General features: G+C 36.5%; 1 protein-coding gene across 1 annotated transcript; it reads right to left on the bottom strand.

The window, feature by feature from the left end:
- Positions 1-10256: 10256 nt before the first annotated feature.
- LOC132553238 (uncharacterized) lies at positions 10257-43640 on the bottom strand. Its single transcript, XM_060217466.1, has 14 exons — positions 43463-43640; positions 32563-32952; positions 31695-31825; positions 22163-22243; positions 21550-21648; positions 20193-20310; positions 19804-19937; positions 18914-19160; positions 16163-16257; positions 14785-14791; positions 13131-13343; positions 12441-12579; positions 11376-11442; positions 10257-10573 (listed from the first exon to the last, which is right to left on the bottom strand). The coding sequence occupies exons 1-14, from the start codon at positions 43638-43640 to the stop codon at positions 10481-10483; spliced, it is 1992 nt and encodes a 663-aa protein (XP_060073449.1). The 3' UTR covers positions 10257-10480.
- Positions 43641-71231: the final 27591 nt, after the last annotated feature.

A 71231-nucleotide genomic window follows, 5' to 3' on the forward strand; every position in this document is an offset into this window, starting at 1 on the left:
ACAGTGTATCTGATTGGTCTGTGAAGGATTGGTCGGTGCCATCGACACTGCATTTTCAGTGATATGACATTAGTTTTTATTGGTCTGCTAAATTTAGATGTTATGCTAAGTCATTGACAATATAGTGTTCCTCATTGGTTAATGGTTAAGAGGCTGTAAATTGTCAGTGATGTAACAATGGCTATTGTTGAATAGACTGCTTTGGTCGTGATGTACAACAAAGATGTGAAAGAGTTTTCCATTGGCCATTGCTTAGGAGGGTTGATTTTTAAGTGATGTATCATTGATGTTGATTGGCTAGCGAATTCGAAAATATTGTGATAGGTCAGGGGTCATTTGGTATTTCTCATTGGCTAAAGCTGTAACAGTGGTTTTTTTATTGGCCAATACAGAAGGGACTGTGATTTGTCGGTGATGTATCAGTATTCCTGATGGGTCCTTGCAGCTTCCTAGGGTTCAATTTAGAACAAATTTTACTTTTATGAATGTTTTTATGATCCGTCCGTAATTTGGAGTGTATATCATTACTAGCGCCTTTTTGTAAATATCTTATAATGTTGTGATGGTAGTATAAGTTATTACCTTTTAATTTATAAATATGTTCACGATTTTGACGTTTTATTGTTCCATGTTAGTGAAAGTCTTTGTACTGTAGCAAGAGTGGGACCAGAGCATGTGCAAGGTAGTCACAGGTGACTGGCTATTAGGGAGAGTCATGGGTGACTTGTTTTTGTGAAAAAAATGTAAGACAGAGCACTTGATGTGGATGTTCTTGTGAAGTTTCCTTTTAAGATCAAACGCATGGGTCTTCGTGATTCAAAATAAATGGGAAAGTCAGAAAATGATGGGTTGCACTGTGCATTTGTTTGAAAGCAAAACTTATCTCTTAATAAATGAATAGTAGAAATCGTGTTGAATTTTCTCGTTGTTTCAAGAAAATCTTAATTTGAACGTTCAAAATTCGGTTTGAAAACATAATTATAAAACTGATTTGCAAACAATAAAACATTTTTGTGTAGCGGAAAATTTCAACAGCCAATTATGTGATCTTACTTTCAATAATTTGCTTGAAGGAAGAGATGTGCAAAGTTTCTAAAGTCGCATTTCCTTTTACATTAGTCACGATGATATAAACAAGTAGGAGACCTTCTGATTTACATAATGTGTATTCAGGTTTACTTGGTGAAAGGCGAAATGACGATTGAGAGACAAGATTCCACTAACAGTATAAACTATACATATATCAATAAACATTGTTTAAAAATATTTGTTTTATATATATATATATCAATAACACGTGATGGCGTTTTGGTAGTGGAATGAAGTGGAACACGCAGGAAAAGACCAATGAAATGTGATATAAAATATATATTCCTGAAGACAAAGTAATTAGTACATCGCCTAAAGAGACTAATCCCAGTAACGTTTACTATTCTGTATCCTTCTACTGTTGTACCTGCTGCCCCTAATTTGGCAATCTTTTCGCTCTTTTAAAAAAGAAATTTGTCTTCATATGTCACCTGAATTGGTTTTAGTTGATCGTTTGCCAAAGTGATGACAGTCGCTCAGAATGCCTCAAAGTCGTACCAACTTGTTCAAGTCACAGACATGACATGAGTGAACATAAAACTGTAAGAAATCAATATTTATACAATATGTTTATGGTTTTAATGAATGCATTAGGCCAATATACTATAGACGTGAATGTGTATATAGGATACAAAGGCAGGAAAAGAAGTAAATATTCCATGTGTATCAGTAAGGCAGCAGACCATAATTGAACAGTTCTCCCTCGATAGAAGGCTTTCCCACACTCTCACGTAAGTCACTTATCCCTCGATAGAAGGCTTTCCCACACTCACGTAAGTCACTTATCCCTCGATAGAAGGCTTTCCCACACTCTCACGTAAGTCAGTAATCCCTCGATAGAAGGCGTTCCCACACTCACGTAAGTAAGCTATCCCTCGGTAGAAGGCTTTCCCACACTCTCACGTAAGTCAGTTATCCCTGGATAGAAGGCTTTCTCACACTCTCACGTTAGTCACTTCCTAAAGCCACATGTACGTGCTTATAGCAGGTCATTGTATTTTCAAGGTAAAACAAATTCATCGGAGGAACCACCTGGATTCTGTAGAGACTGTGTTGGTGACAAATAGTCGGTCTTACGAAACACATGCATCTCAATTGTCACTGATCGTGTCCCGCCACTCTACTCCATATACAGGTGACCTTTTATATAATATACTCTTGATAAGCATTGGCTCTTTTAACCACTATGTTACACCCAAGGATACCAATAGCATTCACAATATTGGCTAAAACGTTCAATTGTCTCTGAATATTCTAATTGTCCTGATTGCAATCTGTTTACATAATGTTTTATAGGGAAAGTATACCCGCCCTGTGAAGTACAGAGGCGATAGTATACATCTGTTTAGAGCCCTTGAGAGTAAATCAAAAACAGTTGTTGATGGCGACCTTGCATACCCCCGGCTGTGTAGACGTGTCATTTAACGCCAACAGACAACCCTCGTAGTAGATGCTAGTACGTTGTTCTCAGTAATCTGTGGGTACACCTATTGGTGATGGCAGGATACGTTCTCATACACATAGGTCTACATCACACTTTACATCCTAAGTGGCTGTCAGGGATCTCCATCTGTTGGTCGTTTGTTCAGTGCCGTAACAATACAAATCGTATCAATAGCATATTTACGTTCATCTTGCACTTTCTTCTCGATTTTATATACTGATACACATTAATCCGAATTTAATAATTAAATCGACTTTCAGAAGATTTTTATCAGAAAAGAAAGACCACAGAATGTAAATATACATCATCCATATGACAAAGTTGTAGAATCAGCAACATACTGATTTTATGTTGTTTCATACATTCGTGTAAATTCAATGATAAACATAAAACAGTGCATTATGCCATAGTTGTTCGAATCCACTTAAACATCCGCATATAAATCCTTTATAAATATGGAAGATTTTCAGTCCATAAATCCTCTATATTCAACTATGGAATGTTTTCAGTCAACAGAATATCTTTATTACTGTGTAAGTTTTCCAGTCCACAAACCCTCTACATAACCGCAAGGTTTTCAGTTCTCATAGCCGCTATATAACTGTGGGAGGTTTAAGTCCACAAACTCCTATATAACAGTGGGAGATTTTAGTCTACGGAGTCGCTTTGCAACTATGCAAGGTTTTCAGTCCACAAAGCCTCTATATAACTGGAAGTTTTCAGTCCACAAAGCCCCTATATAACTGGAAGTTTTCAGTCCACAAAGCCCCTATATAACTGGACGTTTTCAGTCCACAAAGCCCCTATATAACTGGAAGTTTTCAGTCCACAAAGCCCCTATATAACTGGAAGTTTTCAGTCCACAAAGCCCCTATATAACTGGAAGTTTTCAGTCCACAAAGCCCCTATATAACTGGAAGTTTTCAGTCCACAAAGCCCCTATATAACTGGAAGTTTTCAGTCCACAAAGCCCCTATATAACTGGAAGTTTCAGTCCACAAAGCCCCTATATAACTGGAAGTTTTCAGTCCACAAAGCCCCTATATAACTGGAAGTTTTCAGTCCACAAAGCCCCTATATAACTGGAAGTTTTCAGTCCACAAAGCCCCTATATAACTGGAAGTTTTCAGTCCACAAAGCCTCTATATAACTGGAAGTTTTCAGTCCACAAAGCCCCTATATAACTGGAAGTTTTCAGTCCACAAAGCCTCTATATAACTGGACGTTTTCAGTCCACAAAGCCCCTATATAACTGGAAGTTTTCAGTCCACAAAGCCTCTATATAACTGGACGTTTTCAGTCCACAAAGCCCCTATATAACTGGAAGTTTCAGTCCACAAAGCCTCTATATAACTGGACGTTTTCAGTCCACAAAGCCCCTATATAAATAGAAGTTTTCAGTCCACAAAGCCCCTATATCACAAGTACAGATTTTGGATTCCTTCTGTATTTCATTCCTTACTCAACAATAAAGTGACTATAATGATATCGGGATCGGTGACTTGTGTAGTATAACAAAGAAGACACATCCTTTTTATATCTGATTTTATTAATAACATTGTCTCGCAACGAGTCTGGGGTACAAAAAATAGCACAAAATCGAGGTGGGTTGATTACGTGAGATAAAAGAAGGGAGGTAACTATGATGGAAAATAAAAGACGTGAGGAAAACGAAGGGAGATAAATATGACTGACAAAAATGGCGTGAGAGAAAAGAAGAGGAATACTTATGATTGGTAATAAATAACGCGATATAAAAGAAGGGAGAAATTATGATGGGTAATAAATGACGTAAGAGTAAAGAAGGAAGGTAATTATTGTTAATAACAAATAACGCGATATAAAAGGGAGGTAATTATGAGGGATAATAATTGACGTGAGAAAAGAAGGGAGGTAATATTGACGGATTATAAATAGCGAACGAGAAACAAAGGGAGACTATTATGATGAATGATAAATAATGTGACAGAAAATAAGGGAGGTAATTATGATGGATAACATTCGGTTATGACACAGAAAACAAAGTCTATATGCATTGGAATTGAAAAAAAAACACGGACCACTCTGAATCTAACTTTGTGATCCTGTTGATACAGCAGCTGTTATTTCAGTATATAAATATTCACAGTATGTCTTATGTTGTACGCATCATATTCACGACTACTCCATGTTTAAAGTACATTATACATATCGTAACACATACAGATATTCCATTTTAAAGTGAATAAAAACAAGAATGTGTCAGATGTTATTAAAACATTACATAAAATGTTATCAAAACATCAGGATAAACAATGACAGTCGCTTTCTTGTCCGAAGTGAGTGAATGATTCAATTTTTCATCTCTAAAAAAGCTTTCTCATACAACTAAAGTACACTTGTACTGACAATATATCATATCTGATGAGAGTTATCAATATGCTGCACGTGTAATCGATCATGTTAACAATAATGGAGATATTCTTATGGAACTACAATGACATATAACTCCTCCATACGACTCAACTTCCAAAAACAGATTCTAGCGAATAATATAACAGATCAACAACTCGTTAAGACTTCCATTAAAAGGTGATCAACTATATATGAGAGTAAATATGTATGATAGGAAAAATCTCACATGTCTTGGGTTCAAGACGAACAAAATAATAAAACAAATTTAGCGATAGATTTCCGAGATAAAAAATTTAAGGTGAGACATATTTCTCTATTTACTGTTGAACTACTCAGACCACTCCAGACTATCTAATATTTATATACGTTATACAACCATTACCTATGGAACTGTTCCATCATTTCTTCTATATAATTTTTTATGTTCACCTACATCATATTTCAGTTACTGTCTGATCTATATTTTAACTTCACAAATACACAGAACTCATCATTTGCTTTGTCGATGCAACTTACACTTACTGATAAACAGAATGGACCCTAAACATCGCAGTCAAAGTAATCAGATAATGATTCCAGAAAGACGCTAGAAAGAGGCCACGTTATCCAAACAGGAACGAAGAAATGAAATAAATTGAATTTGGATATATATATATATATATATATATATATATATATATATTAATACGTCATTACTAAAATTAGAATACAAAAGTTACTGAATCAACCATTCCACATCATACTTTACAAAGTTTAGATCAACAATGTTTAGTTCAGATGGTCATTTATACATAATTCTTTGATGGCCACAAGCAAGAAAATAAGTGATTCATCCACTTCAAACCGGTGTCTATAATATATCTGTGTGGGAAATTATTTCAAATGGTTATGTATAAAACGTGGAATGGGTAACAGCTTTGATAAAAAGAATGTGAGAACACAATGCTTAAACAGTCAAACCAAGACCATAACGAAGGAAAATAAATAAGATATACATTTTTGAAGAAATCAAAGCTTGGGATAAAAACTCCAACCCACATACTAGAAGGGATACCCGGTAGGTACAAGAGATATAATAAGATACCTGCTGAGTAATCAAGTATTAGATATAACACAGAACATTATAACCATAACGTAAATAGATAGGTTACCATAGGGACGACAGAGACAAAAGTCCTAGTAAAACTGTAGTTTACAAATCTAAAATTTACAGGCACACTAATACGTATTAAAACGAAATATGTTAAATACACACAGGTCTGTAATGTAATGAAATGAATCTGTGTAAAACAATTGAAATAATTTGATAAAAATAAAAAAAAATCATATGTATAGAAATATTACTGAAAATAAAACATGTATAAAAAAGTCTAAAAACGGATCATCACATATTGTAAATACGCTCCCTCGTCACCTTCTACACCATTATAAAGAAACTGTAAAAGTAAACAAAACAAAGAATCAGTGAACAAAGGTTGGCAGATTACATAATTATATTGACTTAAGATAATCTTGATAATCCGATAATCTCGACAAATTACATAATTATATTGACTTAAGATAATCTTGATAATCCGATAATCTCGACAAATTACATAATTATATTGACTTAAGATAATCTTCAAAAATCCAAATTACGACAAATTACATAATTATATTGACTTAAGATAATCTTCAAAAATCCTCGACAAATTACATAATTATATAGACTTAATATAATCTTGATAATCCGATAAACTCGACAAATTACATAATTATATAGACTTAAGATAATCTTCAAAAATCCTCGACAAATTACATAATTATATTGACTTAAGATAATCTTGATAATCCGATAATCTCGACAAATTACATAATTATATAGACTTAAGATAATCTTCAAAAATCCTCGACAAATTACATAATTATATAGACTTAAGATAATCTTCAAAAATCCTCGACAAATTACATAATTTTATTGACTTAAGATAATCTTCAAAAATCGACAAATTACATAATTATATAGACTTAAGATAATCTTGATAAATCCTCGACATAATTATATAAATTACATAATTATATTGACTTAAGATAATCTTCAAAAATCCTCGACAAATTACATAATTATATTAGACTTAAGATAATCTTCAAAAATCCTCGACAAATTACATAATTATATAGACTTAAGATAATCTTGATAATCCATCGACAAATTACATAATTATAGACTTAAGATAATCTTGATAATCCGATAATCTCGACAAATTACATAATTATATGACTTAAGATAATCTTCAAAAATCCTCGACAAATTACATAATTATATAGACTTACATAATTTTAGGATAATCTTCAAAAATCCTCGACAAATTACATAATTATAATCTTGATAATCCGATAATCTCGACAAATTACATAATTATATTGATAAAGATAATCTTCAAAAATCCTCGACAAATTACATAATTATATAGACTTAAGATAATCTTGATAATCCGATAATCTCGACAAATTACATAATTATATTGACTTAAGATAATCTTCAAAAATCCTCGACAAATTACATAATTATATAGACTTAAGATAATCTTGATAAATCCTCGACAAATTACATAATTTTATTGACTTAAGATAATCTTCAAAAATCCTCGACAAATTACATAATTATATAGACTTAAGATAATCTTGATAAATCCTCGACATATTACATAATTATAGCGACTAAAGATAATTTCCTGATAAATGTTTTGAAAATAATTTTCCGCACACAGATCGCGAGACACAAATTAATAACAACTATACATGTAAAAGTGTTTCTGATTCATGTAAAATAAAACATAAAAGTAAGTAAACAACGATTTGTAGAATAATTATCTTTGTAGATCACAGAGACATACATATAAGGTAGCATGATTCACTGTTTCCTCTGCATATTGCATGACATTACCATAAAATAAGAGTATAAAGTCAACTACCGATAACAATAAGTTTGTATAATATTAGAACGACCTGTCGAATGTATAACAAACTGTAACGTCTAACAATGGAATGCTATCAGAGAAAAATCAGACGAAAACAACACAACAGCATGTAAAGGAAGTCTAAATGCATATCCAGTACCTAATCAGTATGGTATAACATAGGAACATAATTATTGTAAAACCGTGTAAAAAGATAGGTAAAATTGAACACACATACACAACTATTGTTCGTGAAAAGTCAGCGGCAAATTTCAATACATCTTCAATCATAATAATAACAAAACAAAATGTGTCGATTACATATCGAACAAGATCGAGGATTACTCTGACCCATTAACACCATGACGTAAGTCTTCAGATCTATATAGGTAGATACGAAGAAAAAAGGCAGATATCTTTGACATGGAGCTTTTGGTTGAGAAGATATGAAGAACTCTTTTGTTCTAGATTCTGATAATTTATACAAAACATCGGTTTTATAAACTTTATACATCAGATAGTGGATGTGCTTCGAACCTCGGGAAGACTTTAATAAACATGGGCATGTTTTACTCTAGAACATCATTTCATGAAAATTAAAGTGCCAAGTTGTTCCATAGGAGCTTTGTAAACAACCGATCAACAACAGGAACCGCAGCAGTAGTTAGTTTCACCAGTATATAAATAGTAAAGACAACATTGCTATATAGCACGATATAACATTACCACGGACGTAGTGCCCACTTAAACAGTAATAATTAAAAGGAAACAGACATTTACGTCAACTGCATAGATCCCGACTATGATAAAAGGTCTATTGTTTTGGACAGAAGTACCATAACTACGAAAATGACGTCAGCAGTAGATATGTTCCATAACAAATCAAAAACGTCACGCTTGAAAATGAACTATGATAACGAAAATGACAACTTCCGGTTGGATGTATAATACACATCACTTGTAATGATGACCTACACTCCGAAAATGACGTCATTGGTTGAGGTTTATCATAGTACCGAAAATTATGTCACAAGTACAGATGTATCATCATAACGAAAGGGGTATCACTGATAGAGGTATTACAGCAAGAATGACGTCACTTATACAGACATAACATAATAAATGTCAACAATTTCCATCAACAATAAATTTTCGCCACGGTCAGAATTCACACCTCTAATTGGTTGAGACGCAAGTACAAAAATTATCTAATTTTTAACTCTCAAATATTACATATAATTCCACGTCACCAACGCCCCACCCGGTTAGTGAAAACGATTAGCTATCCTAACCGTATACCAGATTTCAAGTATCTTTCAATATCTCATTAGGACTGGTGATACAGATTCACTTGTGACTCAGCAGCGTATATGGACATATAAAAAGGTATATAATAATGCTAATATAATTAGCCTTAAAGGTATCATGGAAATATCCTATATCATCAGCATTCAATATATATAAGAAGATCGTGTCTATTTATGAACAGCTGTACACACGGGCCACAGGTTAATTGTCGTCCATACGTAGCAGGTTACATCTGATCAGAGTTACATCTCTGGAATCTTAGGAGTTTTTAAAAAATGTACTTCACATAAATGATGAAATTTCAGACGGACATTTATTAAATACAGTATAATTCCTAAATATAGTTTTTATATATAAATGACATCTATTGATGTGGACCTCTGTCATAGACAATTGATATACAAGATATATACGGTTCATTCATCAGACTTACTGTCCTCCAGTTATAAATTGTTTAACCTAAAATCCCCCATCTTGCGAAATGTGTAATTAACTTGTCTTACTCTGACGAAAAATGTGATGATACAAATACAATAAAGGAGAAATTGTAATCTAGAAACATTAAGTATATATAATATCACTTAAGATATCTAAACACATACTGTTCCCTGTATGACTGTGTCCTCCCTGTGACATAACGGATTATGATTTATAAAGAATATATACAGATTTTGACAACATTGAACCAATCGTACCTATACAATGAAATTCATTGATTTAACTATACATATCTTTACACACGCTCCAGACATACATACCTATATCTATACAGAAACAACAGTAATACCTGCCATTGTGTTCTCAATTTCAAGTTCCACTATTTCCCCAAAAACACACACCTTTCTGCAAAGTTTCTTAATCTCGAGGGGTTCTTACTTTCGTTATTTTCAAGAAGGTTGTGATATCACGAAAATTGATAAATCGAAAATAAAATTCTTAAAAGGAAAACCATAGTTTCTTTCATAACTTCTGTGAAAAATATTCGTTTTTGTACAAGCTGTTGGTAAAATCGCAAAACATGATAGGGACAACCCTTCAGGATGGCAGATCCTTGAAGTGTTTCTTAGTTACCATTATTGCATTTCAGTACGTGTTGTATGAATGATACACTGATGTTAATATTGGTACATTATACTTCACACAACCATCAATCTACAAATGACATGGTCTGACATGGCAATATTCAAATCTTAATCACGTGTCCTAGATCACATGATAACTTGGCCCTAGCAATTGTCCTTGATCACGTGACCTATCGCCCTATGCCACGTGCAATAGTTGACGTGATAGTTTGGTCACGTGTGATTTATAATTTGTCTAGGGCTTCTGTAAATGTTAAGATCTCCACGAGGTTCATACCCAATTTCTTCTCCAAGGAAGCATAGTAGAATTCTGGGGCCTGAAACAATAAGCACCAGTTTAATCACGTTATCATAGCACATTGTTGTAATTAATCAGCGATTGATAAAATAAGTTATTTTGTTGCTTTAATAGTTTCACACATGACGTTCTAACAGCTGGAACAACAACTCGACATCTGGTTGGTCTACAGATTCAATTTTTTCTTGTACATCATTATACAGTCAGTGATGTAATATATGCTATTGTTAATACACCTAATACATGACGGTTTAACAATTGACGGAGTAGCAACTAATTCATCTGTCTACAAACCAAAAAACATAGTTCAGCTCTGACTCTTTCTGTCAATCAATGACTTCCTCTAAACGTAGACCATGAACGTTTTAATTTGTTTTTAAATTCGGTGTGTGGAACCTTCCGTCCCAACAATACTTCTCTAAACGTAGATCATGAAAAGTCAAATTTGTCCTTCAATTCAATGTGTGTAACCTCCAGCTCCAACCATTTTTATTTTATATCGTTACGTCTGCATGACACAAGACCAATATAATATTTCACAAAAAGCACTGTAAAGTCTTGTAACCAAGTTCAAATCAAGTCTGGTAAAACTTAAAAACAAGAATGGTAAGGGTGTCTGTTATTAATTCCTAATTTAATTAAGATCAAATATGACATCTTGATAAACTTTTTGATTTGTTTAGATAAAAGAAAGAAAGAAACACTAAACCAGGTAACTCATTCAAGTGAACACATTAAAATTTCAAAATTACGATATATTATATACAGTAATTAACCACAACAAGTAAACATGACGTCAGCATTATATGTGTAAACATTACCTCTATTTTCATCCTCTGTAGTTGTACCAGTAACTTCCCGTCAAACTGAGCCAGAGACGGAACACACCTGTGACCACGAAAACACGCTATTGATAAGAACTGTAACTTAACATGGATGCATGCCATCAATCGCTTGACAAAGTTGAAAAACTATCATTCTGATCAATACAAAAACAATTTCCCAGGTATAATGCCGCTTTTCATTCTGTATAAATTATCAAAAACATCTGTTTTCTCCAATGTAGTGTACTATAAAACAAGTTATTCGGCCTCACTGAACTGTTCTACCCAACTTCAGCCAAGCAAATCATGTAGTAGATTACTGATCAAACACTCGCCTGTATGGAAGAGAATGAAACTAATACTGCTTAGCACAACAGAAACAAGACATAGGCGTTAGCATTGTATTAAAAGTGTCCAAACTTTTTTCTGTCACTGTGACATGCGATCCTTACTAAATAATTATAAAGATTTGTTTCATAATTTGATTTTCTTATCTTTTATGTCATAATCCGATTTTTTGAAGACAGAACACCGAATTTATGCTCACTTCAATGTTTGTTGTCAATGTAAGTAATTATCACTTTAGCACGAACCATATATATAGATATATAATTGTATCCCTAAATTGACACATAGAGGATGGGAGGTCTGTTCTCAATCTACTGATGTACCTACCCATCCAGATTACTCGGACATAGCCAGGAGATGATGAGAGGTTTGTATCAATCTACTGCTGTACCTACCCATCCAATTTACTCTGACATAGCCAAGAGAGGATGAGAAGTCTGTATCAATCTACTGCTGTACCTACCCATCCAGTTTACTCTGACATAGCCAAGAGAGGATGAGAGGTCTGTACTCAATATACTGCTGTACCTACCCATCCAGTTTACTCAGACACAGTCAGGAGAGGATGAGAGGTCTATACTCAATCTACTGCTGTACTTACCCATCCAGTTTACTCAGACATAGCCAAGAGAGGATGAGAAGTCTGTATCAATCTACTGCTGACACAGCCAGGAGAGGATGAGAAGTCTGTACTCAATCTACTGCTGTACTTACCCATCCAGTTTACTCTGACAAAGCCAGTTACTGACGTCCTCTGTCGTCATCCTGTAGGCTTGTGAGGAGGTAGACGTACTGCCGGGAGAGGAGGCCGCTGTAGACGCCGAGGTGGCAAGAATAGGACCATCTGTCACTTCTAAAACAACCATTTTACAGTGCACAGTTTTATAAGAGGCTGGCGTTGGGTGCATTATATTAATGAGAGAACTATATTTCAAGACGCTGTCTTCAATTTTTACATTAATTATTATGTACTCGTGTTCATTTCTTTTGCGCCACAGATGTATCAATTTTGAATTCTTTTAACACAAAATGGTTCAAATTGATGTTGCAGGTTCGTCTATTGTTATATAACAAGAGTTGCTATGAAACACTGAAACATCAAGCAGTTTATATTACATATTACCTATACACAGTCAACTTCACTTAAAATGTTTAACTTCAATCAAGCACAATATCATATACTGATCCACTATGTTTAAATGCTTTACCATATTTAGATTAGTAAGCCAAAACCAAATAAAAAATATAAAGTTATAGCATTTTTCAATTACAAAGGTCAAAGTAATAACTTCCTATGAGTGAATAAACAGCACGAGACAAATTCCGCTTTCAATATTTTACCGGTGTTAGTAGAGAATGTGTACGTAAATAAATGATAACACAAAAGAAGTGTGTGATTCTGACCTTTTCCTGGAGTAGCCGATGGTAAGGCAAGCCTCCCCATTCCCTTTAGTTCCTTCAGGAGTCCATTCCAAGGCTTCTCGAAATGGTATTTACCACTGAAGTCGAAGTAGAGCTTTGCTCCAAGAATAGCTCCCAGCCAGCCATCTGGCCGATATTTCATCTGCATCATAAGTGGGATATAGTCTTTCCTTAGTTGGAAAGTGTATTCCGCCTCTGAAACGAACAGTTATGGTACGTTAGCACTTAGTCATGACACTACAGCCTTTATATCACTTAGTCAGGAAACTACAGCCCATATATCACTTAGTCATGACACTACAGCCCATATATCACTTAGTCATGAAACTACAGCCCATATATCACTTAGGAAACTACAGCCCATATATCACTTAGGAAACTACAGCCCATATATAGAAACTACAGCCCATATATCACTTAGTCATGAAACTACAGCCCATATATCACTTAGGAAACTACAGCCCATATATCACTTAGGAAACTACAGCCCATATATCACTTAGTCATGACACTACCGCCCATATATCACTTAGTCATGACACTACAACCCATATATTACTTAGACAGGAAACTACAGCCCATATATCACTAAGTCATGAAACTACAGCCCATATATCACTTAGTCGTGACACTACAGCCCATATATCACTAAGTCGTGAAACTACAGCCCATATATCACTTAGACATGAAACTACAGCCCATATATCACTTAGGAAACTACAGCCCATATATCACTTAGTCGTGACACTACAGTCCATATATCACTAAGTCGTGAAACTACAGCCCATATATCACTTAGACATGACACTACAGCCCATATATCACTTAGTCATGAAACTACAGCCCATATATCACTTAGTCATGACACTACAGCCCATATATCACTTAGTCATGACACTACCGCCCATATATCACTTAGTCATGACACTACAGCCCATATATCACTTAGTCATGACACTACAGCCCATATATCACTAAGTCATGACACTACAGCCCATATATCACTTAGTACTGAAACTACAGCCCATATATCACTTAGACATGAAACTACAGCCCATATATCACTAAGTCATGACACTACAGCCCATATATCACTTAGTCATGACACTACAGCCTTTATATCACTTAGTCATGACACTACAGCATTTATATCACTTAGTCAGGACACTACAGCCCATATATCACTTAGGAAACTACAGCCCATATATCACTTAGTCATGACACTACCGCCCATATATCACTTAGTCATGACACTACAGCCCATATATCACTAAGTCATGACACTACAGTCCATATATCACTTAGTCATGACACTACAGCCCATATATCAGTTGGCACTCTGTTAGTGACACACCTTACCTAGTCTACAGTCCATATATTAGGACACTACTCATATATCACTTAGTACTACAGCCCATATATCACTTAGTCATGACATACAGCCCATATATCAAGTCATGACACAGACAGCAGCCCATATATCACTTAGTCATCTACGGCATATATCACTTAGGCCATCGCCCATATATCACTTAGTGACAGCCCATATATCACTAAGTCATGACACTACATCCATATATCCTTAGTCATCCTCTCATATATCATGTCTGTTAGTGACACACACATCAGTTAGGACCTGCAGTCTGTCAAATAATGTATACAGCATTTACATTTATATGTCTCTAGACCCTCCATATCTGTCATAAGTACAGAAAAAGAATCTCCACTCCTTCAACCTGTCAAATCACACCTAATTATATAGTAAATATTTACTGTAGAACCTCATCCTATCATAATAGAAGAATTCCTCGGTAGTGGGTGTGTCGCCTGCCGAGCAGGTTTATGGAGACAAGTTTTTTAATTTGTTTTGCTCCAAATACAGCAGGTACTGCGACAACCCACTGCAAAGCAATCTCAAACAAACCTCTTTGGTTAAGAAGCATTGTACATTTGTATGAAGTTTGAGTCAAATTGTCAAAAGATATCTAAGTAATCACACAATACCAATTTTCTTTTTACATGTACAATGACCTTGATCTTTGACCTTTTGACCCGAAAAGTAATCCCCAGCAAGTATCTTTGGTAAGGTTGCTGTATGAAAAAAAATTGAAAGTAACAATGGCCTTGACATTTGACCTTTAAACTTGAAAGGCAATCCAAAGCAAGCCCCTTTGGTAAGGAAGCACTGCAAGAAGTTTGAGTGAATTTGGTTCAAAGAAAGTCAGTACATGACAACAATCTCCTTTATATGTAACATTGTCCGTGACCTTTGACTTCAAATCCTTAAAAGCAATGACCTTTGACTTCAAAACCTTAAAAGCAATCCCAAGGAAGTACTTCAGATAAGGAATAACTGTATGAAGTTTAAGGTAGATAAGCCAAAATGTACTCAAGTTATCGCGAAAAAAAATCAAATTCCTCTCTTTAGAAACGGTGATCTTAACCTTTGACCTTCGGATCTGACAAGCAGTCCCAATTTAAAAACAATGAAAATAATTATTTTCATTACGGACTTCAGTTCAGTTTGTAGTTCAAAGATATCAATTTTGCATTTTTAAGTGTGGACTATTTCTTCTGTCGGAAGACTTTCATAGAGCGTAGTGATCCCTCTGCCGGAAATAGAAACTTGCAAAGCATATTTGTACGTGAAAGCAATGGGTCTATCTGCCCCCAATAACTCTAGACCCTTAAACTGTTAAATTATATATAACCGTACAACATCTTACGTAGTATCTTAATAAAACGAGCTCAAATAAAACAATGTCACAAAATATAAACAATTTCTTCATACCATGTCTAGGAATGCGTAATCCTTATATATTTTGTTGATAGGCCTTTCCAGAAACTTGTGTGATTTTTAAATATTTGTTATTAAGTCTGTTTTGTACTATACCCTGATTTTTGTTTATCGTTTTTCTGGTGCTTTGTACCACTCTTAAGATTCTGTCGGTATTTTCTTCAGCTTGTTTTGAACATTTCATTATTTGTACAAAACATCTGTGATGTTTCCTTACCTTGAGTCTCTCTCTGATCTTGAGTACGATATCTTTTTCGTTCCAGGAATAACTGATAAACACGTGACCTTTGTTTTTCCTCCCTGATTTTGGTCCTGTATCATTAAAAGTGTGCTTATTTAATACGTCCAGTCAAATCAGGACAAAAATGTCATATACATATATGTCAGTATACATATATTGAAGCAAATGTCACTTTAACAAAAATAAACACGAAGTAATCGGTCATAGCATGCATGTCTGTCGTCTACGGAAAGAAATGTTCCCTTTCTAAAAGCCATATCAGACTGAATGACAAGCTTCATGATGTTACAGAGTTATGATGTTTGGATTCTCATACCAAAAGGTTACTGTCAGTATATAAGGCCGTATCAATGTCCTAGACATCTATTGTACATAATTTTGTATTTCATCTTACTACAGGATAATACAGTTGATATCATGAATCAGCAGTACATACATCATTTGGTACAGAAAACGGTATCCTGTTATCTCTACACAAAGAAGAAATGTCGACGAAAATTAAATCATTCCAATGAACCATTCATGAATTGGATTGAAACAATTTAACTTTCCTTTTGGCGTGTCGTCGAGCTATATAAGGTTACCAGTCATACTGTTTACAAGGCAAATTATCCAGTTCTACTGAAAACGATAAATAACGGACGGTTCTGCGTGCCATGTTTCCTATAGGGATGTCGTTTTATGAAAATAGATGAACTCTTTTTGTTAATGACACCACACATACCCATTGAGTTTTCTCTCGGTTTTAACTTACAAAAACTACGACCTTTATATCTCAAATAACGTGCAAGATGTATGTTTCACGAGAATCCAAGCAATATCTAACTTCAGAAGACATAATCCGGTAAAAATGTATAAGGAGGTTAAACAAGGAACAAACACTGCACCACTTCACCACAACCTATGTACAGCTATACAAACACTGCACCACTTCACCATAACCTATGTACAGCTATACAAACACTGCACCACTTCACCATAACCTATGTACAGCTATACAAACACTGCACCACAACCTATGTACACTATACAAACACTGCACCACCACCATAACCTAACCTATGTACAGCTATACAAACACATAACCTATGTACAGCTATACAAACACAAACCATAACTATGTACACCACTTCACCACAACCTATGTACAGCTATACAAACACTGCACCACTTCATCATAACCTATGTACAGCTATACAAACACTGCACCACTTCACCATAACCTATGTACAGCTATACAAACACTGCACCACTTCACCATAACCTATGTACAGCTATACAAACACTGCACCACTTCACCATAACCTATGTACAGCTATACAAACACTGCACCACTTCACCATAACCTATGTACAGTTATACAAACACTGCACCATAACCTATGTACAGCTATACAAACACTGCACCACTTCACCATAACCTATGTACAGCTATACAAACACTGCACCACTATACAAACACTGCACCACTTCATCATAACCTATGTACAGCTATACAAACACTGCACCACTTCACCATAACCTATGTACAGCTATACAAACACTGCACCACTTCACCATAACCTATGTACAGCTATACAAACATTGCACCACAACCTATGTACAGCTATACAAACACTGCATAACCTATGTACAGCTATACAAACACTGCACCATAACCTATGTACAGCTATACAAACACTGCACCACTTCACCATAACCTATGTACAGCTATACAAACACTGCACCACTTCACCATAACCTATGTACAGCTATACAAACACTGCACCACTTCACCATAACCTATGTACAGCTATACAAACACTTCACCATAACCTACGTACAGCTATACAAACACTTCACCACTTCACCATAACCTATGTACAGCTATACAAACACTTCACCACTTCACCATAACCTATGTACAGCTATACAAACACTGCACCACTTCACCATAACCTATGTACAGCTATACAAACACTGCACCACTTAACCTAATGTACAGCTATACAAACACTTGTACACCATAACCTATGTACAGCTATACAAACACTGCACCACTTCACCATAACCTATGTACAGCTATACAAACACTGCACCACTTCACCATAACCTATGTACAGCTATACAAACACTGCACCACTTCACCATAACCTATGTACAGCAATACAAACACTGCACCACTTCACCATAACCTATGTACAGCTATACAAACACTGCACCACTTCACCATAACCTATGTACAGCTATACAAACACTGCACCACTTCACCATAACCTATGTACAGCTATACAAACACTGCACCACTTCACCACAACCTATGTACAGCTATACAAACACTGCACCACTTCACCACAACCTATGTACAGCTATACAAACACTGCACCACTTCACCACAACCTATGTACAGCTATACAAACACTGCACCACTTCACCACAACCTATGTACAGCTATACAAACACTGCACCACTTACCAGCTATACAAACACTGCACCACTTCACCATAACCTATGTACAGCTATACAAACACTGCACCACTTCACCATAACCTATGTACAGCTATACAAACACTGCACCACTTCACCATAACCTATGTACAGCTATACAAACATTGCACCACAACCTATGTACAGCTATACAAACACTGCACCACTTCACCATAACCTATGTACAGCTATACAAACACTGCACCACTTCACTTTAAGCTGGTATCTGCTAAATGGTTAACACATAACGTAGCTTACGTACTTTTTGACACGTCATTCTCTCCCTTGAGAACGAACAGTGCACCGTTGACATTTTTTCTAACTTCACTATCACCACTTTCCCTGAGTTTTTCAAGTGACGTCATCATATCTGGGTGATCCACGATTTGCTGACATACGTCTTTGTCAAATGATAATGTCCAGATTGCACGTGCAGTTACAACATGTTCCTCGTCCGAATCACTCTTTAACATCTTCATAAATATCGGAAGTGCACCCGCTTCGATAATCTACATGAACATTGGCGATAAAGAATTAATGAAAAATGACTGAATTTACCGAATTTTACATAAGAAAGATTTTCTAGCATGAGATATATCAAGCATTAAATTAAAGGTAAACAAATACTATTTACATCGGAAAACTTCACCTCTGCCCCCCCCCAACTACCGTCACAATCATAACGATGAGGAACGTTATAGTAAAGACACTTCTTGTATAATACACCATCGATTAAAATCAATCATATATTATATCAGAACCATCTCCTTGGCGACTGTCTTGCTAAATGCTAAAATACAATGTCCTGTTAATTTGATATAATTCATCGTAACATATCCAAATACTGAAAGCTTGTTGGACATTGCTCAGCACTCACAACAGTATAGATTCATTGTATTTCACCTTGCAATTTTTGAAGAAAGTGTTGAAAACCTTCGGCGTGGAAGAAACCAGAAGGCACTACAATGGGAAACAGTGTAAAAACAACGTGCCCCGCCCCACTTGCTTGAGTGAACGTTTTTTCACTAAAGATCCTTAACAGATATATGTTAACATTGCACCTTCCTACATACAGTTGATCCTAGATAATATTAATAGGATAAGATTGTGATAAAGATGTGTTATATCAGTGATATAAAATAAGTCTCCTACCTTTTTTTTGTTGTTGTCGTTGACGGCCAGTTTGCCTAGACCGTCCATGAGTTCCTGAGGTGTGAAGCCCCGGTATCTCCGCCGTTCTTCCTCTATAGCTTTGTCTATGTACTTCAGCGTTCCCTCTATAGAACCTAGCAGACACATATATCTTTATCGTTAAATTCTAAAATCTTTATATTTAGACAAGGCACGCTGGTTTATATTAAATAAATCTTACCAAAGAGAGATGTCAGGAACCATAAGTCAAAATGTTTTCTTTTTCTTTTTATATTTGTATTTATTACTTCACCTAACAATTTGTATCTTACTTCAATGAATATCATGCCCAGTTACTCTCAGAAGATATTCTACATATAATGAAAACCATTTAATTTCACAGACGGTACCTGTGTCGTCCATAAGTTTGTCGTTCTCGTCCTCTTCCACGATATGTGATAAAGTTAACATCGCCATTATCTTCAGCATCTCGTGTTCTTCGTATGACTTTAGGAACTTCAGCAACACCTAGCGGCCCAACAATGTCCAAATATTTATTAATAATGATAATCACAAAGACATCCAGAAAAATTATCCTAAACCGATAACCCTAAATAAATGTGGCTCGTAAACACCCATAAAAATGACCCTGAACCGAAAACCCAAATAAATGTGGCTCGTAAACACCCATAAAAATGACCCTGAACCGATAACCCAAATAAATGTGGCTCGTAAACACCCATAAAAATGACCCTGAACCGATAACCCAAATAAATGTGGCTCGTAAACACCCATAAAAATGACCCTGAACCGATAACCCTATATAAATGTGGCTCCTAAACACCCATAAAAATGACCCTGAACCGAAAACCCAAATAAATGTGGCTCGTAAACACCCATAAAAATGACCCTGAACCGATAACCCAAATAAATGTGGCTCGTAAACACCCATAAAAATGACCCTGAACCGATAACCCAAATAAATGTGGCTCGTAAACACCCATAAAAATGACCCTGAACCGATAACCCTATATAAATGTGGCTCGTAAACACCCATAAAAATGACCCTGAACCGATAACCCAAATAAATGTGGCTCGTAAACACCCATAAAAATGACCCTGAACCGATAACCCAAATAAATGTGGCTCGTAAACACCCATAAAAATGACCCTGAACCGAAAACCCAAATAAATGTGGCTCGTAAACACCCATAAAAATGACCCTGAACCGATAACCCAAATAAATGTGGCTCGTAAACACCCATAAAAATGACCCTGAACCGATAACCCAAATAAATGTGGCTCGTAAACACCCATAAAAATGACCCTGAACCGAAAACCCAAATAAATGTGGCTCGTAAACACCCATAAAAATGACCCTGAACCGATAACCCAAATAAATGTGGCTCGTAAACACCCATAAAAATGACCCTGAACCGAAAACCCAAATAAATGTGGCTCGTAAACACCCATAAAAATGACCCTGAACCGATACCCCAAATAAATGTGGCTCGTAAACACCCATAAAAATTACCCTGAACTGATAACCCAAATAAATGTGGCTCGTAAACACCCATAAAAATGACCCTGAACCGAAAACCCAAATAAATGTGGCTCGTAAACACCCATAAAAATGACCCTGAACCGAAAACCCAAATAAATGTGGCTCGTAAACACCCATAAAAATGACCCTGAACCGATAACCCAAATAAATGTGGCTCGTAAACACCCATAAAAATGAAGATTTTACAGACTTTTCCTACTCACCTCTGTGGTTTTGCTCTCTTTGAAGAAATGTATGACGTCTGGGTTGCGGGCAATGTTGTGTACTATACTCATGGAAGACTTGACTATGTAGTACACATTCTGTAACAAGGACACACGAGTGGACAACACAGTTTAATTTTCATAAATCTGATAATTTCAAAGGAACCTGCAGTACATATTAATTCTGAACAGTACAGATACTTAAATGAATTAAAAGCTGTACATATTGGTTACGTCAAACCTCGGCACTAACCGTTCACCTGCGGTGTCTACCAGGTGAAATCTAGAAGATTATACTAATGATACACAAGTGAAGAACACTATTCACTAACATTTTTCTAAGTTACACTAAAATTAAAGACACATAGTTTTTATTTATCTCTTATACAATTAGCATATATGAAAACATGATTGTACAAGACACTCAATACAAATTCAGAGCTAGATACAGAAAAATATTGAATTAAACTTGATCCATTATCTGTTTCGTCCTTCTAGAACTCGGCAGCGATGCTAGGAGTCCTAAATATCGTAACCTAGGAGGTGAAAGAGGGAAATCTGAAGTGGTCGGACTATTTCCGGTGTATCGCATTAACCACGGAACACAGCTCACCTTATTGTTGAGGTTAGTAAGGAATGGTTGATGGTTACAGTTGGCCGTGAGGAAACGTACACCGTCCGCTTCAGCCACTGTCTGTAATAACAAAGGATTCGATTTGTATGTAATAAATCAATCACACACTTACATACCAGCTCACTTTGTTCCAAGACGCATTATGTCGCCTGGACATATATCTTCAGTATTACACCCGGCAATTTTTTTTCAAACGGTGTGATTTATAATGAAAATTCTCAACATATTCTGGTTTAGAGTCTATACCCTTAATCACTTTATAAACCTCCTTTATTGTCTGAACAAGCGGACGGTATTCATCTTATAGATCGACAAACCTACTCCACGACCTACCAGTATATAGGACCTACCAGTATATAGGACCTACCAGTATATAGTATCTACCAGTATATAGGACCTACCAGTATATAGTATCTACCAGTATATAGGACCTACCAGTATATAGTATCTACCAGTATATAGGACCTACCAGTATATAGGACCTACCAGTATATAGTATCTACCAGTATATAGTATCTACCAGTATATAGGACCTACCAGTATATAGTATCTACCAGTATATAGGACCTACCAGTATATAGGATCTACCAGTATATAGTATCTACCAGTATATAGTATCTACCAGTATATAGTATCTACCAGTATATAGGACCTACCAGTATATAGTATCTACCAGTATATAGGACCTACCAGTATATAGTATCTACCAGTATATAGTATCTACCAGTATATAGTATCTACCAGTATATAGGACAGTATATAGGACCTACCAGTATATAGGGTCTACCAGTATATAGGATCTACCAGTATATAGTATCTACCAGTATATAGGACTTACTAGTATATAGTATCTACCAGTATATAGTATCTACCAGTATATAGTATCTACCAGTATATAGTATCTACCAGTATATAGGACCTACCAGTATATAGTATCTACCAGTATATAGGATCTACCAGTATATAGGATCTACCAGTATATAGGACCTACCAGTATATAGTATCTACCAGTATATAGTATCTACCAGTATATAGGACCTACCAGTATATAGCATCTACCAGTATATAGGACCTACCAGTATATAGTATCTACCAGTATATAGGACAGTATATAGGACCTACCAGTATATAGTATCTACCAGTATATAGGACCTACCAGTATATAGTATCTACCAGTATATAGTATCTACCAGTATATAGGACCTACCAGTATATAGGACCTACCAGACCTACCAGTATATAGGACCTACCAGTATATAGTATCTACCAGTATATAGGACCTACCAGTATATAGTATCTACCAGTATATAGTATCTACCAGTATATAGTATCTACCAGTATATAGTATCTACCAGTATATAGGACCTACCAGTATATAGTACCTACCAGTACAACAATTTTGTGTGGCGATCTTAACGCGGACATTTCATCCAACAGCTACAGATCTAGAATATTACTTCAACACTTGACTGACAGAAACATGATTAATGCTGTGAATCTAACTATCCGGACGGGTCCGGCATACACATGGACAAATAAACATCACACATCAAAAACACTGATAGATTATATAGCTATTCCAGCATACTTGGAAACCTTCATTAGGTCAAGTAAAGTTGATAGTACATGCTCGTATAAAATTTCCGACCATCTTCCAATACTCGTCTCGATAGACGAAGCTGCTTTCCGTAGAACAGAAAAACAAAAGGCAAATGGATTCCCGAAGTGGATTAGAGCATCCTGCTTACAACTTGATATGTATTTAACCCAAGTGGAAGAGTTGCTTACCAATCTTCAACTGGATTCATCGTCAATCAAACATATGTCATTAGAAAACCGTCTTGAAAATATAATAAACATTATGAAGTCAGCATCTGAAGAGAACATTCCAACTGGGACATTTAGGACGTGTTTAAAACCGTACTGGAAAAAGTATCAACTTAACAATCACCATTATAATATGAGGGTAGCGAGACGTTCATGGATAGCGGAAGGAAAACCAAGGACGGAATCAAATGTGATGTACCAAATATATAAGGACAGAAAACGAGAATTTAGAAAACAAAAACGCTATGCGACAAAGAAATGGAACAAGAAAAAACAGGACGAACTAATAAATTCGGCTGAAATAGATATTCAGGAGTTTTATAAAACTGTTAGGAAACAACGTGGCAAGACGCCTATTGATAAACCTCTCGTCTACAAAGACACGGTGGCGACGGACGATCGGACAAAGTGTAACCTTTGGGCTCAGTATTACGGTGATTTATTGTCAGTGGATACAGAGGAGTTGTTTGACGTACAATTTAAAGCTGAGGTTGATGACACCATTCAAGAGCTTTTACGTTCCAATTCTTCGTACAGTGTAGATAATGTGCTTGAAGGGGAAATATCAGAAGATGAACTACAATTTCAAATAAGAAAACTGAAAACTGGTAAGTCTCCAGGGCTAGATAGAATCTGCAATGAACATATTAAATATGGCGGAAGAACCCTTGTCAAATCACTGTGCGTTATATTCAATATTGTATTGTCAATGGAATGTGTTCCACAAAGGTTTAAGGAGGGAATAGTAATACCAATTTTCAAAGGTGGGAATAAAAATCCGTCAGACCCAACAAGTTACCGCGGAATAACTCTGACATCTTCCATCGGTAAGTTATTTGAAAAAGTACTTCTGGAAAGGATAGAGAAATGGATTATACACAACAAAGTTGATTTTCCACATTCTCTACAGTTTGGATTTAGAAAAAACATGGGGGCGATCCCAGCAATCTTCACGTTAAAAGAAATAGTATCCTTTTATACCGAAAGGAAATCATCGCTCTACATCGCTTTTTTAGATAACGAGAAGGCGTTTGACAGGGTATGGCTGAATGGTCTCTTTTTGAAAATATATGAACTTGGTATACGCGGCCGGATGTGGAAAATTATCTTCAGCTCTTACATGCAAACAAAAGTATGTGTTAGACTAAAGGGAGAACTAAGCGACTTCGTACACGTGACGCGCGGTGTCGGTCAGGGAAAAGTTCTCAGCGCTTTTATGTTTAAACTGTATATTGACGGATTGATGAAGGCTATATGTGGAACAAACTGTGGCATAAACATTGTGGATAGACATATACCTGGTATCTTACTTGCTGATGACACCTGTCTGATATCCTCTAGTAAGAACGGCTTACAAAACTTAATCGAAATTTCAAGAATGTATGCCTTTAAATGGCAATTGAAATATAACGCGTCCAAGAGTGCTATCATCGTATTCAATAACCGAAACCAGTCTGCAAAATATGACTTTTCTATGGGAGGAAATACAATAGAAACAAAGGAGAGTGTGATATACGCAGGAACTGTCATATCTAATACTAATGCTGTAAATAAATGCCTGGACAGGGTTTGTCACAAACTACAAAGATCATTTCATTCTCTTCGAGATATGGGTCTTCGGTTTGGAGAAATTAATCCGATAGCGTCTTCTCTTGTCTGGAAACGTGTCATCTTACCCGCTGGCATGTATGCGTGTGAGACTTGGGGAGAAGTACGAGAGAGAAGTTTGGGCAAACTTGAGGTAACCCAGCGGAAGTGCTGTCGAATCCTTCAAGGATTTGACAAAAGTTCCCCGTCAGAAAGTACCATTGAAACCCTTGGTATTTGTAGGCTAAAACATTACATAGATAAGTACCGATTATTGTTTTTTGGAAGACTGTGTTTGACAGATTTCACCAAAATACACAAACAGTTGTTTAATTTTAACATTGGAATATTGCTTATTTTTGGATTATTCGAATGCACGGATATCTTTCGAACACTGATTACTACGGTTTATAGATACGGACTTGAAGAATATCTGAATAGTTTTATCAAATACGGCTGCTTTCCTACTAAAATTGCTTGGAAATATATTGTGAACAAAACAGTATCTGAGACGTCTGAACTTGAATGGAAACAGCGTATGTTAAGGCGAACAGATCTTACTCGCTTCCAAACCATACATCCAAGAATCGCCCCGCACAAACTCTGGTTGCTGTGTTTTGAATTAGATGATATGTGCAGAGAATTTGGATTTCTTGTGAAACTTGGAGCACTACCTATCACAAAATGTATCTGTGACTCGTGCAAGCAAAATGTGGATGATATTGTGAAACATCTAGTAATCGACTGTCGTATATATTTTGATGAAAGAGATAGACTACAAACAAGTATTGTAAATTTACTTCCGGTTGTACAGAGTGTCTGGATATTGAATGATGATGATAGGCTTATAAACTTCCTTCTTGGGGGAGATGATGATATGTTGGAAGTTAGTCCCGAACACTGGAAGATGCTAATGGTGGAATCCGCGCGGACTTTCTATAAAATGAAACCAGCGCTAGTGCATTGGCTACACCGCCTGTAGTGTAATTCAGTAATATTTAACAAAATTGCAAAATTTCTAACCTCATAGACTAAAACAATGAACAGTTAAATGTCAGAGGAAGATATACTTTCCTTCTGGACCAGATCACAACATATTAAATTATGTCCATGTATATTTATATTATCGTTTATGTTTTGAATTGATCTTCATGCGTTGGAGGAAATAAAGAAATTCAATTCAATTCAATTCAATTATAGGACCTACCAGTATATAGTACCTACCAGTATATAGTATCTACCAGTATATAGGACCTACCAGTATATAGGACCTACCAGTATATAGTATCTACCAGTATATAGTATCTACCAGTATATAGGATCTACCAGTAGATAGTATCTACCAGTATATAGGACCTACCAGTATATAGGACCTACCAGTATATAGTATCTACCAGTATATAGTATCTACCAGTATATAGGACCTACCAGTATATAGGACCTACCAGTATATAGTATCTACCAGTATATAGGACCTACCAGTATATAGGACAGTATATAGTATCTACCAGTATATAGTATCTACCAGTATATAGGACCTACCAGTATATAGTATCTACCAGTATATAGGACCTACCAGTATATAGGACCTACCAGTATATAGTATCTACCAGTATATAGTATCTACCAGTATATAGGACCTACCAGTATATAGTATCTACCAGTATATAGGACCTACCAGTATATAGGACCTACCAGTATATAGTATCTACCAGTATATAGTATCTACCAGTATATAGTATCTACCAGTATATAGTATCTACCAGTATATAGGACCTACCAGTATATAGGACCTACCAGTATATAGTATCTACCAGTATATAGTATCTACCAGTATATAGGACCTACCAGTATATAGGACCTACCAGTATATAGTATCTACCAGTAAATAGTATCTACCAGTATATAGTATCTACCAGTATATAGGACCTACCAGTATATAGGACCTACCAGCATATAGTATCTACCAGTATATAGGACCTACCAGTATATAGTATCTACCAGTATATAGTATCTACCAGTATATAGGACCTACCAGTATATAGTATCTACCAGTATATAGTATCTACCAGTATATAGGACCTACCAGTATATAGGACCTACCAGTATATAGTATCTACCAGTATATAGGACCTACCAGTATATAGGACCTACCAGTATATAGTATCTACCAGTATATAGTATCTACCAGTATATAGGACCTACCAGTATATAGGACCTACCAGTATATAGTATCTACCAGTATATAGTATCTACCAGTATATAGGACCTACCAGTATATAGGATCTACCAGTATATAGTATCTACCAGTATATAGGACCTACCAGTATATAGTATCTACCAGTATATAGTATCTACCAGTATATAGGACCTACCAGTATATAGGATCTACCAGTATATAGTATCTACCAGTATATAGTATCTACCAGTATATAGGACCTACCAGTATATAGGACCTACCAGTATATAGTATCTACCAGTATATAGTATCTACCAGTATATAGGACCTACCAGTATATAGGACCTACCAGTATATAGTATCTACCAGTATATAGGACCTACCAGTATATAGGACCTACCAGTATATAGGACCTACCAGTATATAGGATCTACCAGTATATAGTATCTACCAGTATATAGGACCTACCAGTATATAGGACCTACCAGTATATAGGACCTACCAGTATATAGTATCTACCAGTATATAGTATCTACCAGTATATAGGACCTACCAGTATATAGGACCTACCAGTATATAGGACCTACCAGTATATAGTATCTACCAGTAGATAGTATCTACCAGTATATAGGACCTACCAGTATATAGGACCTACCAGTATATAGTATCTACCAGTATATAGTATCTACCAGTATATAGGACCTACCAGTATATAGGACCTACCAGTATATAGTATCTACCAGTATATAGTATAGTACCTACCAGTATATAGGACCTACCAGTATATATATAGTATATCTACTACCAGTATATAGGACCTACCAGTATATAGGACCTACCAGTATATAGGACCTACCAGTATATAGATCTACCAGTATATAGGATCTACCAGTAGATAGTATCTAACAGTATATAGTATCTACCAGTATATAGGACCTACCAGTATATAGGACCTACCAGTATATAGGACCTACCAGTAGATAGTATCTAACAGTATATAGTATCTACCAGTATATAGTATCTAACAGTATATAGGATCTACCAGTATATAGTATCTACCAGTATATAGTATCTACCAGTATATAGTATCTAACAGTATATAGTATCTACCAGTATATAGTACCTACCAGTATATAGGACCTACCAGTATATAGTATCTACCAGTATATAGGATCTACCAGTATATAGGACCTACCAGTATATAGTATCTACCAGTATATAGGACCTACCAGTATATAGTGACTACCAGTATATAGGACCTACCAGTATATATATAGTATATATCTACCAGTATATAGTATCTACCAGTATATAGTATCTACCAGTATATAGTATCTACCAGTATATAGTATCTACCAGTATATAGTATCTACCAGTATATAGGACCTACCAGTATATAGTATCTACCAGTATATAGTATCTACCAGTATATAGTATCTACCAGTATATAGTATCTACCAGTATATAGTATCTACCAGTATATAGGATCTACCAGTATATAAGACCTACCAGTATATAGGACCTACCAGTATATAGTATCTACCAGTATATAGGACCTACCAGTATATATAGGACCTACCAGTATATAGTATCTACCAGTATATAGGACCTACCAGTATATAGTACCTACCAGTATATAGTATCTACCAGTATATAGTATCTACCAGTATATAGTATCTACCAGTATATAAGACCTACCAGTATATAGGATCTACCAGTATATAGTATCTACCAGTATATAGTATCTACCAGTATATATCTACCAGTATATAGGACCTACCAGTATATATATAGTATATAGTATCTACCAGTATATAGTATCTACCAGTATATAGTATCTACCAGTATATAGTACCTACCAGTATATAGTATCTACCAGTATATAGGACCTACCAGTATATAGTATCTACCAGTATATAGTACCTACCAGTATATAAGACCTACCAGTATATAGGATCTACCAGTATATAAGACCTACCAGTATATAAGACCTACCAGTATATAGGATCTACCAGTATATAAGACCTACCAGTATATAGTATCTACCAGTAGATAGTATCTACCAGTAGATAGTATCTACCAGTATATAGTATCTACCAGTATATAGTATCTACCAGTATATAGGACCTACCAGTATATAGTATCTACCAGTATATAGTATCTACCAGTATATAGTATCTACCAGTATATAAGACCTACCAGTATATAGTATCTACCAGTATATAGTATCTACCAGTATATAGGACCTACCAGTATATAGGACCTACCAGTATATAGTATCTACCAGTATATAGTATCTACCAGTATATAGTATCTACCAGTATATAGGACCTACCAGTATATACCAGATCTACCAGTATATAGTATCTACCAGTATATAGTATCTACCAGTATATAGTATCTACCAGTATATAGGACCTACCAGTATATAGGACCTACCAGTATATAGGACCTACCAGTATATAGGACCTACCAGTATATAGTATCTACCAGTATATAGTATCTACCAGTATATAGTATCTACCAGTATATAGGATCTACCAGTATATAAGACCTACCAGTATATAGTATCTACCAGTAGATAGTATCTACCAGTATATAGTATCTACCAGTATACAGTATCTACCAGTATATAGGACCTACCAGTATATAGGACCTACCAGTATATAGGACCTACCAGTATATAGGACCTACCAGTATATAGTATCTACCAGTATATAGACGGAAGATTGTACAAAAGACACACAAGCGAATAACACCTTAAATACAAATTTAGAGTTTAATACAGTAGGGCCAAACCATAAAACACTGCACCATACAGCTATTTCGTCTTTTAGATTCGTCAGTGATGCTAAATCATACAGCTGCTTCTTCCTTCTAGGACACGTCAGTGATGTTACATCATACAGCTATTTCGTCTTCTAGGTTCGTCAGTGATGCTAAATTATACAGCTGTATCGTCCTTCTAGGACTCGTCAGTAACGCTACATCATACAGCTGTATCGTCCTTCTAGGACTCGTCAGTAACGCTACATCATACAGCTGTATCGTCCTTCTAGGACTCGTTAGTGATGTTTTAAGTCTGAATTTTTAAAATGTAGAAGGTGAATGGGGAAAATAAACAAGAGGCCCAAGGGCCTTTACGGTCACCTGAGTCAAATGCATATTGTAACATGTCAAAGAAATGATTTTGTTAAAAAGTTAGAAACCTTAAACTGCATTGTACACATAATGCAAATGTAAATTTTGCATAACATTAACTGCTGTTCCATGCTAAGGCTTCTAACCAAGTTTGGAATCTTCCATTCAGGATCTCTTTGAAATTTCAGTCCCTGGGGTTCAGTCGTGACCAGTATATGCATCTCATCAAACTGGCTGCTTATACAAATAATTCTGATCAGGTTTGAAATTGTTTCTAAAAAAAAAATAAACAAATTATGCTCCCCCCCCCCACCCCACCATGCCCCACACCCCCTACAACCAACCCCCTGGTAAAACATGTGAGACCCAGGGGTCATGATATTTACAATTATGGTAAAACACCGTAAGAACTTCCGTCCGAGAAGAGTATTTGGTTCTACTTTATCTGGGTATTGAGAAGAAAACTTTTGCAATTTCAGTCTTTTTGGCCCCACTGGCCCTTGGGGTCAGGGATCATATCATTTACAATTTTTGTGTACTTATGTAGCCATGGGAGGTTGTTTGTAAAGTTTCATTGAAGTCGGAAAGTTTACGATGCAGCACAAAAGGGAATCGCCAGATCGCAATGATCGAAAGAAATTTCAAGACGGAGAGACGTGTTAGATCTTTAAGGCTATAAATTTCCCAGTATTTATATATCTGATAAGTAAAAGAACGTCAAGCACATGTTTATATCCTGAACCGTAAATAGGACATATATCGACCGTACTGTCTTACCTTAGCCAGACGGAGACTCGCGTCCGTGAAGTTCCAAAGTGTGTTCAGGGAATAGTAGGCCGGGAACCATATAGAGTCGTTTTTAAATATTCCTTTAGAATTCAGTGTCTTCAGCATCTTCATCGCTACCTCTACAAACGATGAGTGTAAGGCAAACATAATATCACAGAAAAGAGGAAAATACCTTTAGTTCTGTCAATATATAGAAACTGTAGCTATGCTGAATACATTGTCCTAGCTACTGGTTCTAATGAAATAACTAGCTGTTTAACTCATATCATCTGACATCAGTTCGCACAACTAGGCTTTTAACTCGTATAATCTGACATCAGCTCGTACAACTAGGCTTTTAACTCGTATAATCTGAGATCAGTTCGCACAACTAGGCCTTTAACTGGTATAATCTGACATCAGTTCGCACAACTAGGCTTTTAACTCGTATAATCTGACATCAGCTCGTACAACGAGGCTTTTAACTCGTATAATCTGAGATCAGTTCGCACAACTAGGCTTTTAAAATAAGATCCCCACCTACAATACTGCGAGACTGAAAGTCGGACCATACACCCTGAAATCTCGAGAATAATCGCGGATTGTGTTCTTTCAAATTAAGCAAGTACAGACTTGTTGATGCGGGAAACTACAGACTTACTTTCGTGATAGGAACATTTTCGAAGTTGGCTTGTTTTCGAGCTTTTAGTAATTTTTTGCAATTATTAAAATATCAAAGATAATGTTTATCCATATATATTAGATGATAAAATATTCCGGTTTATCGGCATATTGATATTTTATATCAACATGACGTTTAAATATATACAATAAAATTGAGAAAATGTATCAGAATTAGATCAGTATCCATGCTAACCACCAAATCCCGCCTCCGCTAATCCGTCTCCGATTTTTTTCCGATGAGGTCGGTACCCCCAGTAGGTATCGCCTAAAGCTTTTACAAGCTTCATTCCCAGACCGTCCTCATACGTATCAAGTCCTGCTAAAACCTTCACTATCTCTTTCGTACGGACTACCACCTCGGCTTCCTTTAAGTTCTTTACATTGGCTAGCTCGTCTATGTTAAGATCCCCGTTCATCATGTGGCTGGAGTCGGTGGACATGGCATTGGCTGGCGATTGGGAAACTGTTCGTTGATTGGTTAACATATCATGCGGAGACTTGGACGGCGAGTCTGATTGGCCGGTATCCACATCCATCATTTGGATGGAACCGTTCAGCGAGTCCTGGAGGCTCAGGGGACCATCTGTGAAGAGCAAGAATGACAGAAGTATTAATGATAATATATACTCTAAAAGTCTGATTTTCAAGGGTTCCATTACTCACTGTTTTGCAGGTTTGAATGAAACCACGAAAAAAAGATGTCTTGAAAACAACAAAGGCAACAGTATATCTATACTCAAAAATTATCCTTCTCAGTCGCAAAAAAACTCTTAAGCAAATGAAATATATCATCTTACATAACGAACCCCTGTTGTACGAGCAATAACATCTAGAAAGCAGGAATTCTCCGCGGCAAACAGTCTGGAGATTACATGTAAGCCATATAAAATAGATCCAACAGCACGTTCTGTAACGTCACGTGATGCACCAGACCGGAAGTTGTTCTGTCCGGTCCAGCTCCTCATGTGGCCGACAGACAATGGTCGATAATTAGGCCGATGTTGAAGGGTGTAAATATCTCTGCCGGCCGGGGCTCTCGAGAGACATCAAAGGATGAGTGTGATCAACCAGGCAGTATAAATTCTAGGTTTTTCACCGGATAAAAATAATGTCGTTACTTGTAGGAAATCTAAATAATATCTCATCACAACGACCTATAGAAATATCCTAGAGGTTATTGATGTGTTTTACTATCTAGTAAAGAATATGTTTGATGCTGTTAGACGAATTCCTGAAATCTTTATTTCTATGCTTAATTCAATAGCAATCGTTTCCATTGACCACCACACAGTTCAAACGGGCAAACTGAATTTTGATATTTCGTTAATGTAAATGACTTCCTGACAATAATCTTGTTGTAGACCATCCTTCTATAATGTAAAACGTAAGTTATATATATAAACGTTATATACATTTTGGATACTGTAACACCATCGTCACACAGTTTTTGACGCGTGTCCTGTCTGGGCCTCGACATCACGATCTACGGCACCAAATGCCTAGCCCAGAGATTCCATAACATTCACGTCATCCCATATATATAACTATCCAATATATTTTATACGTCACATATCACACCACGACACAGCTAACCTATATATATATATCTATCACTCTCGGTACACATGTGTAACTCCCTAAGGTTCTGTACGTCCTTGGAATAATGTTATGGACTTTGTATGAAGACTTTATACGTGTAACCATACGGATAATTTGACTTGTCTGGAAACATGCATGCTAACAACGTAGTTATCTACTTCTCAAGGGACAGCTATCTGTTGTTAGATTTTGTATATCAGTGACGTACCATCCTAGTAGAAAAACATACATACACATTGTTATGATATATATAAGGGATGCAGACATGATTTGTACGAACACTTGAAAGTAAATAGTTAGGTCTATGAAGGTTGTGTCCATGGATGATGATAATGATGAGAGAGAGAGAGAGAGAGAGAGAGAGAGAGAGAGAGAGAGAGAGAGAGAGAGAGAGAGAGGAGAGAGAGAGAGAGAGGTATATTATATAGATATATCATATAGAGTACATATTGTATAGATGTATTGTATAGATATATTATATAGATGTATTATAGAGAACACATTGTTTAGACAAGAAACAATAGCTCTCCTGTATCATGTTTGAGTGTGTATGACGATTACACAGCCGTTAAGGAATTATTTCAGATAAAAAATAAATATAAGATAGACGATAGACCATCAACATCAACTGGTTTTTTATCTATAACACTGAAGGTATGAAGATTTCAACCTTCACTGCCATTGTGTAACCTTACCTGTTATCATTACCTTATCATAACGACAAGAAATAGTATGTTAACACAGTGTGTCAGCGACGTTCGGTGGATATTGAAGTACAATTCATTGTACAAACACTAATAAGTGAATAATTCCTTTCAATACAAATAAATTGTACACAGTGGAGTGAAACAATAAATTACAATCTTTCTAGATGTCGTTATTAATTCAATTTAATTGTTGAAGCCTATGTTGTGATTGAGGAATTAAAATAATAAGAAAATACCAACATGGCAACATAATTCAAATTCAAATTCCATAAAACTAGGGCAAAATATCAACAAACCGATTAAAATAAATCTCAAACAGACACCGTTACACATACAATAAAGTAGATAGTGTGTTAGCAAGTCTCTCGTGTGTATTGATGTTAACATGGACGTTTCCGTGAGATATTACAAACCTATTGTACTGTATTGTATAATATGTACAGAAACTAGATGTAAACATTCCACATGAATTCCACACGAAATATCAGAAGGAGAAAGAAGTAAATATAAACAGGAAATCCATCAACTCAATGTTACAATCAGACACGACACATGTACAATATCTGTTAGAACCACAAGTGGCTTCCGTCAACATGTTTCCTGTCCAAAACAGGAAGTACGTCTTACTATGTACAAGCAGATGTAGAATCAGACGTCAGTGAAAAGACAAGTGTAAGGTCGGTCACGTAGATTTTAGATAAATGGTAAATCAGTATCAAACACATTTCAGGTTATCTGTAAACTTCTACCCGACAGGAATAGCGATTTTTTTTACCATTTTAAGATCTGATATTAGGAGATGAATCATCACCAGTATTCGAAATGAAGGATAACAACATTCATAGGGTGATTCAGCTTTAAAGTAAAAGCGGGATTAAGTCCGAGTAGCTGTGATGTTATTGTAATCTTCAATCCTGACTTGTTATCTAAATCTGTTATACTTGTTGGATTCTGATTATTTCTACCATTATACATATATAACATCTGTTATATGAGCAGTAGTTTTTTTTAGGAATAAGTCTACCTGCTATAACTTCATGTTTCATGGTGACGTAACAATATATGACTTCTTGAATTATGACGTCACAATTGAACCAATGGGAAACGTCTGTCAATCATAGTACTGCTAGGTATCATTAAATCTGCTTTTGAAAAAAAACTGGTGTATTTTATTGAACTGTTTTTTAGTGATATATCATCTTCATTTAATATTTTGGAAAAAAGCTTTGTAGATACCCTCCACCCACCCAAAAATCCACCCAAAAACCCGAAAACACCAACATATCAATAGAATCATAATCCAAACTCAAATTCAATAACGTAGCATACTGAAGGCTTATATTTACATTCCCTGAACACGTCATGGTGTAATTCCGATAACAACTGGATTTAATTTTTTTGAACCATTACTCAATATCGACATTGTAATCCGTGAACCGTGACTGTGACGGTCTCTATATCCCCTATAAAGACGTAATAGTCACGGAATCATTTCATATCAATGTTTCTATCCAATGTAAAATTTATAAACGGTTTAATTACATGATGAAAGAAATATGTACAGAACGTGAGTACTTGTAGAATAGTCCTGTGTTTCATAAATACCACTGGGTACACAAACATCTCATACATACCAAAGGCAAACATCACTGTCTACACCGGATTGTCCTGTAAACCACAGAAATCTCCCCACTACGTCCGACAGTACAACTGTCCTGTACCACAACGGGGTCGTGAAGTACAGTCGGTCAGACAACAATGTCAATCTTCCCACGAACTCTGACGTGTAACACAACAATCGTTCTATTCCATCAATGTCCCTGGAGTAATCCTCTTCACAAACCAGGAAATCGGAAATATTTTCTTATTAACAACATTTCAAAACCGGGACCAACAACCTGTTGATAATATTGTACAAAGACTTGTGATAAATATGTTACTATCTCACGCCTCTCCAATCCGTTAAAACCCGTGGATATCGCTTCTATTAGGGTATAAAATTCTTGTAAATGCCATGTAAACCTATTTATAAAATCGCTATCGTGTTATAACCATACAAGATACTACACCATCAATCAATATCGGGGCAGCATCATACAAGCCCAGGGTCTTACATCATCAATTACATGAACCAAAGATGGCGCTTCTAAACACATTAAAGTGCAGCGCCACCTAGTGTCTCTGATTGGATTCGTTATATGGACTCGTTGATTGATTGGCGAGGCTGAACATTTTGGTTTCTGTTATAAAGATAAACGAACGGACGGTCAATGCCCGCCTACGTCAACAAAGTATCGATTACCTCGGAACCCCTCGGGTATTTACATAGTCCGGTTCGGTCAACAATAAACCGACAGCATCAGAGCCAATTGTTGGCAGCATAACTATAGGAATTTCTGAAAAGTTGGTTATCTTACTATAAACAACAAATACAAATGTCTCTTGTATAAACTTCATCCAAAAATAAAACAACTTACGGGTGTATATTCTAATAAATATCAAATTTTGTTCAAAATGGAACAGTATCTCGGTCAAAAATTGATGAAGAACCTTTATCCAGTTGCCTTGTAATAAACGATATACAGTGTCCTGTAATCACACGTGGGGTGGGGAGAAACAGGCGACGCATAAGTATAGAAAATAACAAAAATAAAATAACGACATCAGTATAAACATAATCCAAACTCACACTCAAGAAAACTAGGACAAAATGGGAACAAAGATTTACACGGAGGCTTGGGAAACGGGTGGGAAACGGTCATAATACAATTTGTAAAATGTTAGAGAGGGGTGGGGGATAAATGAAAGATAATTTATAAGAGACAGATAAAGTATGTGTGGGAAAGGGGTCATAATACAATTTGAAAAATGTTAAAGATGTGTGTGAGGGTGAAGAGGGGTGGGATAGATATGTGGAAAGGACAGATAAAGTATGTGTGTAAGGGGGTGAAGATAAATGATAAATGAAAGATAATTTATAAATGATACAGATAAAGTATGTGTGTGAGGGTGTGAAGAATGATAAATGAAAGATAATTTATAAATGATACAGATAAAGTATGTGTGTAAGGGGGTGAAGAGGGGTGGGATAGGGGAGGACTTGAAGATATGTGATAAATGAAAGATAATTTATAAATGATACAGATAAAGTATGTGTGTGAGGGGGTGAAGAGGGGTGGGTGAAGATATGTGATAAATGTGATACAGATAAAGTATGTGTGTGAGGGTGTGAAGAGGGGTGGCATAGGGGAGGAATTGAAGATATGTGATACAGAATGTGTAGATGTGAATAGGGATCGAGAAAAAGTGAAATTGTAAATCAATGATACTGTTTTTGTGGGGACAGAGAGGGACGAGGTAATAGTGGTGTAAATCAAAGCTAAGTGGTTTATTTTACAATCCATTGACAATTAAAGTAAGCTTGCTCCAAACAACTTAACAAAACATTACAAAACAAAACAAAAAGAAACAAATAAAAAGAAACCTAAGGGAAAACAATTCACGAAAAATAGATGTTAAAGGTAATATCTACACTAGGCAGAAATTAACCTTTCTTATCAAAGGTTTTCCTGTATACGGAACACTTTGTACATAATCTAGTACAGTATAGGGAATCCTTTGTAAATACATTACACAGTATATACATTGTTTCACAGTTCAGGCCGTTACGGATAACCGTAATTATTGATTTTGTTATAAGATGAGGAGTTGACTATTCGGAAGTTAAATGGTTCATACTGTCCGCTAGTTGAATGGTTTATGTCAGTTCGTCCCGAAGGTGTTTTACAGGGATGCGTCACGGCACTGCCAGCCTATACTACCGAGCTGCTACGACAGGACATGGTTCACGCTCTTGCGTCACGGCACTGCCAGCCTATGCTACCGAGCTGCTACAACAGGACATGGTTCACGCTCTTGCGTCACGGTACTGCCAGCCTATACTACCGAGCTGCTACGACAGGACATGGTTAACTGCCAGCCTATACTACCGAGCTGCTACGACAGGACATGGTTCACGCTCTTGCGTCACGGCACTGCCAGCCTATACTACCGAGCTGCTACGACAGGACATGGTTCACGCTCCTGCCGTTCACGAAATTTCATATACTGCGTCTATATATTTATATATTCCTCTGCTCTTAACCACACTATATATGACTGCGATCCTGATTCTGCCACAGCAGTAACTACGCGCATGATCAAGCAGATCATTTGTTTCTCCAATTCCAACACTGTAACGTACTAATTTTTGCGCACTAACATTTAAGCGCAATATCTATTTTAAACACGTAAGCGTAATGCTAAATTCGTACCTTCGGATACAGAAACTGCTATTAGCTCCATCATATTTCAGTTCTGTGTCTTTAGAAATAAAAGTGCTAAAATAAGGTTACCACTAAAACATGTTCCTTTACAGTAACAGAAAAACATGGTAGAATCCAAATTTATTGCTACCACAGCTATGCTTTTCAAACCCGCAACTGTTCTGTCTTTTGACAAGGATAAAAAAAAATGGGTAAATAGCAACCATCTGTAAAGAAGTATTCAAAACCAAAGAAATACAGACATGTCAATAGAATCTATACTAATTATTCAAATTTAATAATTTACAACTTTAATAAACGTTTGATCATTATTCCAAAGCATTTTCAGTGAATGTCAGTGAATGGTTATCTAAATGAGAGATATTCTATTAGTTTGGTTCTGTTGTTGTTTAAATTGTTCCCCATTTGAGAACGTGACATTACTTACTTGGATTGACCAATGTTTACATGGCTAATATCGTCGATGAAGCAAAAGACGCTTACTATTCTGGAACACCAGGTCTTATTCTCCTTGTACTTTTTCAGGTATCTACGTGTAAATCTGTCTTTGTTCTTTTGCCCAAAATTTATTAATTTTGATTTTACTATTCTGCTGACATGTTGTTTTTGTTGTAGTTGTTTTTTGGATGATTTTATCACGTTATTCTTTTAGGTTCTGCTAAAATCACGATTTTTATAGGGTCTGCACGATTCAAATCTGATCGAGAAGACCACATGGAATTGTTTAACTCTAAAACCTCGAAAGTTGAGACAAGACGAGGACGATATATGTTCCCAGGGGGAAAGTTGAGAGAGTTAACGGTTACTACAGTGTACAATTTACTAATCAATGAAATTTGTTTATTACTATCACTGAGTAGCTTATCGATCTGCTTGGAGTATCTAAATGACACATTTGTATGTAAATTAAACCAAAGGGAAATTTCATTACGTAAAGTGTCCATTATCTACAGCAGGTGCCGGGTACTATCAGATTTAACGCAGCGATTGAATGGCAGATACCGACATGAGTAGTAGTATATGATACAATACTGCATTAAAGTGTCAAACTTACCGTACAGTAGGATGTCACACTGAATCATAACTATCTAACTTGTATCGACGAATCACAGAAAACAAAGACTTACAGGTACCGACAGTGATATATATACTCCAAATCACTAACGTTTTTTTCTCTCCTTGGAGGAAATTAAAACAGCCAATCAACTCAATACTAACACCACATCAATATATCTTCTGTCTTATATATTGACGTCTTCTTAAGTATTTGTTGAATGTCCGCTGTGAGGATAAAATATTGAGTGCATGCTACTGTGTAATGTCAAAAAACAACAAAGAAATATAAATATGTCAATGAAATCATATTGCAAACTTTAAAAATCAATTTAAATAGGGCAGAATGTAAAAAAGTGATTTACACGGAGATAACTGAAAAAAGTATAAGGAGAATATGACCAGGTGTTGAGGAAAAGTAAGCGTATTTTGCTTCATAGACGACACCCGTCATAGAAAGCTTGGTCGATAAAGGAATGTAATGCCACGTCCCAAAATGAGAACAAGGTATATAATAACGAAACCAACAGGCAAACCAACGAGCAGCAAATACGTCCATCTCCATATTTCAGTAGGAAATAGAATCTTCCCACTGAGATCATTATAACGACCACAAAACATCCCAATAATTTTCATCAACCTGCATCTCGTAAAATCCTTTGCTATCAGTGTGTTAGGTGACAAAATGTATTGTTCTGGAGTGACGACCCCGTCATACGGCCATCTCCACCCCATGCTACACAGTCTTACCGCCTGCTAAAGCTGTTGATAGGACCTTGGTAGATGTGCCATAAACACGTGTTCATATGTATATCCTAATGGCGATTTACTTTTGAGAATTTCTCTATGCCATGTAATTAAGTGCACGTGTCCTTAAATCTGAAGAGTATAGAGAACATGGACATTCTATGTGGCACTTGTATGGCGACTTTTCGTCTTACTTGGTTATAACGTACGAGGTTTTCTATAAATGTACACTTCAATCTAGCCCTTCTGTTCACTACTGTGCATAGTAACGTATGTAAATGATTAGACAGCGTTTCTCCATTACGTGATAGCAATGGAGTAAAAAAGACCCTTCTAACACGTGAAACAATATAATGTAGACTTAGGAAATAAGACCATACTATAACAAAATATCATCCTTAAAAATCGAATCAGCAGTGACATGTAAACAAAAACACTGTAGGTTGGGAAGCAGGGAGCTGGATTACTGCTATCAAGAAAATGAATATTCACAACTGGAAATTGAAATCATTGTACAGCTTAGGGGACAGCTATCTCTGTTGGTCAGGAAAAAATCGTGTGTATACAATGTCAAAATGCAATGTTAAAAATTATATTTGTTTTTCGTATTTACAATATCATATACGACGTAAAATCATTTTAATGACACATTTCAAACAAGATCGACATATTCAGTGACTCCATCGCTCAAAAAAATACTACTGACTGAAACATTCTAGCCAGCACTAACAGATTTTCCGATTCAACAAACCATCAGTTATCTACCAAAGAACATAAAATTATTTTTTCAGATCCAATGATGATTTTCAAACGTTTTAAGATATTCAGACACACTCAGAACAAGCTGACATTTCTGATAAATCCTTACTTGTCTTACGTTTTGTGACAGATTGAAATTTCATCTGTTTATGTCTCCAAGTACACCGAAATGCCATTGGCTCCTACTCGATAAAAACTAACCTTTCTTTTATAGATATTATTCTTGGAGTTTATACCTTTAAGCTTATAAGACAACTGCCTACACATAAAGGGCAACATGACATACCATTTAGAAATCATATATGTTGATACATCACTCTGGATAACTTCCCTTTACAATGATCGTGTTACGTTACGACGAGCCGAGAGGAAAATAGTTTTAATACACATGCGCATAGGCTCTATGACGATAAACCATCCTCAATACAAAAATACAAAACAAAATTAGGATAATGAAATATATTAGTTAAATCAGGATGTACACCTCTGAGAGGTAAACAAAATCCAGAATTAAACTTTTGCTCTGATGATTTTTCGGAAAAAAAATCAGATTTCAGAAAGTAATTTTAGAGAAAAATCAATATGTTGCTGCACTTCTTTTTCCGATACAGGTCTCGGAATATGTATAAGAACATTCATTTTCACGTTACACTTTATTTTTCCTGAATAACAAGCAGTCTGTTATTTTCGCAGCAACCTTTTTAAAATAGATCTTTTTCTTTAAAAGGTAAAGGAATATTACTAGGATAAAAAAACTTACGGAAGTACTAACTTTTCATATGATTTAACGAGCTTATAACTGCCTTGCGAACAGATAATGAAAATTTTGCAGAAAAAAAATCCATCCTTTATTTGACGATCTTCTAGAATAGAATTGTTTACACTTTATGAAATTTTAAAAGACAGGATCACTGCATATTTCACAAAATTCGTCCAAATAGGATCAAGCTGAAATATTTGTTTTCGGATCCCTTATACCAGGAAAAAGGTCCATCATGTCGGATTTCACGCATTTGAAAAATATTTTTGTTGTAATCTCCTCAAGACTTCCAAAGTTATACTCAAATGAATGTTAGCCACTAGAAAACGTTGAAAATTGTTGACGCTATCAAACGTCTTTAAAACGTCCAGGTATGCGTTCTTTTTGAGCTTAAAAGGACACAACTGCAAATAAGTATGTAAAACACAAATATCCAAGATATAATGTTGGCATTCATTATATATTGGTGTATGTCTTGCCTGATGAAAACCACCAAAGGAGTACACATATAACACACATTTTACATTTACTCACACAAATCAATGTTTGATTCAACAAAACCTCATTTGAAAATGGTACAGAATAAAGCGTCCGGAATCGGAATCAACGTTATCAATTCTGCTACCAAAACGTCCGACATTGAACGTTACAGGTGAACCATTGTTGTTGTGATGCCATTTTAGGAAGATGTGCGTAGCATCTTCATTTGAAACATCATGAAGTGACCAAAATGTACAAAAGAACACCTTTCAAGTTTAAATTTGCATACAGTAGAACCAAACAATGAATTAAACGGCACCATACAGCTGTTTTGTCCTTCCAGGACTCATCAGTGATGCAAAGGGCCTAAACTTTGAATCCGGGGGCGACTAAGAAAAATCCCGAGTGACCGAAAAAAATGACAAATTTCAGATGGGAAGGTGTAGTAGCGCCATAATTTTTCTTAATGCTGTTGCAATATATCTGATAATTTTTAGAATAATGTTCAGTACATGTGTATATTCTGAACGCGCCACTATTCGAATGAATTAAAACATGAACGGACATACAACGTAGGTTACAAACGTCCAGAGAAATGACCATTATCAACGTAGAATTATTGCACAGCGAACTGCCGAAACCCTCATCACTTGTAAGACTTACCCAGTTTACATGTCATGTCGATTGAGTCCCAGTGTGACAGAAGTAACGGGATTCTCCGTGGTTTCTCCTTCACGGGATGTCGGTCTGACAGAAACTTACTCACTTCGTCATCCAGAATCTCTTTCTCCACCTCCAAAGCCTTGTGCTTAATATCTTTCAGTTGACTCCTCGATAACATCATGGAAACTATCTATATATTTTTTTAATTATCTGTCAAACTCATGGAGTCTGACAGTAGGTAGTTATGTGGGTCCCTTCTGTTGACTGATCGGACAATATCGTGTAAACTACTTAACTAATAACTTGGTAGGAAATCATACATACAGCCGACAAAGTCTTGTTTCTACGTCAAGAATATTTCACTGCTTTTTTCCTCCAATTTAAAGAATTGATCACAATATCATACCGATTTTCAACTCCATTGATCTCAAAGCGTGATACTACACATTTTACAAATCAAATACCGGTATTCTATTAAGTTGTGATTAACATGAAATGCTGCAGTGATGCAATAAACATTGCAATTTTGACCCACGAAATTCTCTTCAGTTTGTTCACAGTTACGTTTGTAAAGCGCTCTGGAAACGATATGATGTATTATGTACACACGTCATATAATTACATCTGTGAAGCCATCCTGACATATCGGTATGCCCTCTACAACGTTCAAACAGCTTTCCGTAAACAGTTTTATCACCAAGTATGAACGAAAGTGGCAGTGTAGCACGAAAATATCTCATTCCGTTTCTAACAGAATGTTGTCATTTTAAACAGGAATTTCAAAAAACATTTTAGATTGATTCACAATTGACAATTCAGGAACTCCGGAGACGTGCTGCAGGTTTTGATTTCTAAATTATTCGCAGCGGGGTGTATACTATGCATTAATGAAGTAATGTTTGGTTAACGGATGCATGTGTCTATCACCGTGTACAGATAACTTCTCAAATATCATCATTACCGTAAGTAACACCAACGACAGAACCCATCCATCCTGTGAATATGATGCACACTAAATAATTGATGACGTCAGTAGTCGCCATTTCCTCCCGAGTGTTGCTGTACAATATCCCACGTAATCCCTTCACTCCTCTGTTTTCTCCAGCAGTAAGACATTCAAACTTACCAAAGATCGACGACTGGCCAGTATGAAGAGGTATCAATATACAAATATCTTATTGTTCTCACCAGTTCTTTAAACGAAAAATGTCTTTCGGCAATCAATATACCCAATCAATGTTGTTCTATAAAGAAATTCTGATGTGTCTTCTATGTATAAATTCTGACATTAGAACACTAAGTCATCACTAACAAACGGCCAGACCAAATACCTAATGTCCTCATAGCAACAGAAGTCCGTATCTACCATTGCAGGTGGAATCCCTTGGTGATGAGGCCAACACCATCAGATAACAGCAATCAGAATCACTTATATCCACTTAATTTCCGCACTTGTACAATTCTATCGATGGAATTTTCCCTTCTGTATCGAAACAAGTTTAAAGAACCAAGTGTTATCACAAAATGTTTTCCATCTAATTGATTTCTGTCTGGTCAATTATGGAGATCACACCAGAATAAAATTTAAGCCGCATTCGCGTTCCAAGAAACGCTTGATACTGCATGTTATTTTCCACGTAATAAATAAATGTAATTGATTGCTCACTATGGTCACGTTAGAATTCAAATTCAATTAAATGTACTGTAACCAGGAAACGATTGTCCTTTCCTTTCTATCCCAATGTCCTTCGTCACTGTAGATGGACTGGCCCAAATGTAGATACTTTAGTTTCTTATAGATGGGCAACAAGCGTCAAATAGACGCTCCTCACTTATAGTAGTGAAAATTCTAATTTCTGTTATACCACAAGCGTTTGCTGGACTTTGACACGCCGCTTTGCCTCACGGGAAGGTTCATGGTTGTTCGTGGTGTTTGTCAGTCTCGTGAGAGCTGTATAACATTTACAATTTGTGTTGCTATAGTATTAGTAAGTGTCAAACACGGCGTGCCAGCACTTCATACATTAATACATATGTACACACAACAATTCCAGGGTTTTGATCTCAAAACTTAATTAGGCTTACAATACAGAGAGCAGTATGACACATCGTATTTCCTAATGGCGACCCACGCCAAACCACAAATTGTCATTACATAGCAGGCTTATAGCAGCATTGTCAACATTTGTTCGACCTTGTCAACAGAATTCGTTCATGAATTTCCCGTCAAATTTATTTGAATCTCTCAAGGGATGTTTTTACGTAAATCCAATTGAAGACCAGAAGGACGAATGTTATACCCGAATTAATGGAAAAGTGGTGCCATATAAACTGCTAGTGTGGGTGTCGCTTTCTCATTAATCATCAGCAGACAAGGTTAGAGACCGCCAACGCTCAGTATATGAAATATATCTCCAGATACATATGTTATGATTCCATTGTCTATTTTCCATTAACGAATCAATTAATTCTAGGACATTTGCCCATTTCTTGCCGATATTTCAATGACTTCACACATTTTGGCTGCAAATTTAACGATCTAGCTTTAATGATGTTTAGGTTTGCATCCTCGCAAAAACCACGATTATCTGAAGACGTTCCAGGTTTTACATGTGTAATAGACAATTTGAAGTCTCCGTTTCATGATTTTTATTTTCTACATGTAATTTAGTGTTTAAAGTTGCACCAATCAAGTTCACACTAATTCAACGGAGTTCACGAAAACTGAATTTCCACAAATGAGTTTAAAATTCAGTGATCATAAGAATATCTATTCTAGCCGAGGTCATCACACAAAGATTTCCTGACAAGAATTACGATCAATATAAATATGTGAAACAAGTTCAGGCTAGGTCACCTCTCTAAAGTCTTTCTTTCTATAAACGTCTATCTGGTATACTCTTCAAGTGTCACTTGTTTGAGTCCAGATCAATTGTCCGAGACTTCCTACCCTGAAACATCCGTGAATCCATTGGTCACGGGAACCATCCTTCTGTTGAGTTGATGGTTGCAACACTTCCTGCCTTAAAACATGTTTGTACTCTTCTCACTAAAATATATAGCATTTCAATGCTGTAAGCCTTGTAGCTCGAATCATCTTCCCAAGCTGAACCACGTGACCACTTCCTAATGATCTTTATATAAATATTCATGGAGACATATCGATAGATGCTCAATACGTTTAACAATCCTCTACATTTCGGTAGAAAACATACAACGTTCCAAACTAACACGTACTCAATTGAGTAAAACATTTTCTGAAGTCAGGAATGGAGACATGGTTCTGAAGCCTTCCATCTATAGAGCATTAAATGTACAACCCTAAATGTTGTGTAACCTCGTCCAACCACACCGCCTTTCAGTATCAATATATCTTATTAATAAAACAAGGGAAATTTTCTACTATTCCCATCGCACGGGCCAGGAAAAGGTCTTGACCTTAAGCATTAGATGGATGAGTTGGCAAAACATATATGCATGGACTCTCCCTTCTTCTCTCCCGCCGATTTTCTACACATTGAGCAATCGATCATGCGCCACGTTCATAACAGGCCTTTGTTCCTGGTAAATTTTAGTGTAAACAACACTGGACAATCGCACATGCAGAAAAAAGCAATGATCCAGAACAAAGGATTTTCAGACATTTACTTAATACATTTAACTGAAAACTTTCACTATTAAATATTGAATTGAAGCTTTATACACGAGCTCCCGGAGCGACATCTTACCACCCACCATCGTTTGATCTTTATTTGTTCTTATAAATTTGGTCCTTTTCTCTTTCTTCTTCTGTATATACTCTTACTCGTATGAAATTTGAAATTTTCTCTGCTAAATCCAAGATAGTCGGGTGTCGGCCTATCTACGGAATTTGAAAAAAAACGAAATAAATTCATTGGTCAAAATCCAAGATGGCCGCTTGTCAGCCATTATCTTTATGTGAAAAATCAATCCAGAAATAATGATAACAAGAATTGTTTACGAACGATCGAACGTACGGACCACGAATGTAGGACGATTTGAATTGCCCACCATCAGATGATACGAGGGCCTAAACGGAAGTTATTTTTCCTGATTACTTCCCAGTAATAGGGTAATGTCTTGTTCCTGGTTATATCCCAGTAATAGGGTAATGTGTCGTTCCTGGTTATATCTCAGTAATAGGGTAATGTCGTTCCTGGTTATATCTCAGTAATAGGGTAATGTCTTGTTCCTGGTTATATCTCATTAATAGGGTAATGTGTCGTTCCTGGTTATATCTCAGTAATAGGGAAATGTCTTTTCCTGGTAATGTGTCGTTCCTGGTTATATCCCAGTAATAGGGTAATGTCGTTACTGGTTATATCTCAGTAATAGGGTAATGTCGTTCCTGGTTATATCCCAGTAATAGGGTAATGTCGTTCCTGGTTATATCTCAGTAATAGGGTAATGTCGTTCCTGGTTATATCCCAGTAATAGGGTAATGTCGTTCCTGGTTATATCTCAGTAATAGGGTAATGTCGTTCCTGGTTATATCCCAGTAATAGGGTAATGTCGTTCCTGGTTATATCTCAGTAATAGGGTAATGTCGTTCCTGGTTATATCTCAGTAATAGGGTAATGTCTTGTTCCTGGTTATATCTCATTAATAGGGTAATGTGTCGTTCCTGGTTATATCTCAGTAATAGGGAAATGTCTTTTCCTGGTTATATCTCAGTAATAGGGTAATGTCGTTCCTGGTTATATCCCAGTAATAGGGTAATGTCGTTCCTGGTTATATCTCAGTAATAGGGTAATGTCGTTCCTGGTTATATCCCAGTAATAGGGTAATGTCGTTCCTGTTATATCTCAGTAATATATATCTCAGTAATAGGGTAATGTCGTTCCTGGTTATATCTCAGTAATAGGGTAATGTCTTGTTCCTGGTTATATCTCAGTAATAGGGTAATGTCTTGTTACTGGTTATATCTCAGTAATAGGGTAATGTCTTGTTCCTGGTTATATCTCAGTAATAGGGTAATGTCTTGTTCCTGGTTATATCTCAGTAATAGGGTAATGTCTTGTTCCTGGTTATATCTCAGTAATAGGGTAATGTCTTGTTCCTGGTTATATCTCAGTAATAGGGTAATGTAACGACTTGTTTGCTCATTGTCACTTCGTATACAGTGGAGGCCGTCCTTGAATAAACAAAGATGATGAAGTACTTTGATCAACATAAAACGAAACAAAGCAATAGCGTGCTTAAGGAAAATGTAGGAAAGCGTTGAAAATTGTGAAAAATCATTGTCAGACAAGCAATGCTATAAAGATTGGTTAGAAAGGTTTTATTTTTATAATTACACCTACATAAAAGTAGAAAGTATAAATGCTACTCAAAATCACATATTTCTGAAACACTATCTAAAATATTAATAATTTCAATAGCTATTTACTCGGAATAAGATGTTTCTTTACTCGGAATAAGTTATATGTTTACTCGGAATAAGATATTAGTTTACTCGGAATGAGTTATATGTTTACTCGGAATAAGATATTAGTTTACTCGGAATAAGTTATTAGTTTACTCGGAATAAGATATTAGTTTACTCGGAATAAGATATTAGTTTACTCGGAATAAGATATTAGTTTACTCGGAATAAGATATTAGTTTACTCGGAATAAGATATTAGTTTACTCGGAATGAGTTATATGTTTACTCGGAATAAGATATTTCTTTAGTCGGAATAATATATATTTGTTTACTCGGAATAAGATATTAGTTTACTCGGAATAAGATATTAGTTTACTCGGAATGAGTTATATGTTTACTCGGAATAAGATATTTCTTTAGTCGGAATAATATATATTTGTTTACTCGGAATAAGATATTAGTTTACTCGGAATAAGTTATTAGTTTACTCGGAATAAGATATTTCTTTAGTCGGAATAATATATATTTGTTTACTCGGAATAAGATATTAGTTTACTCGGAATAAGTTATTAGTTTACTCGGAATAAGATATTTCTTTAGTCGGAATAATATATATTTGTTTACTCGGAATAAGATATTAGTTTACTCGGAATAAGTTATTAGTTTACTCGGAATAAGATATTTCTTTAGTCGGAATAATATATATTTGTTTACTCGGAATAAGATATTTGTTTACTCGGAATAAGCTATTTATTTATTCGGAAAAATCTATTTGTCCTACATTCAAATTGTCGACATAATCATAATCCAAACTCAAATTCCATAAACCTATGGCAAATTGTGAACAAATGAGAGATTTACACGGAGACGCCAGAAAAAAATACTAGAAAAATATGAGTAAGCGTCAAACATAATCGAAGTGATGAACGAAGAGAGGAAAACGACGAGGGAAGAATGTATGTTTATCACGACGAGGGAAGAATTATGATCTATCACGACGAGGGAAGAATGTATGTTTATCACGACGAGGGAAGAATTATGATCTATCACGACGAGGGAAGAATTACGATCTATCACGACGAGGGAAGACTGATCTATCACGACGAGGGAAGAATTATGTTCTATCACGACGAGGGAAGAATTATCTATCACGACGAGGGAAGAATTACGATCTATCACGACGAGGGAAGACTGATCTATCACGACGAGGGAAGAATTATGTTCTATCACGACGAGGGAAGACTGGTCTATCACGACGAGGGAAGAATTATGTTCTATCACGACGAGGGAAGAATTATGTTCTATCACAACGAGGGAAGAATTATGTTCTATCACGACGAGGGAAGAATTATGTTCTATCACGACGAGGTAAGAATTATGTTCTATCACGAAGACAATAATTTATATAGTCATGTTATATAATTCTAAAAGACATTTAATGAAAACGATCTGCACTAATCGTAAATATCCATCACTCTCAAAGCTACAGCTTATTTGTTTGAAGCAATAAAAATCCATCACAAAACGGTAGACCTATAAAATAAATAAAAATTTAAAAAATCGTCATTTCTCTCCAAAATACACACATCGTTTAAATTTCCCCTAATTTCGGAAGCTTTCTTAGAATTCCCAGATATTCAGTATCTATATTTGAAACCACAACCAGAAAATCCGAACATCTGTCAAAGACCAGAGATATCGATGACAAAACATTCTGTCAACAATGTTTGTGGTAATTCATCATATGTGATGGATAACAGTAGTGGCAGTACAAGCATTCAGTCTATTAACTCTTCTGTTTACACCAACATTAATAGTTGACGGAATCCATCTTTAAACTGTCGATGACAGCACTTTAAACACTTGTAATTTATTGATTGCATCATACTATGTTCATTACGATAGACTTTGCTTTATAACAAGCCTATCTATATCTTACGAAACAAATGGAATATATTTGTAGTGGGTAAAACGAAGCTGTAGAGGTAAAGAGCCTTATTATTGTTCCCCTTGATATTCATTTCCCTTGGCTTCGCCCCGGCAAAAAGTTAGCGGGGCACCACATCATAACTACTGTCAAATCACGCGGGGTTCAGTTTCTGTAATTTTTGAAAAATCCATATTTCATAAAATACGTAAGATTTTATTAATTTTATAGTTCAGTTTAGTCTCCTCGTACTAATTGTAAGAGTTTGTGGACATCTACATTCGTGAATCAAGAGTGCTAAAGAAATTAAAGAAAATAAAATCTCAAGAAAAGTGATGATTATATAGTTTTCTTTTTTTGAAATGGAATTTAAAAAAAGCGAAAATAAGATAACTGTAGTCTGTTCCAAAATTCCTGCGAATTAAAATAAAAATGTCCATTAGACCTAGAATCAGAGTAAAGGTAAGAAAAGTAAGGACAGGTAAGACCAGTAAGGACAGACCAGACCAGAAAGCACAGGTTAGACCAGTAAGGACAGACCAGACCAGTAAGGACAGGTAATACCAGTAAGGACAGGTAATACCAGTAAGGACAGGTAATACCAGTAAGGACAGACCGGACCAGTAAGGACAGGTAATACCAGTAAGGACAGACCAGACCAGTAAGGACAGGTAATACCAGTAAGGACAGACCAGACCAGAAAGGACAGGTAATACCAGTAAGGACAGACCAGACCAGAAAGGACAGGTAATACCAGTAAGGACAGACCAGACCAGTAAGGACAGGTAATACCAGTAAGGACAGATCAGACCAGAAAGGACAGGTTAGACCAGTAAGGACAGGTAATACCAGTAAGGACAGACCAGACCAGAAAGGACAGGTTAGACCAGTAAGGACAGACCAGACCAGAAAGGACAGGTAATACCAGTAAGGACAGACCAGACCAGTAAGGACAGGTAATACCAGTAAGGACAGACCAGACAAGTAAGGACAGGTAATACCAGTAAGGACAGGTAATACCAGTAAGGACAGACCAGACAAGTAAGGACAGGTAATACCAGTAAGGACAGGTAATACCAGTAAGGACAGACCAGACCAAAAAAGGACAGGTTAGACCAGTAAGGACAGGTAAGACCAGTGTTAGTACAATGTGACAGGATGACATGTCATGCTGCAGTGTCTTGGTAACCAGGGGTATGATACATCTTTACAAGACAGATATTTGCACGTGACCTAAGATGATAGTAAACATACAGTAACGCGTGCCCTAATTACAGAGACGTCTATCTGTGACATTGATACACGACAGCTTGTTATCACTATGTATTGAGATGTTCTGATACTTCTGCGGTACTGGTTCGGGTATGGAATAATTCGCTATACCCAAAATTTCTTTTTAATTCCATTTATTTAAGGCTAATCAGCAAAACCCTCTCACTGACAGTATCTAGATAGGTGACTTATCAGAACAAACAATCAGTCCAATTCTCACGGGGGGGGGGGGGGGGGGGGTCACAGAAACGGACTGATAGTATACCAATAACTTCTTTTAATGTACCGTACACCTACCAGTCGTCATAACGACGCCGCTACCGTGTCTCCCTCTGCCGGCGAAACTTCTCTGACGGTAGCTATATATCAGCTGTCTCTGAGCAGAGTTACTTCTCCTTCTCCGTAATAACTCAACGTCGTACACAATCTTTGGACTTGGAATTAACTTCATATAACGTGTGGTGCGATAGAGTTCAATCACAGGAACTCTTGTTACACGTGTACGACTCTCCATGTCACAATGGGATGCACATATCTCACTGGATGTAAAGGTGCACGTGTTACACTAGAAAACACGTGTTACATTGGATATTCACGATAAACACTTGTTGTTTTCTATGATGAACGCACCTGACTATCGAATATTTATCGAGCAGTTAACTTTCCTTGTGCCAATTATAATCTCTCTTCATTTCTAGCTGTTCCTGTGTTAGGCAAACTGACAGGATAAGACCAATATATCTATACACAATATATATTCACACTAATGTGTCCTCCAGAAGGTAAAACCACCAAATAAAACGTTTGCCCCCCAACATCATTTTAAATGTGCACGCAAAATTATTCCCATTTGTGAATACCATGAATGTTTGTACATTCTAAAGCTTCAAAATAATAACACAGTACACCAACTTCCTGCTGACGGACACAAATTAAACTTTCCATTAACATGGTACCAATGTTACTTAACACCAACAAAATGTCATATATTTGTGACGTCACAGTATCGGAGGCCTTCGTCCATGACGATGACTCAAGTTCAGCACCTTATGTGGGATGACGTTCGGTAACTAACGTTGGATCCAAGCTGAATTTAAGCCATAAATGCGTGTGATAACGGACGGCGTCGGAGTTCTTCATTTCCATTGTATGTACACCTTGGTCTGACAAACACTAATACGTTAGCATTGGCACTGTATGAGTTCTGTAAACAAATTCCCTAAAGTATTCCTTCATATTTATCCTATGCACGACCTGTCTAACTCAGCTAAATATGGCTCTATCCTTCTGTCCTAGTCCAGCAGCATCGATAAAATGTCAGTATCATGTGTCTAACCTCTTATACACACTGTCAAATTTTATAAGGCTGTACACCCGCCCCGACCCTCCCATCTCACGTGACACACCGTCAAAGGCATGGGCAGCAGAACTACCACTGAAGTAACTAGAAGAGTAACAGGAAGACTTGGTACTAATGTTTAGTGCTTTTTCTGCATTGAATGGTTCCTCTTGATACTTTGATATGGTTAAAACGTCACTTTCCAGTTGTTTAATCTCTCTCTCTTATCACACGCGTGTATCAAGCCGTGAGTGTACGATCGATAACGAGCGTGTTGATTCCACTTAAAACTCCCACTTTGTATTATTAACCATGCATCATAACGATACGCAATACTCCCTTGGTGACGTTCGCACGACAATCAACGCTCGCCCTACTAGCGTTCCGGACACTAGTGACCGCTTATGTTTTCTGGATTAGATGTCTTGACCAATATCCGGTTTAGTAGCTTCATTTCCCAGAAACTACAAAAACCGGTGTAACGTTACCGTAACAACCGTGTCTTTTGGTATACCATAATTGAACAACTGAAACGAAAGCTGTCCAAAGACAATGGAGTTTAGAGGAAGTATATACATATTCTTTTTGCCTTTTAACAGCAATTTCATTATTGCCTCTCATCAAAAAAATCCTAAAATTTATGCATAAGTCTTTTGAGGGTACCTACTGAGAGTCAGTGGTAACGAAGTTTGGATTCAGAAGTATCTTATGAAACACAAACGTAAAAATGTGTACTGCAGAGTTCGCATCGTAGATCAAATGTGTTATTTGCAACAAATTTGAACACTTCCTCCATACTCACATATATACATCCAGACCTGGAGGTAGGACTGAAGAAATGAACCTGCTACTCCTATTTCATGATCGTGAACTTTGGGTTCTATTTTCTGTAGATATTTTTTCTTTCTTATATCTCCCTTGACACTGCCTCATTTTTGGCCTAAAGTTGAACGTTCACACCTGTGAGGTAGGCTTCTGGTCCCTGGCAAAGTTATACCAAAGTTTTTTTTTAAAACTGACAGTTAATTCTCCCTGTTAGACACTCTGCATAGTAAACCATTGCCAGTTTATAACTACCAGGGGAATATCGCGAATATGGTTGTTTTCGGCAGTATACTTCAATATTTAATTATAGCCGCACTATCACAACACAGCTTTCGTGAACATGTCACAGCTTCCTAAAACACATGCTCCAAAAACAGGTAAGCAAATCAAAATTTCCTTTAAATTCATATCTGGGCCCAAGACAAACCGAGGGATCCAGCATTTGTTCCAGGCTCAAACCCACGCCTACTTAATCCCAGGAATTCAACATGTGTTCCAGGCTCAAACCCACGCCTACTTAATCCCAGGAATCCAACATGTGTTCCAGGCTCAAACCCACGCCTACTTAATCCCAGAAGTCCGACATGTGTTCCAGGCTCAAACCCACGCCAACTTAATCCCAGAAATTCAACATGTCTTCCAGGCTCAAACCCATGCCTACTTAATCCCAGAAATCCGACATGTGTTCCAGGCTCAAACCCACGCCTACTTTATCCCAGGAATCCAACATGTGTTCCAGGCTCAAACCCACGCCTACTTAATCCCAGGAATCCGACATGTGTTCCAGGCTCAAACCCACGCCTACTTAATCCCAGGAATTCAACATGTGTTCCAGGCTCAAACCCACGCCTACTTTATCCCAGGAATCCAACATGTGTTCCAGGCTCAAACCCACGCCTTCTTAATCCCAGGAATTCAACATGTCTTCCAGGCTCAAACCCACGCCTACTTAATCCCAGAAATCCGACATGTGTTCCAGGCTCAAACCCACGCCTACTTAATCCCAGGAATCCAACATGTGTTCCAGGCTCAAACCCACGCCTACTTAATGCCAGGAATCCAACATGTGTTCCAGGCTCAAACCCATATTGAATCTAATATTTCCTAACGCGAAATGACATTTTAACAATAATCACACAAAACATGACAATGTAATGTTACCTGGAGAGTATAACACAAAATCGTACTTGTAAATGTTTAACAAGGACATGAAATATACCTTGCACGATGAGGATATCACGTGATCTGTATGAAATGAAAACAAAAACTTGGGTGAAAATTTATGATTGACCACAATGTTAATAACTCCAGTAAATATAAAGCAGGGAGAGATGGTATTTCAGCAATATGTGTGACAGATTTCACTGATATACAGATTTATTACAGTAACACACCTAGCATATTACCTTCCATATATATTACATTTATATATTAAGTTATGGTTTATGCCGACATCTAACAAGTCAATTTTAACACCTATCCTTGGCATATTACATCTAAGTTCACACTCCACCATTAACATCAATTAAGGTTAACATCCATCGTTGATAAAAAAAACCCCGAATCAAACATGATCTCTATAGGTGTGTTATATAGACCACTCCAGTGGCTTGAAATCTTCAAACTACACACAACAACTGTATCGACATATTTAGTAAGTATATGACAGTCTTCAATGACTCGGAAAGCAACAGTCACAATGTATGCAATGGAACATAGTGATTTCAAAAAGCTTGGTAGACATGTTTAAGGTATATCTAAGTTCCAAATTGAGTTCCTTTCAATATCTGAAACTGCGAAATGACATGAATGCTAGAAATAAGCATTATGGAACTAATTTTCTAATTGATAATTTTTTAATTCTAATTAACTATTGGCCTCAAAAATTCTTTAACCTATATTACTAATCAATAATGTAGGGGCACAAAAACCAGATAGGGAGATGCACTACAAAATAATATCATGAATATTTTCAGAACGATATTTTTTTATAAAAACTCTCTAGATACCCATGTACCAGAATTAAACCCTACAAAATGACATTCTCGATCTCGAACATCTCTATTTCATGACAAATCACAATGACATGAGTTCTATACGGGCTGTAGTACATAATATATAGGCCGTAACACTGGATATCTTTTTTATGACCAAAGAAAATAGAGCGTATTTACTACAAATAAAATGATCTCCTATGTTAATAATATAAAATACACAGGGCATGAATAAAATATAAACTTCTACAATTAGTACGATTATTCACCGCTTGATGTTACAACGATCACCACAAGAGGGCGCTTAAAACAAAACAGATGTTAACTGGGTCACTTACTCGTCTCCAGGGGGAGCAATACACGCATATCCAACCACCAATCAAATCCAACGTTATCAACTATATTGGTTACGCTATACCAATAGTATACATCGTGGCATGATGATATATGAGGTCAGTAACACGTACTACGTACGAAATGTAAGTGTAAAAAAGCCAATCAGAACAATCCTTGCATATTCACGCCCGTAGCAGCCAATCAAATCATTCGTTTGTGAGAAACAAATGTCATCTAAAATCTGAGATTTTTTCACATGTTCCGTTGGGAGTTATGAAATGAAGTATAATGTTATCTTGGCCCCCGGCAGTCTGAGTGATGTCATCAGATAGAAGTCGATCCTTCTACTGTCGTAGAACGAATGGAACAGAATGTACGGAGGACACAATAAAGGAGCCTCGGACATCGTTCCATACCTAGAGAAATATTCCAGAACATCTGTAATATCATTGGCTTTATCATCGACTCAGGGAAACAATGGAGATAAACAAAAAGGCCGTAAACAATCCATGTATACTTTAGGTAACAATGGACAGTATACGGTAAATTAATATGATATCAAAAGAGAACTTTTTAATATGGTTACTGTCCGTAATTTTGGGATCATCTGAGAGTAAAACTGAAATACACATACCCTGTAAAAAATCCGTGTCCTGATACATATGTTTATATAAATACATCGTATACTTAAACTCACAATTATACAACTCACGCTCACTGGTACCTTGAAAATTTAATCACATCCACAACCATGGCCTCACACACAGATAACCAGAAAACACAAACATCCACAATCATTGCTTAATGACATTTTTCAAAAGACAACTGCTGTTTTACTTACTTTTACTGAACCTGTCCATGTCCTCCTCTGTACAACCTTGAACTGACCTCTGGCGCCTTATTTGACCTTGTCGAGGTGACTTATGGCTTTGAGCTTGCACAGATAAACGACCCTGACCTATTTTTTCATTTCCAGATTGATAATCTTGACCTGGTTTGTCGTCCCCTGATGTGTGAACCTCGGCGGTTGTTATGATAAACTGTGGTCCTTGCATTCTACCGCAACAATATCACAACAATCTGTGTAGGCACAACTTGGTTAAACTAAGTTTTCCCCGACATTATTCTTGTTGAAATTGGGAATAGATGACAGTTCAGAAAAATATATATTTCCCTCGGTTAATCACAGTTACTAAATTCACGTGATAACCATTTTAAACCCGAAAACTATTCGCAATTCAATGCGTCCATTTAAAACCAAAGAAATCAATGGTATCTACAGTTCACAAAGTCCACTATAAAAACCACATAAACAACGTTACCAGCAGTCCGTTGAATACATTCACGGCTTGACTTTTTTTTCTTCACAGAATTCAACATGTGTCACAATGTCCGACTCGAAAACAAGCTGCAATAAGTCCACCTGTTTCTAGCCCTTTATGGAAATGTCCTTCTTGTGAGGAAGTAGAGTGACTCATTCAAAGAAAACCTGTACAGGCGATTGTCCAGACGTCGCTTGTCGCCCTCAAACACAGAGAGAACATCTCATTTTGAAATTTTTAAATATATCTTCTTCAAACTGAGAACATCTGTTCTTTGTCCAAACAAACTGTGCATCGTGTTGCTGCTTTTGAATACACAAGTTTTAAAAAATATGGTTTTCACACCAAACAAATAACTTTTATACATAAAAATGTAATTTAAGACATAAATTCCAGTTACTTCCACGAAAGTTTCTGATGTATATCAACTTTGTCATTTAAAAATACGACTCTTTGTCGCCTATAAAATGTTTTACACCCAGAAAATGTAAACGTGTCAACTTTGTAAAATAATCACCATCACACGTTATCAAATAATCACCATCACACAAATGGGTTTTTTAAATAATTACCATTACAGAGTTTTTTTTAATTAAACAGCCGATATATAAACGGGTTTGTGATAACGAGGATTAAAAGGAGAAATTTGCTGAGGATTTCTCCCGGGAATTGATATATAGATTAATCCGTGTCCGATACGGAGGAAAACAAACAAATCAGTTCCGTAAATCCATCCGACATTACTAATTACTTTATCTACTTTCCCAGTTTGTCACAATATTTTCCTAGAACGTTTAGTCTAACACGATTCCTGTTGTTAAGTAAATACAAGCAGTAGGTAATGAAGGTTATGTCCTCAGAAACAGAATATAAACACGTCCTTATGTAGCCAACATGTTTTACCCTATAGTTATCTGTCCCATAATATGTATACTACAATCAGTCCAACTTCCAATACATCCCATAATATCACCATCAATTTCCAATCTATCATCACACTGTAATTAAGTCAAACATGCCAATCCAATCAGAGTCACAAGGGAGTTTGTCTGTATCGCTATATGTTGATGTAGGAGGCGGTTGGACGTTTTTTTCCAGTAGACGCTTGACTTGATACATTACAGGACACAGAAGAGGGCGGGCCACGTGTTCTGAACGAGAGCACGCGCCACGGTAGAAACAGCTGTGTGTATTCAGATCGTTAACTCTGTAGTCTAAATCAATTTAACAATATAGAGACCCGATCTCGGAATTGAAGCGTGTTCCGTGAACACCATAAGTCAGCCAAATATCGCCAAACCGAGGGATTGTGTTATCGTACAGGAGGAACCCAATGATACTATCTAATAGTACTGTATATCAAACAAATAGACACCGATGGCGCAACATTTCTATATGAATGTCGAAAAAATAGTTTGGTAAACTAGGGCAGTGTTATAAATTTGGCAGAATCTCAATGTTAAATATAAAATATCTTTTGTGGGACAATTTTATTACTAAGGGAACGGAATGGCAGGTTACATTTGAACAATGTCGAGGACATTTATCAAGGATTGCCAGCCCGCGTGTAGTACGGAGTAAGTTCCCTTTTTTCTTGGTATAACGGATGTCACGAAGTCGAGAGGCGAATGCCAGATGATGGTATTAGAATCAACAGCCATAAAATAAATTCAACAAATTCATAAACAATTCACTGTGTGTATATGTAGAAAGTGATAACAGCAAAAATGCCTCCTGGAGAGGAGTGACACCACATGAGGTTCGAACCAAGATCACATTATGGTTACACCCTAGAGTTACCATTAATCAAAAATACAGCTCTTGACTAGAGTCGAATAAATCAACATTTACATGAAATTGGAAATGAATTCTATCAGCACCAGTAAATGACAATATATTGTAATAGGTTCCTTTGTAGAAATAAAAATACATCAAAGAATTGAACGACCACCTGATGATGAAGGAAATCGGCAATCGAGCATCGAGGGGCAGAAGATCGCCTGCCAGTTAATGTCGTTAGAAATGTATCGAAAAGGTCACCTTTACAGATCAGTCGAGCAGTGAACTATGAATTACAACTGTAAACTGATTGTACAAGACACACTTCTGAATAAGACCACAACTTTAGAGTCAGATACAGTAGTGCCAAACAATGCATTAAACTACATCATACAGCTGTTTCATCCTTTTAGGACTCGTCAGTAATTCTACATCATACAGCTGTTTCGTCGTTCTGGGATTAGTCAGTGATTCTACATCATACAGCTGTTTCGTCGTTCTGGGATTAGTCAGTGATGGTACATCATACAGCTGTTTCGTCCTTCTAGGACTCGTCAGTGATGCTACATCATACAGCTGTTTCGTCCTTTCAGGACTCGTCAGTGATGCTACATCATACAGCTGTTTCGTCCTTTTAGGACTCGTCAGTGATGCTACATCATACAGCTGTTAAATCCTTCTATGACATGTCAGTGATGCTACATCACACAGCTGTTTCGTCCTTCTAGGACTCGTCAGTGATGCTACATCATACAGCTGTTTCATCCTTTTAGGACTCGTCAGTAATTCTACATCATACAGCTGTTTCGTCGTTCTGGGATTAGTCAGTGGTGCTACATCATACAGCTGTTTCATCCTTCTAGGACTCGTCAGTGATGCTACATCATACAGTTGTTTCGTCCTTCTAGGACTCGTCAATTATTGTACATCATACAGCTGTTTCGTCCTTCTAGGACTCGTCAGTGATGCTACATCATACAGCTGTTTCGTCCTTCTAGGACTCGTCAGTGATGCTACATCATACAGCTGTTTCGTCCTTCTAGGACTCGTCAGTGATGCTACATCATACAGCTGTTCGTCCTTCTAGGACTCGTCAGTGATGCTACATCACACAGCTGTTTCGTCCTTCTAGGACTCGTCAGTGATGCTACATCATACAGCTGTTTCGTCCTTTCAGGACTCGTCAGTGATGCTACATCATACAGCTGTTTCGTCCTTCTAGGACTCGTCAGTGATGCTACATCATACAGCTGTTTCGTCCTTCTAGGACTCGTCAGTGATGCTACATCACACAGCTGTTTCGTCCTTCTAGGACTCGTCAGTGATGCTACATCATACAGCTGTTTCGTCCTTTCAGGACTCGTCAGTGATGCTACATCATACAGCTGTTTCGTCCTTCTAGGACTCGTCAGTGATGCTACATCATACAGCTGTTTCGTCCTTTTAGGACTCGTCAGTGATGCTAAGGGCCTGAGTATTGAAGCCAAGGAGGAGAGTGAGGAAAAGTCGAAGAGATCGAAAAAAAAGTCAAAATTTAGACGGGAGGTGCAGTATCCCTTAAACTCAATAAAGTTCGTACTTTTCATATATCTAATTTTTAAGAACAGCATCAAGCACAAGTGTATGTTTGAACCATGCCACAATTCGAATGAATTAAAACATTGAATACGAGTCAGAACGAAATGATCATCACAGAAAACAATGATAACTTTTGTCTGAAAAGCAACACAGGCAATGATATATGTGTCTGCCTTTCTCGTAGACGATGTTTATGATAACCTATTTAAAACCTCGTTGACGCTCTACCGTAATATCTCATTTCTTTTAGGTTTTTGTAGGTGTTGCTGGTCTTCATCCATTCTTTACGCAAAAAATCCCTCGCATAATAATAATAACAGTATAAGGTCAGTAATGAAAATGTTCATCAATCTTGTTACGGTTCATTCTAGTGTTTAATATGTAAATTCCTTGTTTTCAAAGTTTGAACTTTCGGCGTCACTGACGAGTATTATAAGAACGAAAAAGTTGTATCAAACAGCTTAATATATTGTTTGGCTATTGAATCTAATTCTGAATTTGTATCGAAAGATGTTTTTTTAACTATGTTTTGGACAATCAACAAGAACCTGACAGTCATTATATTGAATTGGAAGTATATGGCACGTGTCGTTGACAAAGCCGAATTCTCGTCCTTATCAGACTTCTGGTTTCAAAATACTTTTTTCCATCAGCTTCTTTGTAAATTTTTCCTTTCTTCATATTTTGTCTCATTCGGGTAAATTTTGACGGTATGTTGATGTTTCTTTTAAGACTACTCTTGGTTTGAATTCGGCGCCAAAGCGTGGAATCGACAAATCAGCAAAATTGTGACCATCAGATATAACAAATAGTTATAAAGCAAAAGATCACGTGGTCTAGTGGTAATATTAACTAAACATAGTGATACCTATAAGTGAATTTTGTTTATGTAAATTACTTTAAAATGATGAATTGTGACTAGAACAAAGCACTCGTTTAGCAAATCATTGAATCAGACACATTTAAATGACGGGGAAAATAGCGTGTTTCAAAGAGTGTCTGTAGAAAGGGTTTATTACCTAGAAAATGTGAAAAATATGAAAATGATTCATATATCACTATTACACTGCTTCAGTACATTTAAGTGTAATTGTAATGGGGATGTGTTTTATAAGCTCACCTACATCATAAACATATCACACATACAATATAAGTACAACGTTTGAGGCTACAAGATCTCCGTCACTCCAAGAATATAGATATTATACTCCGAACCCGGCTTCAAATTTAACTTCTGTTGAAACAAACGTGCAATTATTAGACTATTAAATGAACATCGGGGGTACAAAACATTATTTTATTGTCAGAAAATAAGTGAATAGACACGCCCAACTTACATATCAAATGTTCTCTCAAACACTAAAAGCCACTTGAGTTTATCACGATAATGTCTTCGTTGTCTCTCCAAGGGGTATAAAAATGTATTTCTAGCATTGAGCGCTACCAATACGTTTTGTCACAGTTATAAAGATACATGATCGTGTCAACTTGCAGATGCATACTTCATCATACTACTGTGTCATTATTACCAGACACCAACAGGAAAAAGACACAACAGGAAATGGGATCCTCAAAATATTGTAAGAAGGGCACACAGGCAGATGGTTATTTTCAATCAAATTTAACACTTGGTAGATAATGGTTGACAATACAGTTAGGTTTACCGTATTATGAGTTCAGCTCTATCATACAGCTTTTCTTCTAGAACTCGTTGGGGATGCCAGGGGCCGCATATCGTGGGAGCCAGATTAGTCTAAACGTATTTTGTCAGAAAGGCACCTAAGGCTGTACAAAAACACACAAGAGAATATCTCCTTTCAACAGAAATTAAGAGTTAGATACATTACGTTCAAATTGTGAGTGAAACTGCGTTCATTTAGTACCCGTCAGTGATGATAATTTTACTTTGGGATATTGGGTGATTAATTAAGGATGACAACGTACGGACCAGAGATGCTCCGAAATAAAAGGTAATATTACATGAACAGAGATAACATCATAACGAAGGAATATAACATAATAGGACCTGAGGGGAACAGGAAGTGAGGAAACACAACAACGAATACAACAGGAAGTGAGGAAACACAACAACAAATACAACAGGAAGTGAGGAAACACAACGAATACAACAGGAAGTGAGGAAACAACGAATACAACAGGAAGTGAGGAAACACAACAACAAATACAACAGGAAGTGAGGAAACACAACGAATACAACAGGAAGTGAGGAAACAACGAATACGACAGGAAGTGAGGAAACACAACAACAAATACAACAGGAAGTGAGGAAACACGTGTGACGGTACGTAAAGAAGCGTCAAGACCAAAACAACGTAGGGTGTCCATAGATTCACACCAGCCACAGAGAAAAGTTTTAATCTTATTTATTAAGATCTGTATAAACGTCATAGACGGTTTACTATACGCCGATACCTACTGATCAAAGGATTGACATAAACATACGGCAGATATATTTCTAAATGTTTATATGAGAAAATGGCAGATAATCACGTTATTTTTAAAAACAACGGGGAAAAGTGTGATAAAAATTATGCAAATAAGTGTAACTTATTGTCATTTAATGAGAATTTGAAAAAGACTATATCCATTTGGGGTTCTTATGGGAGACCGAGAGTCCTGAAAACTGTCCTCGCGGGCAGACTGACCAATCAAACTAATGGACATAAACACGTCTGACCAATCAAACTAATGGATACAAACACATGTACGGCACCTCCAAACACCAACTCCTCATAGATGTTTTCGTGTATGATGATGAGTCTGCCTGCTGCAGACTTTAATAAGGCAAAGGTTGCACTGTCAGTACACAGAAAGGTTGATAGCGTGTCGCAGAGTTACCCGATAGTCTCGCTACATAACATACCTTCACAAGGTAAAATAATATATACAATTTACAATATACTTTACACATATACCGTCAAATTTGTTATTTTTTCGGGCCAAAATTTTCACGATTTCTTGTAAAAATCTTAATGAATAAAAGATTTCGCGATGTGTATGACATATGATACACTACTGTCTTATTTCACAGATTACTGGTACACAAACGTCTTTATTTAGATCTATGGATGGGTGTGCTGTGGAATATGTTTTTTTATATTGTCATGTATGTTGAAAAACCGAATAAAAATATATTTTGCGAATTAAATTTCCACGATTAGGTAAATGTACTGTGAAATAGTGAAAATATCATCCCCGCAAAAACAACCGGCTATATGGTATGTTATATAACGTTACATGGCCAATATCCTCGTTACACTAGTATCAACACTATCTAATCTTCCTATTTTAGACAATAGTGTAGTTTCCTGTTAATGGAAGACATAATTCTCCAACATTTGTACAGTGTTTAGCAATTCAGTCTAAACCTTTTTGATAATGTCCCATATAAATTAATCAGTTTGAATGTTTGTCATGTCGGAAAACATTAACCGACTTTCGTGTGGTTGCCTCTCTGTAATCGATACCCAATAACGTAGCCAGATGGACTGATCCACGGGTTATTCCTAACGGATTGTCTTGGTGTTCATATATTTAATCAAATATAATAGAATATTGTCTGTTTCTAAATCATATATATTTGTACCGTGGTGTACACAGCCAGCCACCGTGTGTTGTATCACAGGGACGTAGTAATCCATTATATAAAACACACATTATGATAGACAATCCCGTCACTTAACTGTGTTATATAGCCTTTGAAATGTCACGTTTATTGTCCAACTTAACTTATTTACTAGGGACAATACACATCTTCAGTCAAATGCTGATCTTCCACAAGGCCCTCTTGTGGTATCTTAAATGAAAAAATTCGATTGATTTTTTATTCAAGGAGGTATGTCATTTTTTAATTGTTTAAATGACAAATATAATAATATTGGACGGTGGTTTACGTTCACGTACGTCGAAGATAGTGGGCAACATCATATGGAGAGCTGAGTCAAAAGTACATCTAAAATAACATGATACTTAACACGTATTTTAACACCAAATTTTACAAGCATTCATTAATTTCATCAATACATTACCTGGTCACGTAATTCAACACAACACACTATAATTTTAGGGTCCGGAACCTTTAAGCATCATATCGAGAAGAAGTTCAATGTGTTGATTTAGACTCACAGAGGGGGATCCAGCGAACGGAAAAGAGCTTGAAGAGACAATGGAATTAAAAACAAAAGCGCCATATAGTAATTCAATGATGATGTAGACAACATTCTGGGTCCGAACATAGACAGGTAAGTGAACAGTGTGTCAACATGCATCTACAATGTGGGATTGCAGAAGAGAATGAGCAGAGGAGATAGGAAAACATGGAAAGGTTCTAGAAATCAACATCGAAATGAGCGGAGGCCACTAAAATGCTGTCCATCAGTAGAGCTAGGAAATGTCTAAGGCTACAGACTCTCAGAAGGCCAGTAATCGACTGAATGGCAAAGTGTAAAAAAATGTTTTGTCTCGAACCCTAAAGTTTGTGAAGACCAAGATGACAGGACGGTTTGACTGCCAAAATCAGGCAGCAGAAAAATACGAAAAGTGACGGTACAAAGGGGTGATAGTTTACACACTGTTATATAGGTCTATATCAGCCAGAGTGAGGCTACACAGAGTGATATAATATAGATTACACACTGTTATATAGGTCTGTATCATCCACAGTGAGGCTACACAGGGTGATATAATATAGAATACACTGTTATATAGGTCTGTATCATCCACAGTGAGGCTACACAGGGTGATCTTATATAGATTACACACTGTTATATAGGTCTGTATCATCCACAGTGAGGCTACACAGGGTGGGTGATATAATATAGATTACACACTGTTATATAGGTCTGTATCATCCACAGTGAGGCTACACAGGGTGATATAATATAGATTACACACTGTTATATAGGTCTGTATCATCCACAGTGAGGCTACACAGGGTGATATAATATAGAATACACACTGTTATATAGGTCTGTATCAGATATAATATAGATTACACACCACAGTGAGGCTACACAGGGTGATCATCCACAGTTATCTTATATAGATTACACATAAGATTACACACTGTTATATAGGTCTGTATCATCCACAGTGAGGCTACACAGGGTGATATAATATAGATTACACACTGTTATATAGGTCTGTATCATCCACAGTGAGGCTACACAGGGTGATATAATATAGATTACACACTGTTATATAGGTCTGTATCATCCACAGTGAGGCTACACAGGGTGATATAATATAGATTACACACTGTTATATAGGTCTGTATCATCCACAGTGAGGCTACACAGGGTGATATAATATAGATTACACACTGTTATATAGGTCTGTATCATCCACAGTGAGGCTACACAGGGTGATATAATATAGATTACACACTGTTATATAGGTCTGTATCAGCCACAGTGAGGCTACACAGGGTGATATAATATAGATTACACACTGTTATATAGGTCTGTATCATCCACATCTACACAGGGTGATATAATATAGATTACACACTGTTATATAGGCTCACACAGAGGTACACATATAATATAGATTACACACTGTTATATAGGTCTGTATCATCCACAGTGAGGCTACACAGGGTGATCTTATATAGATTACACACTGTTATATAGGTCTGTATCATCCACAGTGAGGCTACACAGGGTGATATAATATAGATTACACACTGTTATATAGGTCTGTATCATCCACAGTGAGGCTACACAGGGTAATATAATATAGATTACACACTGTTATATAGGTCTGTATCATCCACAGTGAGGCTACACAGGGTGATATAATATAGATTATACACTGTTATATAGGTCTGTATCATCCACAGTGAGGCTACACAGGGTGATATAATATAGATTACACACTGTTATATAGGTCTGTATCATCCACAGTGAGGCTACACAGGGTGATATAATATAGATTACACACTGTTATATAGGTCTGTATCATCCACAGTGAGGCTACACAGGGTGATATAATATAGATTACACACTGTTATATAGGTCTGTATCATCCACAGTGAGGCTACACAGGGTGATATAATATAGATTACACACTGTTATATAGGTCTGTATCATCCACAGTGAGGCTACACAGGGTGATATAATATAGATTACACACTGTTATATAGGTCTGTATCATCCACAGTGAGGCTACACAGGGTGATATAATATAGATTACACACTGTTATATAGGTCTGTATCATCCACAGTGAGGCTACACAGGGTGATATAATATAGATTACACACTGTTATATAGGTCTGTATCATCCACAGTGAGGCTACACAGGGTGATATAATATAGATTACACAATGTTATATAGGTCTGTATCATCCACAGTGAGGCTACACAGGGTGATATAATATAGATTACACACTGTTATATAGGTCTGTATCAGCCACAGTGAGGCTACACAGGGTGATCTTATATAGATTACACACTGTTATATAGGTCTGTATCATCCACAGTGAGGCTACACAGGGTGATATAATATAGATTACACACTGTTATATAGGTCTGTTTCATCCACAGTGAGGCTACACAGGGTGATATAATATAGAATACACTGTTATATAGGTCTGTATCATCCACAGTGAGGCTACACAGGGTGATATGATATAGAATACACTGTTATATAGGTCTGTATCATCCACAGTGAGGCTACACAGGGTGATATAATATAGAATACACTGTTATATAGGTCTGTATCATCCACAGTGAGGCTACACAGGGTGATATAATATAGTTTACACACTGTTATATAGGTCTGTATCATCCACAGTGAGGCTACACAGGGTGATATGATATAGAATACACTGTTATATAGGTCTGTATCATCCACAGTGAGGCTACACAGGGTGATATAATATAGATTACACACTGTTATATAGGTCTGTATCATCCACAGTGAGGCTACACAGGGTGATATGATATAGATTACACACAGTTATATAGGTCTGTATCATCCACAGTGAGGCTACACAGGGTGATATAATATAGATTACACACTGTTATATAGGTCTGTATCATCCACAGTGAGGCTACACAGGGTGATCTTATATAGATTACACACTGTTATATAGGTCTGTATCATCCACAGTGAGGCTACAAAGGGTGATATTATATAGATAACAACAAAGGTTTTGATACATTAACAAAATAGAATTATCACTGTTCAAATCTGGACAATATTTCCATTGTCAATCATACTACAAATGAATGCCATTAGGTGCATTATCCTGCTGTGAGACCAAGTGATCCTCTTTCCTGGGCAAGAAAGGCAACAAAAACATTATACTAATTGTAGTATGTGACGAACAACAGTGCCACACAATACAGTGTACCCAGTAAAGGGAGGCATGTCACAGCCTTGTAATTAGCAACACAGCTCCATCTCACAGATTGTAGCTCAATTACAGTAAAACAAGAAATTATCGTTTTGATCAAATATGTAAACAAGGAAATTCATTAATGTAAAATAAATAGTAACTTACGGATAAAAGCAGGCATGTTATCCTACTGTATCACTGGGCGACTAACACACAGGACCAGCCACCTCATCAGTGGCTTGCGTTTTAATCAATAGAAATGAATCTTGAGTACAGAAAGTTCCGCAACTCATCACAGCGAAAAAAGTATGTCTTTTAATTACAGAGAGGGGCCAAAAGGGGCACCTAGAGCAACTTGATGGACAGAGGGGCTATAGGAGACAGACTTTGTGGGACTGGGAGGATAAAGGGGCAGAAGGGACACACTTATAGAGACTAGAGGAATAGAGGGTCTATAGGGGGGACACTTTAAGTGACTGGATAGATAGAGGGGCTGAAGGGGTACACTTATAGAGATTTGAGGGGTATCGTGGCTTTAGGTACATACTTTGCGGGACTAGGAGGATAAAGGGGCTGAAGGAGTACAATTATAGAGACTGGAGGAATAGAGGGTCTATAGAGGGGACACTTTGAGTGACTGGATAGATAGAGGGGCTGAAGGGGTACACTTATAGAGACTGGAGGAGTAGAGGATCTATAGGGGGGACACTTTGAGTGACTGGATAGATAGAGGGGCAGAAGGGGCACACTTATAGAGACTGAAGGAAAAGAGGATCTATAGGGGGGACACATTGAGTGACTGGATAGAAAAATGGGTTGAAGGGACAAACTTAAAGAGACTGGAAAAGTAGAGGATATACAGTGTGCATACTTTCAGGGACTAAAGAAAAAACAGAATTAAAGGGGGCACAACAATTAGAGAGACTGGAAGGGCAGTGAGGCTGAAGGGGCATACTTTGATGGACTTGAGAGAAATTGGACTTTAGGGCAAATACTTAGATGGTCAGGGAGGGGCTACAGGAGACACTTCGACAGGCTGGAGAAGTAGAAGAACAATATTATCATTTTGATAGTGAATTGGTAAAGGAATTATAGTGGTAAACTTACCTGAAGGGTAAAGGGGCTTTACCAGCATACTTATAAAGACTTGAGGGCTAGGGAGCTGTAGAGGCTACTTAGAGGGACTCATGGGAGAAAGGGCATAAAGGGACACACTTTAAATGAATTGGGGCTATAGGGGGCATGGATGGGATATAGAAAACAGTAATGAAAACAACTCTTTTCTATAGAGTGCCACAATACACACCACATAACACTAAAGTCACTGACACTATTCAAGCAGATATCCAATGAACAAATGTGTTACACAACAGATATCCAATGAACAAATGTGTTACATAACAAATATCCAATGAGCAAATGTGTTACATAACAGATACCCAATAAACAATTGTGTTACATAACAGATATCCAATGAACAAATGTGTTACATAACAGATATCCAATGAACAAATGTGTTACATAACAGATATCCAATGAACAAATGTGTTACATAACAGATATCCAATGAACAAATGTGTTACATAACAGATACCCAATGAACAAATGTGTTACATAACAGATACCCAATGAACAAATGTGTTACATAACAGATACCCAATGAGCAAATGTGTTACATAACAGATACCCAATGAACAAATGTGTTACATAACAGATACCCAATGAACAAATGTGTTACATAACAGATACCCAATGAACAAATGTGTTACATAACAGATATCCAATGAACAAATGTGTTACATAACAGATATCCAATGAACAAATGTGTTACATAACAGATATCCAATGAGCAAATGTGTTACATAACAGATACCCAATGAACAAATGTGTTACATAACAGATATCCAATGAACAAATGTGTTACATAACAGATATCCAATGAACAAATGTGTTACATAACAGATATCCAATGAACAAATGTGTTACATAACAGATACCCAATGAACAAATGTGTTACATAACAGATACCCAATGAGCAAATGTGTTACATAACAGATACCTAATGAGCAAATGTGTTACATAACAGATACCCAATGAGCAAATGTGTTACATAACAGATACCCAATGAGCAAATGTGTTACATAACAGATACCCAATGAACAAATGTGTTACATAACACTGGAAACATATCTCGTCGTGATCTATTGATTGAAGTCTGTCCGTGAACTAGTCACCGTAGTGAAGTGTAGATCTCCAGTGGAGACTCCTGGGGCATCCCTAATCAAGATAGTAATTTCATGGTGAGGTTCTATTCTGATCAATGCCATACAAATTACCACCGACTATTCCACTCAGTGTAACACAATGTAGCTCCACTCACTAAAGTGCTGTCCTGGGGACGTCAACTGGTACAAAAAATCTAACAGACCAAAAATAAGAGGCTAAAAGAGCCTGTATTTTCCACTTGTTCTTTTATTGCCTTTCAACAGCTAGAGTCACTCTGTGGCAGCGTCGCCTCGAACATCTGTTCAAAGTGTTGTGTGCAGGGATCATTGAACCACATTGATGTTATTGAGCTTTGGGTCTGGTTTATTGTTTGCTTATTTTGCCTTTGAAACCCAAGTAAACATTTAAGTTTTTGTAAACAA

This window comes from Ylistrum balloti, unplaced genomic scaffold, assembly GCF_031769215.1.
Source record: "Ylistrum balloti isolate Yb309-2 unplaced genomic scaffold, AGI_CSIRO_Ybal_v1 Utg370312, whole genome shotgun sequence".
NCBI classification, from domain to species: Eukaryota; Metazoa; Mollusca; class Bivalvia; order Pectinida; family Pectinidae; genus Ylistrum; species Ylistrum balloti.

Coding starts and splice junctions, on each gene's coding strand:
- LOC132553238 (XM_060217466.1), bottom strand. CDS start 43,640: ATGTTATCGAGGAGTCAACTGAAAGATATTAAGCACAAGGCTTTGGAG. Junction 31,826..32,562: donor AGCGGAGGCGGGATTTGGTG/GTTAGCATGGAT, acceptor CATCGTTTGTAG/AGGTAGCGATGAAGATGCTG. Junction 21,649..22,162: donor TTACTAACCTCAACAATAAG/GTGAGCTGTGTT, acceptor TCCTTGTTACAG/AATGTGTACTACATAGTCAA.